At 38.4% G+C, this 72,089-nt stretch overlaps 3 protein-coding genes and 1 pseudogene across 4 annotated transcripts in view; 1 reads left to right on the top strand and 3 right to left on the bottom strand.

The window, feature by feature from the left end:
* Window positions 1–3,980: 3,980 nt before the first annotated feature.
* On the bottom strand, window positions 3,981–15,197 carry LOC111142316 (Spi-C transcription factor). Its single transcript, XM_022495364.1, has 6 exons — window positions 15,128–15,197; window positions 13,487–13,512; window positions 12,618–12,714; window positions 11,755–11,867; window positions 9,846–9,954; window positions 3,981–6,744 (listed from the first exon to the last, which is right to left on the bottom strand). Exons 2-6 carry the CDS (start codon window positions 13,487–13,489, stop codon window positions 6,317–6,319), a joined length of 750 nt encoding a protein of 249 aa, XP_022351072.1. The 5' UTR covers window positions 13,490–13,512; window positions 15,128–15,197; the 3' UTR covers window positions 3,981–6,316.
* A 28,733-nt stretch (window positions 15,198–43,930) lies between these two features.
* LOC111142314 lies at window positions 43,931–45,990 on the bottom strand (annotated as a pseudogene).
* An 11,261-nt stretch (window positions 45,991–57,251) lies between these two features.
* LOC111142266 (ADP ribosylation factor like GTPase 1) lies at window positions 57,252–68,586 on the top strand. Its single transcript, XM_022495318.1, has 6 exons — window positions 57,252–57,460; window positions 59,680–59,817; window positions 61,723–61,804; window positions 63,028–63,139; window positions 66,444–66,622; window positions 67,576–68,586. The coding sequence occupies exons 1-6, from the start codon at window positions 57,457–57,459 to the stop codon at window positions 67,604–67,606; spliced, it is 546 nt and encodes a 181-aa protein (XP_022351026.1). The 5' UTR covers window positions 57,252–57,456; the 3' UTR covers window positions 67,607–68,586.
* Window positions 68,587–69,433: 847 nt separating this feature from the next.
* Window positions 69,434–72,089, bottom strand: part of LOC111142265 (UTP20, small subunit processome component) — a 104,416-nt gene continuing 101,760 nt past the window's right edge. For both annotated transcript variants that reach the window (XM_022495316.1, XM_022495317.1), the window contains exon 62: window positions 69,434–72,089. This exon is cut by the window's right edge and continues 112 nt beyond it. In XM_022495316.1, coding sequence (XP_022351024.1) covers window positions 72,046–72,089 — 44 coding nt within the window. In that variant the 3' untranslated portion in view covers window positions 69,434–72,045.

Below are 72,089 nucleotides of genomic sequence, written 5' to 3' on the forward strand. Positions count from 1 at the left end.
TAGGGCAAAGGTCTTTAAAATTAAACTATACATGCTCTGATCCTTGTTACTGTAGTTAAAAATTATAATGAACTTTTGTCATTCTTTTGGCTGGCCAGTATCTGAACCCCATCCTATGTTTGGGGAAATTTTGACCTTGTCTTGATAGGATGCAAAACAATCTCCCACTATAAGAATTTAAAGTTCCAGATAATCACTTTTCTAGCTTTCTTTGCAGTCAAGTATGGACACATGGCCAAGGATGAGCCAAGAAGTTCCCTTCCCAAAATTTGAATGGGGATCTAGTGATTTATGGAAGCAGGAATGGTAGACAACCATCTCTGAATGCAATGGCAGTTGCAGAAAGATAGTTTCTGGGGGCAATTGTGTTGCTATGGTAGCTCTTTCAGTGACATGTGAGATGAGAGGACATAAGTTGAGGCATTTAGTAATTGGTAACACTGGCAGCGTTATGTGATGTCCTCACTTGGCCAGGTCTTTGAAGTGGTTAGGGTTTTATGTCTGGCTGCTTGTTTTCCAGCTTCCTCAGAAATTCTGTAAGCAGTTTTCTTTTAATGTAGCCTAGTGAATACTTCAGTGAGGTAAAGCTTCAAAGCTGATTTCAGCTAGCTACAACCCAAAGAGTTCAAAATTCAGTATCAGGAAGTAGGGTGTTGTCAGCAGCAAATGCGAAAACGTCCAATTAGCAATGTCAGACTTCTCAATATACTGCTACTCAGTACTAAGAAAATCAATCTTTCAAATGCCTATTTCAGATATGACCATAGGAAAAATAAACTGGGAGATTATTCCAAGAGGCAGAACCAGGGATCACAAAAGACAGGATGAAGGGCATTCCCTGTAGAGAGTAGAAAGAGGGTCAGCCTCATTGACTGAGAGGAACTCACTCCTCTCCCAGGCAGGAGTCTCACCATCCCTGTGTAGTCTGGATAAGGTATGTGTTATGGGGAAGTGACTGAAGTGGTTTTCTGTTCTTGCCCTTTCCCAATCAGACTGTATATTGTAGTCTATTGTTGAACCATGAAGAGCAAACACAGTAATGGATCAGAGGAGACAAATGAACATTTGTTTAATCATGCTTCTAGCTTCTGTAAACTTGATGCTTTAACATCTGCCCTGCATGCATATGCCAGACACACCTGGTTCTGGACAACCCGGTAATATGCCCGAGTTACCTTGCCTTGGCAAATTGCCTGCCTTGTTACCTTCTCCATCTCCCTCCAGGAATCCTCCCTAGGGTGTGACTTTTAAACACAAGTCCATCAATCCAGAGTTTACACCCCAACTGCTTTCCTTGTAGGGTTCTCATACCCTGGGTCACTATATACCCATCCTAAACACCCCAGGGCCAGGCAACTAGGGGAAGCCTCTTTGCCCACCGAATTATTCAAAACAGCCAATCTTAAACCCGTTCACCTGCCTCATCCATTTCTTCTTGCAGAAACCACAATAAAACCTCTTGCCCATAGTCCCCCCCCCTCCCATCTGCCTCGTGACTGACCCACGTACTTCTCCATGAAGCCACCTTGGCAAGATGTATACTCGCTCTTGGAACTGTTTGAGTGTAATAAATTATCTCTTTGATGACACTCTTACCATGACTAAATAATGGTGTTAAAACTACATTACCCTGGGCGCCTGGGTGGCTCAGTGGATTAAAGCCTCTGCCTTCGGCTCAGGTCATGATCCCGGGGTCCTGGGATCGAGTCCCGCATCGGGCTCTCTGCTCAGCAGGGAGCCTGCTTCCTCCTCTCTCTCTGCCTGCCTCTCTGCCTACTTGTGTTCTCTGTCAAATAAATAAAAATCTTAAAAAAAAACAAAAAACAAAAAAAAAAACTACATTACCCAACAATCCTGTACTTGGATGTAGTAACCTGATGAAACTTTAGATTACTTCCTCTTACGGAGTACGTGAATAATTTCAACAAAGACCTGAACACCTTTTAAGTTTATGTAGAGATATCGGGCGATTGGTGAGGTGGACTACAGCAAACATTGTTGGTTTTCTACTCAACATCCGTTACTCTCTCCTTTCAGGCAAAACACCAGTTTTATTCAGGTATTAATCCCGCTCTTCACTGACTCAAGGGATCATGACCTTTTTCCTCCTCCAGAATTAAATTCCATTTGATATGAGCCAGTCTCAGTGGTCTCTTTCCCCTTGCCAGTGAATGACTCAGGATTGAGCAGGGATTCCAGGTATGGACAATAGGAGAGGTTTTAGGGGGGATTCTGGAAAATTTCCCCAACTGCAAAGAAGACACTAGATTAAGTGGCTCTTTCTGTTAGTGGACCTTGCTGTGCTGACAGAGCTGAACTGCAGTAGTCACTTTACTTGTAGCAAACCTGAGGATAAGGCCAATGGCAAGAAAAGCATAACCAAAGACTCACCAGAAAACAAAGCCAGAACAATAATGTATCATGGTTGTAGCCTACTCTTCATTTGGACTTCTTGATCTGTGAGACAGTACATTTTCTTTCTTAAACTAGTTTGAGTCAAGGGCTTTCATTACTTGAAGCCCATAGCCCATTCCGACAAATCTCCCTTTTACTAAGAGTTGATAAGAAATGAAGTTTTCCAAGAGATAGCAGTATCACTCTAAAACTTGTAAATTTGATCTTTCATCACATCAATTGCTGTAATTACTTATGTAAAGCATGATTGTTAAAATTGTACTTGTTCACCTACATTATAAAGTGTTGATTACAGGAAATTGTTCACTTAAGCTGCCTATGAACTCATGAGCCTTTTGTTGATTAATTCCCCACTCCAAATCCTGGATGAGTGTGCTTATCAAAGAGAATCTTCACTGACTCCTACAGCTGTTGGAGATAAAGCTCTGATAGCACATCCAAGCGTTGTACAAAGCTTTTTTCTTGCACAATTTGCAAACTTCTCATATTTGAACCACATCTATTTCTTTGACACGGATTGTTCATTTGTCCGACCACTGATACATTCATGTGCTCTCTGTATTTGGATTTCTGATTCTGGGGCCCACTACTGAAAAACACCTAGATGCTCTACATTCTTCTTCCACATTTAGTCCTTTAACTGGTTCGTGGCCAAGCTAAGTCAGGGCTGCTCCTGACAATCCTTGAGGTAGTCTATTTCACATACTCAGGGATTTTCGCTGTGCTTGCCTGACAAAGCACACACAATCCCTACCTGCAGCCCCTTTTTTTCCTAGTAACTAACTACCCACGGCTTTTAAAATTCACCCAGGTTTAAATTAAAGCAGCAGCCACCCATCAAATTCAAACTAATATTGCAAAGGCAAACAGAGTATCCTTAGCTTTGAAATGAGGGGCAGGAAACTTGAAGAAATGGTTCATTTCAGTTGTCAAAGATGTAACTTTCGGGACGCCTGGGTGGCTCAGTTGGTTAAGCAGCTGCCTTCAGCTCAGGTCATGATCCCAGCGTCCTGGGATCGAGTTCCACATCGGGCTCCTTGCTTGGCAGGGAGCCTGCTTCTCCCTCTGCCTCTGCCTGCCACTCTGTCTGCCTGTGCTCACTCTCGCTCCTCTCTGACAAATAAATAAATAAAAATAAAAATCTAAAAAAAAAATGTAACTTTCACCAATTCATGAAAAAGTAGTAAATTGCTTTAAGCTTAGTTTACAGTATCATTATCAAGAGTCTGTACCATCAAAATACAAACTGAAATTCCATCCGAATTACATGAGTTAGGTAAAAATGTATGAACCAAAACATCTAAATATAAATTGTGGTTATATGACTGTGTACAACACTCCAATTCTGTGAAGGACTGCATCAATGTCTGATAATAAGACATGTGACTATGAAAATATTCATGTGAATCAATGTGCGTATGAAAATATTCAGGGCCCATTTTATAATTGTATAATTGTGTAATTGTAATTGTATAATTTTTGTAAACTCTGGAGGTTGAGAGAGAGATTTCAGGCACAGTCCTTTAAAAATAAGGAACTAAAAGCAACGAAAAAGAATGAATTCCTCATATCCAGCAACACTGATGAACTTCATCAATATATTGAAAGGAACAAAAGCAAATGCAAAAGAATACGAACTATAGGATTCATTTCATGCTATGTTCAAGGTGGGCTTTGGAAAAAATGGGTTATGAGATGCTGTATCTTCATTTAGATAATGGTTAAGTGGGTGTATACATCAGTCTGTACAGGTTAGATGTAACTAATGCTGCCACACTGATGCACTTGACATACTTCACAATGTTGTGTGAGCCCAACCAATAAATTGCTCTTCAGTAAGGTATCTGGTAAACTTTAATTATTAATAAAACTTATAAATATTGTTAGAACTGAAGTTTCACAACAGAAAAAGCCATGTCTGTTTCACTGAACACTGGACACCTCACCAGAGAAGAGTTCAACTGAGTCATTCAGCCAGAGGACGGTGACCAAAGAGGCTGGGATACCATATACCAGGAAAAGAACGACCTCGATAGAGTCTAACAAGTCTCTCTCCCCGGTCCTTGGGTGCTGACAGGGAGTCCCACCCTGTTTCAAGTATGGTACGTGTCATAGAATGTATGGAGGTTTCAGTCTTTGGGCAGCAGGAATGGACTGGTCTTTAAGGACCAACCTACTTGTGAAAATGGCTTTTGGTCAGCCCACTTTTGTAAAAGGCAGAGCCCAGATTTCTGCCAAAGAGAAATCTGCTCTGTGGAACAATACAAATGGAATCAGAGCTGACTGGAGGCTTTTTGGAGAATTGTCAAGATGAACCCTTCAAGCTGGCATCGGTTGTAGGTGGGACTTTGGAGAGAAAATGTTAATTCTATTAAGTTATTTGCCAAATGAGCTGTGTGGTGAAACCTCTTCACCATTTCCTCTTTGCAACGTCTGGTAAAATTTGTATTTACAGAGCGTATTTCTTTGCAGGGAATGAACATAAATGCTAGGTCCTACTTTTTAAGGTTAGCACAATTGAATGGTCTCAGTTCCTCTGGGCTGCTGTAACAGAATACCGTAAACTGGGGGTCTTATAACCAGAAATTTCTTACAGTTCAAGAAGCTGGGAAGTCCAAGATCAGGGCGCCAGCACATTCAGTGTCTGTAAGAGCCTGCTTCCTGGTTCATAGGAGGCCGTCATGTGTCCTCGCAAGGCAGAAGGGGTGAGGAAGCTCTCCGGGCCTCTTCTACGAGGCACTACGCCCACTCATGAGAGCTCTTCCTTCCAAACAGCCTGCCTCCAAATATCATCACACTAAGGATTAGGTTTCAACATATTTTGGGGAAGATGCAAACATTCATGTTTATTCCAGAAGGCCAGACTACATGTGCAGATAGCCAATATCATTACCTTCATTTAGTCTGCCATTTTTAAAGAATCCCTGAAAGACACAAAGAAAAAGGGCAATGGTAACAAATTAAATTGGGTAGGCTCCAGGAAGCTCTTGGCCTGGACTGAAGATGGCCCATATGGTCTAGGAAGCTCTCCTGCATCATGGTAATACAGATGGGATACAAATCAACCTGCCAAGCAGGAAGTAAGAACAGGGTTTCTTTCTTCATTCCTAATGGAATGCTCAGAATAAACCATAGCTTTCAAGTCCCATTTCCTCCCTGGATTTATCTGCTAGTCTCTATCCTTTATTTTTTTCTCCAACTTTCCCAGCCTGATCTTAGCTGGGCTAGTTTAAGGGAGGAGAAGTCCACAGTTTTCCGAAGTTAGGCCAGAGATAACAAGGCAAGAGCACCTTCTTGTGGCTGAGTGACAGGATAGCAAGAAATCTTAGCTTCTGGATCTACCCCAGGGCAGAGATGCCAGGAAATGATGTGTGGGAAGTATAGCTTTGGAGTTCTATCATTAAGGTAGGTGGCATTTTCCTTAGATCATTTTTTTAGCGCCACAGGGTTGCAGACCATGAAGTCTGAAGTGCAGTGAAAATAAAGTTTTGAAAGTCATGAATGTACTTTAGCATGAAGACTATCATGTGCAATTATTTTGCTGTTGCTAAAGCGATCAGATAATACATTAGACTGATTTTTTTTTTTTTGCCTGAGTGTATGACAGGAAAACATTTAAATCTATATAGATCAAATCATCTCTACTAGCATTGTTTACCTAGAAGTATTGCATAAACAGTAAGAGCGAGGACATTTAGTTTATATTTTCAAATGGGGCTGGATCATTTAAAAGTTGTTCACTGGCAGATTTTTTTCACCAACTCTGTATAATTATAAACCATTTAGTAAAAGATTAGAGACAATGACGTTAATTGTTTTTCCCTCTCCAGCATTTAAGAGAAAAATCCTGAAACTGGTACAGATTTCTGATGTCAGGAAATCATGAAATATAGGAGAATATTTAGCAATCAGGGTGACTTAGCTCATGGTAATCAGCGTATGGACAATTATAATTTGCATTCCAGTTACTGAAGCTGAGAAAGCCTTGCTCAGGTTGAACATACGGTGAGTAGAAGAACTCTTTTTCTAAGAAATAAGATGGAGAGAGTCTTTGGAGAATGGCTTCACTGAACTGGTAAGTTAGCTTCCTCCGGATTTTAGTGACTTCCCCAGTTCTTCCATAATTCCTCAGTGCTCTGGCCATTTTCTGGTAAGTCATGGTCTTCCGATTGCCTTTTCTTTTCCCCCAAAGTTGGGCAAGTTTTTCTTTGTTTTTTGACACAAACTGGAAGATGCCTTTGGTTTTATCTACCCACTGAATACAAGATGCCATCTCAGGATTACACAGGGATTCATGAAGGTATTCAAACAGTCGGAGCTTCTTCCTGCCTAAAATGGAGAAAAACAATGTCATACTCCACCGTGGCCACACACAAAGAACATCCTCAGGTAGGGTCTGTTGAGTGACTACGAAACTCAAAGCTGCATTGGGACTTGAAAGTCAGACATCTGTTTGGCCCTACTGAAGTTTCAGTTGGACCGTACTTTGTTGGGGATGTTTAAAAAATCTTGTACTGTCCTCTACTGGAAAACAGAAGCCTGATGCCTCTTTATCCGAGTCTACCCTCAGTCAGTCTATCCGATTTCTTCGCAATCAAATCTTGACTACCCATTCCATGTCATATTTTAGAACAACAAAACTGAGAAAATGAACTGCAAGGTTTAGTGGTTTTAAACAAAGTGAAGCCTCAAAAGCCATTTTCACAAAGCAAATCATTTTAAAGGGCTTTATCCAAATGAGTTAAGTTAAATGAGGTAAGGAATGTGAATGTATTTTAAAAAAATGCAAAACAGTATTCAAATATAAAGTAGTGTTAGTGAAATTAATATCAAAGACTTGGATTAGAAAGAAAAAAAAGACAAAAACTGTGGGTCTACCTAGTTATGCGAAATGAAAAAGAACAAAAAAAAAATGGAGTGGAAAATGCCACCTTCATTGCCATCTTCATGACATTTTGGTATCATTTATGAGCAGTTAACAATGGGCACTATGATATTTTTCATTGCTGTGAAATAAAATGGCACTACCAGAGTTTTTCTCTCTTTAGGAATATAGCCCTTTATATTTCATAATGTCTAGACAGAAAACTTTAGGAGGATTTACTGTGATTTTTGTTCAGTTAACTGGATGTCTTTGGCCTAACAGAAACCAAGGGGGACAGCCCATTTTGTGACTTCTGAATTGGCCTGTAAATACGATGCCTCACCAGATCTGCCAATAGCTTAACATATCCACAGCCGAATTCCCTTTTCCCCTAGAGAGAGTGGAACAGTGGATTCCCAAACTGCTTTGAACAGTCTCTGGAGAGTAATACTCTTGCATCAATCATCATTCATCCTAAAACCTCAAAGGTTTTTAAGAAGATTATCTTTTTGCCTTGTATTATCTTGAAATTACAAATTAAGAAATGAAAGGGACTTACCAAAAAAACACATCATGAATTAAAGTCACAGCCTTAAATAAACTTTGTCTCTTATCCAGTGGTCAAATCAATAATGGATCTTCACCTTTTAAAATGTTTTATTTTGAAAAAAGTTATTTAAACTTATTTTAGAAAGTATGATGTGCTCAGAGTAAAAGATTCAAACAGAAGCACAAAGTGAAAGTAAAATTCCAGTCTATTCTAATACATATTTTTAAAATTAAAAAAATTTGCACATAAACATATGCATATCCTTTAAAAATGTCAGTGGTATCATATTATTTTGCTTTTTCAGTTAAGTAATAGATCTTAAATTAAGTCAGAGAACAGTCAGGAATTAGCTATAGATGGGTAAATACTCAGCTGTTGAAGTAACAACAGTTACTTCTGGGACATATCATGGAAAGAAGAAGAACATTTCCACTTATTCTTTGTCAATTTCTGAATACTTTGAACTTTTAATAATGTGCATTACTACTTTTAAATCATGGAATTAAAAAGGATTAAAACAAAAAATGTACCTTAGAACTCTTTATCAACAAGTTAAGATATGCCTTCATGCCTTTTAACAGCTCTGTGTTCTGTTTTATGCGTGTACTATTTTTCTCTGGATAATAACTCCCCAAATAATTTCAAAATTTCAGGTGGAAGAAGAAAATTCAAAAACCGAAAATTATGGGTGGTATGTCCCATACTGGCAAAGCTTTACACCATAAAACGTCAATGAAAAGATAGAGGTTTTTAGTTAAAAAATAATAGTGACAAGCTAAACACTTGGACAGAGGTAGAAGTAATATTCTCCTTGTATTAAATTACTACTAGTAATAGTTCAATACTCAATTCCAAAATCCAGTGATACAGATTTATTTTACGTGTGTGATTTTATGCATTATTCCTTGCTAGATTAGATTATTGCTGAATATTTAAAATTTTGTTCTAGGATACAGTATTCTAGGATGCAGATATAGGAACAAAAGTAGTTTTTCAAAAAAATATTTACTGAAAATAATTTAGAAACTGTGATAAAGTATCATTGAAACAATTTCATTGTAAAATTATGATGCATCTTACACTTCTCTGTACCTTAAACACAGATGCAATAAATAGGTTCCATTCTTTTCCTTTAACATTGTTAAGGACATCCTAATGTATATCGTGTACACTCGTGTACATGCACACACACCCTACAGTATTGTGAGAAATAATCCAGAGCCAAGCTGTGAGTGTAATGCTTTACAAGGACTTTCTCATTTAATTTTTACAGCCATCTTACAATCTTTGTACAATTATCATTATTTGTTCTTTGAGTGAGGACACTGTGGTACAAAAGGTTAAGTGATTTTCCCAGGCTCACACAATCAACCCAGAGTTCACACTCACTCAGTTATGTAGTCCCTAAGAGTCAAAAGATATTAACATTTAAGTTTTGGTAGTTACTGCCAAACTGCCTTTCCAAACTTGGTACCAATTTGTACTCAATCCAATAACACATGTGCACACATGTGGCCCACAATGTTGCCATCAGAGGCTACTATCCTGCTTTATCACTTTATCCATCTGTTGGGTGAGATCACCATCAGCTTAAATTTATGAAATCAGGATTTCAAGTTTATGAAATACTGAATTATTATGAAACTTCATTTGCAGGAAACTTAATGGAGAAAACAACTTCCATACCAAGCCCTTCACAATTAGTGTTAAAACTGCTAAAACAACTTAAGGAAAAGTTCCCCTTTCTACACCCCAAATATAGACACATTGTTCATGAATACAGATTTACTTGAGTCAAGTGACACTCTACAGCTTCACATTTCTATGAAGCAAGGGAAGGCTCACCCAAGATGAATGGCTTGGAGTGGCGCAGCCGGTCAGAGGTCAATTATTCTTAATCACAGTACTAGATTATTTTGCAAATGCAGTTCTAAACTCAGATATGAAATCCCTTTAAAGCTGCTTTGAAGATGACTCTGTTCTTTTACCTATAAAAAGACTGATGGATCCACATACCTTTTCCTCCCTTTTGATGGAGAACAGCAGGTTGTATCAGCTGATTTTCAGGGATGTTTGGCAGAGATGGAGGAGTATTTCCTTCAAAATAGAGGTCCGCAGCACTGTTCTATATAAATAATGCAGCAGGATGTTAATGGGACTTTCCATGTGGCCCCAGCTGATGGCTAAAGTCAAAAGCTGAGGACAAAAAGAGTGCTAAGCATCTCCCAAATTCTAAAAGCATAATCCTCAACTGTAGCCAGATTTATCTCCCAGAGCAGAACTAGCCTCAAACCCACATGAAGAGAGGACCAAGGGGCAGAAGCTACTCTTTGGCTCTGTGAAGACTTTCATACCATCCCCTTCCTATGAGAAAGAGGAGGGGCTTGCTTCCTCCCTTCTCCCTAAATATACCAGTGAGAAAGGAAAATTTTGAAGGATTATTAGTACAAAATTGAAGTGCCAGCACAAAGGGGAAGATGGGCTTTCACTCCTCTGTTGGATGCCCATCTGGGCAAGAGGAAACAAAGGGAGAAAGATGGCAGCCAAGGAAGGGCACAGCCAAGAGGGGACAGGAGGAAGCAGCTTGAACTGTTACCATTACATTCGGAAAGCAAATGTAGGTCTTCATGGGGTAACCTGATGATGATGATTTGAACCACCCCAAAATACCCCATGGAAGAGGCTTCCCAAGCAGGCAAGGAGTCCCCAACCATAGAGGCTGTGATATGTACTAGGGATTGGAAGTTGAAGAGGAAGCAGGGTTGCCAGATTTTGCAAATAAAAATATTGCTGTATTTCACCTGGTAACCCCAAGGAGAGGTGGAAGAGAGGTTAAGCTGGAACCTAAATTCCCTATTCAAAGAAATGTCTTGTGGAAAGGCCCTAACAGAACAATTTAGAGGGTCAGGAAGAGGACATCTGACATAGCATGGTTGAAAGTAGTGACTGGGGAAAAAAAAAAAAAAAGGAAAAGAAAAAAAGCCATTTCATATTTATACTGCACCACATTAAGATAGCTGGCATTAAGAAAACAATAGAGGGACACCTAGGTGGTACAGTCCATTAAGTGTCCAACTCTTGGTTTTGGTTCAGGTCATGCTTTCAGGGTCATGGGACTGAGCCTTGTATCAGGCTCTGTGCTCAGCAGAGTCTCCTTGAGTTTCTTTCTCCTTTCCCTCTGCCCCTTGCCCCCCTCTCTCTCTCAAATAAAGAAATAAATCTTAAAAAAAAAAAAAAAAAAAAAAAGAGGGGCGCCTGGGTGGCTCAGTGGGTTAAAGCCTCTGCCTTCGGCTAAGATCATGATCCCAGGGTCACATCTGGTTTTCTGCTCAACAGGGAGCCTGCTTCCCCCGCCTCTCTCTGCCTGTCTTTCTGCCTACTTGTGGTCTGTCAAATAAATAAAATTTTTAAAAAAGGAAGTAATACAAAAGAACACATGAATAGAGAGATAAATGGTGGGAACACTTTGTTTACAGGGGGATGTAACAATATCCCTGAGCTGGTCCAAGACATGTAGCTAGCTCTGAGTTTAGAAAGGGAAACAGAGCAGGTTAATACAAGATTATAGGTAAAGCCAATGCAGGGGAAGTTTGGGCTTTGCCCTATGGCTTTTAGGGGAACCATATTATTTTGCAATTTTCCAAATGGACAAGGAGCAGTAACGTGAGAACCCTAAAAACACATCCTTGTAGAAGTCATTCAAACCCTGATGCTGGGTGAAGAGCAATGACAGAGGGCAGTTTCCTTCTTGACAGCATTGCCAAGGACCACCCATGAGGTCCAATTTACACCACTGATGTCTTTGAGTTTTCTCCGCCCAGCTGCCTCTAAGCTGGGTTTCAGCAAACATACACTAAGTGGAAAGCAGGTGTGAAGAGGGAATTTGCCTGTTACTGGGAGATGATCTACTGGTACATGTACTCACTATTACTGTTCTCCAATTATAGACAGGTTCCTCTGTAGGCAGCATACCATAGCAGGTGGAATTTCCTCTGACTTGAGAGCAGTGGTTGATGAAAGCCAGGTAATTTTTGTAATCTAATTTAAAAACAGAGAGAGAAACTCCAAAAGTCAAAGTTTATAACTGTGTGTGTACCTGATGTATGTATGTTTATATATGCATATATGCTTATGTATGTGGTTGCTTCATCATGTGTTCTCTACAACTTTGCATTTCCCTATGTTTATTGCATTATGCTGGTATCAGAGTCTTCTCTTTCATATCCCATTTCCCTTACTGGAGCACATGTTCCCTGCAAGCAGAGACCCCGTGATTTCTTTTATTTTGGAACTTACCACAATACCATGTGTTAACTCAAGAGCCAAGATACCTATACTTCACCTACACTATCTTTCCATAGTCTACAGGGCAATAGGTAAGGAACAGTAAGAATATTTACTCTCAAAGAAAAGAATATTCTCCTGAGTAATCTCCTGTATGGAAAGTCTGTAAGATAAATTAGAATAACCAAAAAGCCCACTCCAAACAGTTAAAATTATTAGATAAATATCAATCAGATATACTTAATAGTGCTGTATTTTATTTTATGTGCTAGTATTTTATGTGCTAGTTTTCCTATGTGGAATGTCATTCTCTATGTTTTTTGCATTTTCATATGTTACACTTTAAATTTACATAAGCTAGGGTTTAACCCTGCAAGCTTTTCACCTGTTAGAATAAACCTTAGATGCACTAGATAAAAATGCTCTTCTCTGTTACAATTATTCGTGTGTCTGTGTGACGAAGAAGGCATTTGATGTACCGAAAGCAGCTGACTGACACTTTACCTGGGGAGTACTGAAGATCTCCCGTTGAATGCTGCCTCAGTACCTCGAAAGCATCTTCAAAGGCTTGTCCCAGCTTGTCTTGTTCAATGCAGGACTGCTAGAAAGGCAGAATCCTCAAGTTATGAAATCATCAATTGAATTGAATCTTTCTGCTATAAGGGGTGGTTTCTTACCCACGACACTATTGATACGTGAGGTTGGCTAAGTCGTTACTGCAGGGGGCTGTCCTGTGCACAGCAGAAAATCTAGCAGCATCCCTGGTCTCCACCCACTCACTGGATGCCAGCAGCACTCTCTCAACCCTGGTTGAAATCCACTGCTCTATAACATATAGTATTTAGAGAACAATACTCATTCTACGGTACAGTATTTAACATTCTCTTAAAAGTTTAGTAGGAGTCGTATTGCAGGAGACTGATTTGGAAAAAGGGATCAAGGAACTATCTTTCATAGAACAATCTCAATCGGTGCTTAAAATGGAAATGCTCTTAATTTCAAAAACATGTCCTTGAGACATAAAATTAAACTTTTTTTTTAACTTTAATGTATTTGAGATGGAGACAGAGAGCGCGTGCGAGCAGGGAGGGGCAGAGAGGGAGGGAGGAAGAATCTGAGGCAGACTCCGTACTGAGCACGGAGCCCTATGCAGGCAGGGCTTGATCCCACCTCCAGACCATGACCCAACCTGCAACCAAGAGTTGGACCCTTAACTGACTGAGCCACACAGGTGCCCCCATATTAAACTCTTTTGTAAACCATTTCATACCCTTATAATCTGAACCACAGATTACTTTCAAAATGGAGCATAATGATCCTTCAAGAGGATGCTCATCCTCCAGATCATCCAAGATTGGAAAATAACAACTTACCATGCTTCATTAATATATTGACAATTCTGAAAAAGATTAATAAAAAAATTAATAGTGTATTTAAATTACCTCTGAATTAAAATCTCTTACTCAAAATATTTTCTGAAGATACCCTGTAAAAACCAAAAGTACCATCCGAAGTCTCTTTAATGAGTACACATTTTTCTTCTTACAAAATTTCCTACAAACATTTTTTTTTTGCTTTTTTATTATTACAAAACTTTTTAAATGTTGAAGTAGCTCAACAGGGTTAATTACCTAAATGGCTTCACTTGTAAGAGTTTTAAAAATTACTGAGGAGAATATTTAAGTATTTCAAAATCCTTTTAAGAATTAAAGTATTTAAAGGGGCGCCTGACTGGCTGGGTCAGAAGGGCATGTGACTCTTGATCTTGGGGTTTTGAGTTTGAGCCTCACATTGGGTGTAAAGATTACTTAAAAATAAAATCTTAAAAATAAAGTACTTAAAAATTCTGAAAATCAGAAACCTTTTTACCTTAGCATAGCTCTCCTTTTATAATGTTGTGGGTTTTTTCCCCCAATCTTTCTGGTGTCAGCCTACTGAGAATCTGGTGAAGAAAGGCTTTCTCTAATCTACATTACACATAAAATTTACCCTGTAAAACCCATCCATTCACTAGAAAAAAATCCTAGGATAGGAACCCTGGTCTACTTTCTAATCCGTTAGATTTTGTTCTAAATAAACAGTGATTTAAAAAACAACAACAACAACAACATTAAATGGTTTTTTTAAAAAAGATTAACGTTCTGCAGACTAAAAACAAATAAATCTACATAACAAGAGTGAGCATGGGGGGGCACAATTGTTTATCTTTTTATTTAGCACAAGCAACTGTTTACACGTTATCATTTACCCCACAAATGCAGTGAGCTTGTTAACACTGCAGAATAGAAAGAGATAATACAATCCAACACACTATTATACATATCCATCAATAATTACATCAATATAATACATCAGACACTGAAATTCTATTCAGCTCTTCGAAATCACTATACCATGTCAGTTAAAAGAAAATGTGAGGAAAAAAAAAATCCCTAAAAAGAAAGTTAACTATGTGAGGTAACAGGAGTGTTAACTAACCTTATTGTGGTTATCATTTCATAATATATTCGCATGTCAGATTATCACATTTTCCACCTTAAACTTACACAATTATGTCAATTATATCTCAAAAAAGCTGGAAAACAGCTTTCCAATGTGAGAGATGTTGAACAATTTAGCAAAAACTTAAAAGAAAAAAATAAAGAAAACCCAGAGATCACTGCCTGGGTTACGATCCCTAATAAATATTATCAGTATATGTGTTTTTTTTAAAAGGCAAGTCAATGAACTTTCAATTAATTATGCCTCAACTCATATTCACTAAAGCAAATACATGAGTAGTGTTGTTTGAATCAAATACTTAAATGACTTTGACTAAAACACACCACAAAAGACAACTATTGCAACTCTTTAAGATAGCAAACCCAAAGAGAAAAAAAAAGCTCGCAAACTCTATTGATTACTTCAATTGCTTAATCTTTCTTGTATCTGAACAGCTGATACAAGAAACATTCTTTAGGCCGAAAGAGAAAATTATCACAAGGTATTTTGAGAATCAGAAGCTAAACACTTACCAGGAAGACACTGCAGCTCTTTACAAAATAGATGTTTCATTAATTTCAGAATCGTTAAGACAGAACTGTCAAGAACTCACTGGCAGAGTCGCATTAAATAGCTGTTTTTAAGGAAGTGCTACAAAAGGGGATTTTTTTTAAAAGATACAGTGTACTCACGATTTCTATTTCATGATATGGCCAACAGACTCCAGGGGCTATTATTTTGAAGAAACACGTAGAAGTTTATATCCCATGGGCCAAAAGCATCCAAACAAACCCCATGAATCCCGCCCAGCATTAACTGCAGCACCTCTTGGACCCCACAAGCACACTGGAAACCTCTGACCCGCACAACTCTCGTTCATCCCTTGTTCCTGTTTTCCCCCCAATTCTAGATCCTATATTGCCTTTCTTGCCTGGACTATAAACAACCTTCACTCTGGCCTTCCCAAATTGGCCTCTTCCCTTTCAAACCACTTCACTCCTACCCATCGTCTTAAGAGATCATAAAGGCTCCGGCTCTTGTCCTGGCACTCCAGGCTCCTCATCCCAACCTTAACCTCATTTACCACGATTCATTTTAAGAGCAGGAAGTGGAGTCCATTACTATGATCTTCCTTTCATACCTAAATCCAGTAGAGGCTCCCCAACAGTCAGGAATGGCTCATGCGTGGTGATCTGGGATACACTTGAGGCTGCGGATTTGCAGAGAAGTCCAGTTCTCTTACTTAGCTAAAAGATCTATTGGAAATGGATTTGGGTGGCTCTGATAAAAATTGTGGGGTGCTCCCTCCACCTCTAATTCTTCCTTCCCAGTCCATCACAGGCCCAGTTACCCATTCCATTTTACCTGTCTATCAGGGTCTGATCTAGTATCCACAAGTACCAAGCAGGAGTAACTTCCTTTCTGAAACACGTGTCTGAACCAACCTTACCTAACTGCAAACTTCTACCATTTTAACAGATATCACATTTCGCCAGGGGGAAAACCACCTAAGAATTTTTTGTAAACCTCGTGGGTGGGGAGAGAGACTTTTCTGTTTTGCATTGCTGGAATCTGAGCTCACCTTTGATACGGGACTATTGTTCTGGACCATCTACTTTTTGGACCCAATTTGTTATGCAAATGTAAACACACTTCTCCTCTTCTGAAATGTAGATGTTATAGTAAAGACTGTATAACACTGTAATCACTGATGTTGATGAGGTTTTAATCTGTACCATTTCCCTGTCTACGCCCTCCACTTTGTTCTATCCTATTCATTTATTAAACAAGTATGTATTTCTGAGCTTTTTTCTCTGGTGGACACTATGTAGTATCCAGGGACTATAACCCTGAAAAAGTTCTATTGAGAAGAATTTTTTTTCTTTTTAAAGGCAAACTATGCAAGTGTTAGATAATGAGTACTAAGAAAATGATAAGAGAGGGTGATAGGGAGAGAGTATGTAGTCATGATGAATGGTCACAAAAATTCTGAGTAGGGAACGTGTGTGAGCTGAAATCTAATGAAAAGAAAGAGTGAGCAGGGGCGCCTGGGTGGCTCAGTGGGTTAAAGCCTCTGCCTTCGGCTCAGGTCATGATCCCAGAGTCTTGGGATCGAGCCCCGCATTGGGCTCTCTGCTCAGCGGGGAGCCTGCTTTCTCCTTTCTCTCTGCCTGCCTCTCTGCCTACTTGTGATCTCTGTCTGTCAAATAAATAAATAAAATCTTTAAAAAAAAAAAAAAAAAAAAAAAAGAAAGAGTGAGCAAAAGAAATGCCGGGATGCAAAGATCCAGGGAAGTAGCTTCTGGCAGGGGAAGCAACAGGTGTAAAGAACCTTAGATAGAAATGAGTGTGGTTTAGGGTCCCCTGGTGGCTCAGTTGGTTAAGCAACTGCCTTCAGCTCAGGTCATGATCCTGGAGTCCTGGGATCGAGTCCCACATCAGGCTCCTAGCTCCATGGGAAGTCTGTTTCTTCCTCTGACCTCCCTTCTCAGGGTCTCTCTCTCTCTTTCAAATAAATAAATAAATAAAATCTTAAAAAAAAATAAAAAAGAAATGAGTGTGGTTTAGTCAAGGCATAGGAGGAAAGCCACAGGGGCTCAAGCAAAATGAACCCAGGGGGCTGAGAGGCAAAGTTAGAAAGTAGGAGTGAGGGTCTAGAACAACCCATACATCAAGCCAAAAGAACCAAAAAAATATTTCAGAAGACTCTAAAACTTGCATGTGATAGCAGTTAGTTACCTGCTTTGCCCCATTTTACAGATTAGAAATCTAAACCGAGGCTCAAAAAATCTTCATGGTTTTTCCTAAGGTCTAATTGCAAGTGAGAGAGTGGGTGGGCTGGATCTAGATTCGGGTCTAGATATGGGAGACAGGCCATGCCGGGTCTAGATTTGGGTAATTTCATGAACACACTCTCAGCCACCATGCTGGAGCCCTGTGTCTGCAGGTTAGGTTACATCTAACCAGGGTTCTCAGCCCACATGGCTGTCTCTGTAGCACCCAGCAGGTACTTACAGGAGTGCAAGCTCGGTACAAATTTGAAATGAACGGAAAAATAAGAGAACTTTCTAAGCCAGTATTCTCCCAACTGGTGTCTCCAGAGTTTATTCTGCAAGATATTGTTAAATGGACCCTGAAAAAGAATTGAGTGGCAGTCAAGCTTGCTGTTTAGAACTTCCTCAGCCAGGCTCAGTTTGTAGAGTATGTGACTCTTGACCTTGGGGTTGAGTTTGAGCCCCACATTGTGGGGTAGATTGTACTTAAAAAAAAAAAAATCTGGGACACCTAGGTAGTTCAGTCTGTTAAGCTCTTGGTTTCAGCTCAGGAGTTTGAGCCCCGTGCACTCAGTGTGGAGTCTGCTTGACATTCTTCCTCTGCCTAAAATAAGTAAATAAGATAAATCTTAAAAAAAAAAAAATCTTTAAGAACTTTTTTAGCCAAAGCAATGAACACACTGATTTTTTTTTTTTTTAAACATAACCCAATATTACAGAGAAGAAAACAGAAACGTAGTTTTGTGTCCTTTGTAGGGCTAAGATGTAAAAACACTTGCAACAACCTGAAAAGATGATGCAGGTCCTTTTAGCATTTTAGAGGTCAAGAATCTACTGAAAGCAGCAAGTTCTGTTCCCAGGAAAATGCTATCAGCACACGTTACCAGGCAACCTTCCGAGTAAAGCCAACAGAGTCCAATTTAGGAACTCCTGCAATACTGGATTTTCAAAAACCACCTTCTTTGTCAGAGAGAGAGAGAGAAAAAAGGAGCACAAACAGGGGGAGTGGCAGGCAGAGCAGGCAAAACAGGCAGAGGGAGAAGCAGGCTCACTTCCGAGCAGGGAACCAGATGTAGGACACAAACCCAGGACCCTGGGATCATGACCCGAGCTGAAGACAGTAGCTTAACCAAATGAGCCACCCAGGCATTCCCCTCCACCCTCCCTTTAAAAAAAAAAAAGGTTTTATTTATCCATCTGTTGGAGGGAGAGAGAGAAGACAACCAGGGGGAGCACCAGGCAGAGAGAGAAGCAGGCTCCCCACGGGGCAAGGAGCCCGATGTGGGTGGGACTCCATCCCAGGATCCTGGGATCATGACCTGAGCCAAAGGCAGACGCTCAACCTCAACTGACTGAGCCACTCAGGTGTCCCTAAGTACTGCTTCTTAAGCCATTTATACCCAATAGACAAACACGTAACAGAACATTTTTATTGAGGTGGATATCAATGATTCCCTCAACACTAGAACTGAGCTGAGTAACATAGGCCCTAAAGAGAGGATTCCTGATGAAGTCTCTTTTGCAAAAGTTCATTGTCCTCAGTGGTAACAGATTATTCTAGAGAACCTTAAGCAACAGATGTTCTGGATTCTAAATCATATGGTACTTAGCTTCAGGTGGGAGACTGCATTTTCTGAGAATAGAGAGCTTCGTATATATACATACATATATGTATGTATGTGTGTGTGTGTGTGTGTGTGTGTGTGTATTTTTTTTTTTTTTTTGAGAGAGAGAGAGAGAGGGAGAGCCCTCACAAGTGGGGTGGAGAGGGACAGAGGGAGAGGGAGAGGGAAAATCTCAAGCAGACTCCATGCTTAGCACAGAGCCCAATGTGGGGCTTAATTTCAGGACCCTGAGATCATGATTTGAGTTGAAATCAAGAGTTCCAGGTGCCCCTGGAGAACTTCAGAACACAGGAAAAGGGAGACTAAATTCAAGCTCTTACCATTCTTCCTACTTGAATAACTCCATTAATAGTTAGGTCCCTCACAAAAATCAAAAATAGTACTACCATATGATTCAGTATCCACTACTGGGTATTTACCCAAAGAATACAAAAACACTAATTCAAAAAGATATATGCATTCCTACGTTTACTACAGCATTATTTACAATAGCCGAATTATGGAAGCAGCCCAAATGTCCATCGACAGAGGGGTGAATGGATAAAGAAGATTTGGTGAGAGACACCTTAGTTAAGCATCTGACTCTTGATTTTGGTTCAGGTCATGATCTCAGGGTCATGAGACCAAGTCCTCTGTTGGGCTCCATGCTAAGCATGGAGCCTGCTTAAGATTATCTCTCTTCGTCTCCCTCTGCCCAACCACCATCTCCCCCACAGCTCACATATGCACTCTCTCATTCTAAAAAAGAAAGAAAGAAAGAAAAAAAGAAGGAAAGAAAGAAAGAAAGAAAGAAAAAAAGAAAGGAAGGAAGGAAGAAAGGAAGATGTGGTGCATATATACAATGGTATATTACTCAGCCATAAAAAGAAAAAAAATCTTGCTGTTTAAAACAACATGAATGGATCTGAAAGGTATAACTAAGTGAAATAATCAGAGAAAGATAAATATGATATGATTTCACTGATCTGTGAAATTTAAAAATCAAAACAAATGAACAAAGAAAAAAAAAGAGACAAACCAAAAAATAGAATTTTAACTATAGAGAACAAACTGATAGTTACCAGAGGAGAGGTAAGGTGGAGGGGGACAGGGGTGAAACAGGTGAAGGGGATTAAGAGTACACGTATCATGATGAACACCGAGTAGTGCATATATCATTGCAGAATCACTAGACTGTATACCTGAAACCAGTATAACACTACATGTTAACTATACAGCAAGTTTAAAAAATAATAATAAAATAATAATAAAAATAATAAAGAAATATCTTCCATTGTTTAGGGGATTAAAGAACTGAGTCTTAAACTTAGTAATATCTCAGGCACCTGAGTGGCTCAGTTGGTTAAGCATATGCCTTTCCGCTCAGGTCAAGAGCCTGACCTCAGCGGGAGGCCTGCTTCTCCCTCTCCCTCTGCCTACTGCTCCTCCTGCTTGTGCCCTCCCTCTCTCTGTGAGTCAAATAAATAAATAAAATAAAAAAAAAGAAAAACTTAGTAAGATCTCTGAAAACCTAGCAAGCAAATAATATTACTAGATTTGGAAAAAGTGCTGGAAAATTTCTCATATCAGAGTATGAGAATTCATAGAATCACAGATTATAAGACAACTAGTCCTCACTCTCATTTTAATAATTAATTACACTAGATGATTCTTTGAAATTTTTCGAGACTTATTTAATGACCCAACATAGGGCCTATATTAATGAATGTTCCATTTGTATTTGGAAGAATGTATATTTTACAATTATTATACATATTGCCTGATAAATGTTAGATCTAGTTCACTGATAATATTGTTCAAATTTTCCATATTCTTACTCTTTTTGGCCTGCATATTTTATCAGTTATAAAGATTACAGAAGATTACAGAGATTACAAGGAGTAATGTCCAACCATAATTGTGGATTTCTCTATTTCTGCCTTTAGTTCTGTTCATTCTTGCTTCATGTATTTTGAAGCTCTATTATTAGATGCATACTCATTTGGAAATGTTATGTGTTTTTGATAAATTGCATCTTCTATCATCATAAAATTTCTGTATTTTTGGGGCACCTGGGTGGCTCAGTGGGTTATGCCTCTGCCTTCGGCTCAGGTCATGATCCCAGGGTCCTGGGATAGAGCCCTGCATCAGGCTCTCTGCTCAGTGGGGAGCCTGCTTCCTCCTCTCTCTCTGCCTGCCTTTCTGCCTACTTGTGATCTCTGTCTGTCAAATAAATAAATAAAATCTTTAAAAAAATTTTTTTTTGCTGTATTTTTTTTTAGTAATCCTTTCTGGTAATCCTTGAAGTCTACTTTGATATTAACCACAGTAGCTCTCTTATCCTTTTTACTTCTGACATGTCTAATCTGTCTGTGTCTTTGTATTTAAAATATGTCTTTTGGGGCTCTGGGGGGGGTTCAGTGGGTTAAACATCCAACTCTTGATTTCAGCTCAGGTTGTGATCTGAGGGTTGTGATTTCAGGGTCATAATATCAAGCCAGGTGTCAGGCTCCTGCTCAGCCCGGAGTCTGCTTCCCTCTTTCTTTCCCCTTCTCTGTGTGGCCCTCCCCCTGCTTGCTCACTGGTTCTCTAAAATAAATAAATAAATCTTTAAAAAAAAAAAAAAAAGAAATTTAAGTCTGCTATCATCCTGTTTGTTTTCCATTTGTCTTATTTATTTTTTGTTCCTTGTTCCTTTCTTTCTTGCTTTCTTTTGGATAAAACAGGCATTTCTATTATTTCATTTTATTTCCTCTTTTAGCTTTTTATATTTTGATTATATCTTATGATATTTCTGTAATTTTTTTAATTTATTTTTTTCTGTAATTTTTTTTAAAGGAAAAAAATTTTTTAGACATTTTATTTACTTATTTGACAGAGAGAGACACAGCAAGAGAAGAAACACAGGCAGGGGGAGTGGGAGAGGGAGAAGCAGGCTCCGTGCTGAGCAGGGAACCCTCCTCCCCCATGTGGGACTTGACCGTGGGATCATGACCTGAGCCAAAGGTAGACAGTTAATAGCTGAGCCACCCAGATGCCCCAATTTCTGTAATTTTTGAGTTACCATTCTACCATTTCATGTATCATGTAAGAATCTTATCACAGTATATGGTTGACCCTTTAAAAACACAATTTGAACTGTGCAGGTCCCCCTATATACAGACTTTTTAAATAAACACTGTACAGTGCTGTAAATGTATTTTCTCTTCCTTATGATTTTCTTAATAACATTTTTTTCCTCTAGCTTTATTATAAGAATACAGGACATGATACAAGACATGTGCTAATCAGCTGCTTAATGTTATCGGTAAGGTTTACTGTCAACAGTAGGCTTAACAGTAATTAAGTTTGGGGGGAGTCAAAACTTATGCAAAGATATTCAACTGTGCAGGGGGTGTTGGTGCCCCAATTCCCAATGTTGTTCAAAAGTCAACTGTAATTTCATTTATATCCCTTTCCATCCTTTGTGCTAAATATGTCATATATTTACTTCTATATATGTTATAATAGATTATTTAACCTCACAATAATGCTGTGAAGTGGTGTTATAATGAGTTTTTTTTTTTTTTAAGATTTTATTTGTCAGAGAGACAGAGAGCACACACAAGCAGGGAGAGCAATAGGTAGGGAGAAGCAGGCTTCTAGCTGAGCAGGGAGTCTGATGTGGGACTCAATCCCAGGACCCTTAGATCATGAGCTGAGCCCAAAGTAGACGCTTAAACGACTGAGCCACCCAGGTGTCCTATCTGTGAGTTCTGATTCTGGATCCGTATCTTCTATCTGTGTAAAATGGGGCAGCTTACTTAACCTTTCTATTTCCTCTCTGGGTGATAATGATTTTACTTACACATTGAGTTTTGAAAATCTGAGGGAATCCATGTAATGTACTTTCTACTGTCCTGACATTTAATAAATTCTCAACTGTTAGATACTGCTTTATCATTATCCCCCTTCCCTGAGGAAGCAACAGAGGTTCTGGGAATGTAAGTGCCTTACTCAAGGTCACACCGTTAGTGAGTGGTAGAGAGGTGAAGGTTTTTCAAACCAGTTTTATCTGACTCCAATCGAAGACTTTTAACCATTCAAGCAGACTTTGCTTCCTTATCTTTGGAGCAAAACAGACAAAATGAGAATGAGAATAAGAATTTGATAATGGCTTGGGGCGTCTGGGTGGCTCAGTCATTGGGCTGCTGCCCAGGTCAAGATCCGAGAGTCCTGCCAGGCCCTGAGTCAGGCTCCCTGCTCAGTGGGTAGCCTGCTTCTCTGTCTCCCACTCCTCCTGCTTATGTTCTTTTCTCACTGTGTCTCTCTCTGTCAAATAAATAAAATTTAAAAATCTTAAAAAAAAAAAAGAATTTGACAGTGTCTCTAGAGAGGTTTTATTGAGATGGTGGAGAAGAGTAGTAAACATATCCTGTGGTAGTTGTGCCCTCACCAAAACTGTGCACCTTCTACCACATCTGAGACCTACAGCCTAGCTGGCAAGCAGCAGAGCCAAGACTCAAAACCCAGATCTTCCCTTGCCATATCTGGTGCCTCTTTCCAATAAACAGTTTGCACAAATATTCTCCATAGTCCCTATGTATTTATGGTAATTAATAGCTCTTATCAGTGTTCATACCAATGGAGGAAACTCCTTTGACATAGAGTAGTGAAAAACTGGGGTGCCTGGGTGGCTCAGTTAAGTGTCTGCCTTCCTCTGGGGTCATGATCCCAGGGTCCTGAGATCAAGCCCCATGTTGAGCTTCTTGCTCAGCAGGGAGTCTGCCTCTGCTTCTTCCCTACACCTGCTTGCTCCCTTTCTCTCTCAAAAAAACAAAAACAAAAACAAACAAAAACAAAAAACTAGTGCAAAACCACCCGGCTCCATAGAGAAGGGGAGACAACAGATGTACATGCATGGTCTCTGTGGGGTGCTGCAAGGGTGGTGATCAAGGGTGGTGATTTGTTATCCCATGTTCTTTTTTTTTTTTAATTATTTAAGCCAACATATAATATATCATTAGTTTTTGATGTAATGTTCAATGATTGATTAGTTGCATGTAACACCCAGTGCTCATCACATCATGTGCCCTTCTCAATGCCCATCACCCAGTTACCCATCCACCCACCTGCCTCCCTTTCTGCAACCCTCGGTTTGTTTCCCAGCATCAAGAGTCTCTCTCGGTTTGTCTCCCTCTCTGATTTCTTCCCATTCCCCATTCAATTTTTCACTCCCTGTCCCTATGACCCTCTGCACTATTACGTACATTCTACATAAGTGAAACCATATGATAATTGTCTTTCTCTCATCGACTTATTTCACTTAGCATAATACCTTCCAGTTCCATCCATGTCAATGTAAAGAGTAGTTTTTTTTTTTTTTTAAAGATTTTATTTATTTGAGAGAGACAAGGACAGCACGAGTGGGAGGAGGGGGCAGAGGGAGAAGCAGACTCCCTGCTGAGCAGGGAGCGGGATTTGGGGTTTGATTCCAGGACCCTGAGATCATGACCTGAGCTGAAGGCAGCACTTAACTGACTGAGCTACCCAGGAGCCCCCTATGTACTTGGTAGTTATCCTGTGTTCTAAACCATGACTGATCTTGTGCAGGGACACTCTCTCTGACAACCTACTGGTACACCTGACTGCATTCTAGGTAGGGAGAGATGAACTAAACCATAGCTGAATTCTTAACAGATCCTTATCTTCAATCTAGAGAGCAAGTATCCCTCTTCCCTTCAGCCCTTCTGGCCTCAGAAGCTTCTAAACTCAAACTGCTCACTGGCCTGGGAAAGGGAAGAGGAATGACCTCCCTCCCTCCTCTTACTGGGGTCATCATTTCTATTTCACTTTCTAGTTCACCAGGAAGATAGGCTTACAATTGGTTCTGCTTCATCTCTAGGTCCTTTTGGTTAGATTTTTTTTCCCCCTAGCAGTTTATGAGTGTTAACCCTATGTTTTAACAAAATCCATTAACAAGGCTACAATGTCCCTGGATATGGAGAATCAGCAACCCATTGCTACAGAAGTTAACTGGTTAACTGATTAACTGGTGGGAAACTGGTAGGGAAAGTGGGGTGGAGTTGGGGATGGGATACTCTGAACTCAAAGCAGTTTGGGAAACTGACACTTAATGAGATCCCAAGTTACAACTAAGGTATGTGTCTATAACTGGCTCTAAGTTTCTAGAACCAGTTGGCATGCATTATGAGATATATAGTATTTTATATTGAACTTTTATCAGATAACTGAAATCAACAATGAAAATATTCATTTTTAAAAATCTACTGAGTGCCTTTGGTATGGTTAGAAAAGAGAAATTACAGGGTGCCTGGATGGCTCAGTTGCTTAAGCGTCTGCCTTTGGCTCATGTCATGATCCCAAGGTCCTGGAGTCAAGCCCCACATAGGGCTCCTTGCTCAGCAGGAAGTCTTCTTCTCCCTCTGCCTACCATTCTCCCATTCTCCCTGCTTATGCACTCTCTCTGCAAATAGATAAAATCTTCAAAAAAAAAAAAAAAAGGATTCTGTCATTTTTAGCATTACCTCTGCTGTATAGTACTTTAACAACTCCAGAGAGGAAATGAATAGTTCTCATATGTCTTTTGCTTTCCTGAAGCAGGTGGCAAAACACTCTTAACCCAACATGGGACCTCAGTGAAGGTCAGCTGAATAAATGAGGGCCGTGTATCATTTACACTCACAAAAGCCCATGAGGCTGGCAAGGCAAGTCTTATTGCCATATTGCTGGTGAGGAAACTGACGCTCAGAGAGATCAGAAATCACTCAGTGAGTTAGTGTTACTTAGAATTCAGGTGTCCTCATTTGCAATTCAGCTTTCAGATATCATCCCTGGAAAATGTTGGCAGATACCAACATTGTCTTTTTTTAATTTTTACTTTAATGTTTTTCATCAATGTCTTCTTATTTGCAATTTGGGCTGACTGCCCTCTGGAAGCAAATATATAAAGTACTACGCTCAGGTATCCTGCTTTATGGTTTGCGGTTGATTCAAGGTGTCAGTCTGCTTCTGTTTTAATTATACCCATCTCGATATGCTATTAAAATCTCAGGAAAACTTCTTTTCATTCTGTGAATGTCTTTAAGTATATAAACACTTGTATGTGAGCGACAGGATATCTGTACAAAGATGATGTTAGCAGCCATGTCTACAATAGAAAAGATCTGCAACAACTCGTATCTCTATAGAGAGGGAAAGAAAGAGGTGTTTATATAAATACACAAACACACACAAAGATAAATACATACATACACACATGTATATCCGCACTGGCAAGAGAATGAATAAATTGTGGTATGTTCAAATAATGGAATCATATAGAAGAATGAAAATGAATAAACTCCAGCTAAATTCAATGACAAGGAAGAATCTTGACTACAATGTTCAGTGAAAAAAGTAAAACCTAGGGGTGCCTGGGTGGCTCAGTGGGTTAAAGCCTCTGCCTGTGGTGCAGGTCATGATCCCAGGTCCTGGGACTGAGCCCCGCATCGGGCTCTCTGCTCAGCCGGAAGCCTGCTTCCTTCGCTCTCTCTGCCTGCCTCTCTGCCTGCTTGTGATCTCTGTCTGTCGAATAAATAAATAAAATCTTAAAAAAAAAAAAAAAGTAAAACCTAGAGGTGGCTCAGTTGGTTAAGCTTCTGCCTTTGGCTCAGGTTAAGATCCTGGAGTCCCTGGATCTAGTCCCGCATTGGGGTCCCTGCTCAGCCAGGAGTCTGCTTCTCCCTCTGCCCCTCACCCTGCTCGTGTTCTCTCTCGCCCACGTGCACGCTCTCTCTCTCTCTCTCAAATAAATAAATAAATAAAATCTTAAAAAAAAAAAGTAAAACCCAGAAAACCACTTAAAATATAGCAAGATTTTTAGAGTTCAAAAACAACTAAACGATATATTTTAATCAGATTTTTTTCTTTCTCTCCTAATTTTTTCTTTTATCTATCATCTATCTATCTATCGTCTATATTTCTGTCATTTATCTAGCCTATCATCTTTCCATGGGGTGAGTGTGTGCGTGTGTGTGTGTGTGTGTGTGTGTTTGTAAACCAAGGGAGTAATAAGCACAAAGTTTAGAGCAGCGGATACTACTGAGAATGGAAAAGCAAGGAGATTCAAGGAAGTAGCACATAATTTATTAAAAATGTTTTAGTTTTGGGGCACCTGGGTGGCTCAGTGGGTTAAAGCCTCTGCCTTCAGCTCAGGTCATGATCCCAGGGTTCTGGGATCGAGCCCCACATCGGGCTCTCCTCTCGGCGGGGAGCCTGCTTCCTCCAATCTTCCTCTCTGCCTTCCTCTCTGCCTACTTGTGATCTCTGTCTGTCAAATAAATAAATAAAAATCTTTAAAAAAAATGTTTTAGTTTCTGGGTCGGGGGCACCTGGGTGGCGCAGTAGACTGTCCAAACTCTTTGTTTTGACGCAGGTCATGATCTCAGGCTCTGTGCTCAGTATGAAGTCTAACGGAGATTCTCTGCCACCCCCTCTGCCCCTCCTGCTCGTGCTCTGTCTCTCAAATAAATAAATAAATCTTTATAATTTCTTTAAGATTTTATTTATTTGAGAGAGCAAGAGATAGAGAGAGATCACGAGCAGGGGGAAAGATAGAGGGAGAAACAGACTCCCTGATGATCAGGGAGCCCAACGTGGACTCCATCCCAAGACCCTGGGATGATGACCTACACTTAACTAACTGACCCACTCAGGTACCCAACAAATAAATTTTTTTAAATGTACATTTTTTTAAAAGTGTACATTTATGACAAAAATTTAGAAATATGACAGTAATGAAAAAGTCTCACCATTTAGAAAGCCAGTTTTGTCCCCCACACCTCAGCCTCCAATCAATTTTAAGTGCAATTTCTTGTTTGAAGCCCTACCTTAAATGGGAGTAACTTTCCATCAGGTAGCAGTGCACTTTGCATACAGACTCTAGAGTCATGTTTCTTGGCATGCTACTTTGGCAAAATATAAAAGCAGACCCACCCGATTTTAAATACATTTGGTAAGGCATCTATGCTCTCTTATTTTGTTAATGAGAAACCAAAAAGCCCGGTTACTTTACTTCTGCATTCATGGCACCAACTCCCACGGTTTCTGCGGAGAAGAAGAAGTCACAGATTGAATTGTCAGATCTGTGGTACTGATTTGTGCTAATGTGCCTAAATGTTCATGCGTTTACAAGGATCGCCATCAGAGAGGTTCAAAGTGAGAGTCTCTCAGGAACTTGGACAGAGGAAACATAATATTGTTCCCATTAGATGAAATAGCAAGGAGAATAAAAATAAGCTCAAAACCTCCTGAAAGAAATGGGTGAGCCGGAATAGCCAAAAAGAGGATGAGTCATTCAGGAGGGAACGCTGGTAATCCTCAGAAAAAGAAGCCTATTCTAGAACTATCCAAGAGGTATACAGAAGGAGAGGTAAACTGCTTCTGGGGAAAACCACCTCTATTGTGGAGATGGATGCTGGGTGTGGTAGAACACTCCGGGAATCTCTTAGGAGACCCTCTTCACGGTGGGATGCAGAGACAGATAAGGGTGGGCTGGGCAGGTAGTTTCCAGGAATAACAACCTACAATATCTAAACCTAATCTATCATCACAAACATATAGCGATGAAGGAAATATATTTACCTGAATTCCTATTGAGGACAGTGCTATAATAAGTCAGAAAAAAAATGTTTGATCAACTGTGGGGCAGTTTGGGGAAGTGAAACACATGGACATTGGTGGGACAGTCCAGACAGAAAAAGCCATCAAGGAAATAGCAGGTCAAGGGCTCAAAGACACAATGGCTCCATGGGCTTCTCTTAGGAGGGAGGGTCCCGTTTAATTAAAGGATTATATTGTTTGCTTTGAGGCACTGAATAAAGTGATCTTTATCTGACCTTTCCTGCAGTCAGAACTCACTTTAAATACTTCAAATGTCAGACACGTTAGGGATATGGATTTGAGTGTGCACGAAATTAGGAACCTACCTAGGATGCCCATTTTGTTTCCATCTTTTCTGCTGCCATTAAACATTCACTGTGGCTTGCTCTTGGGAGGAGAGGCATTTAAATTCCCCTGCTAGCAATTTGAATTGAGAGCCTGCAGGCCTTTACACCAGGAGTACATCAAAACCGGGGGTAGACTTACCCTACTAGGAATTTTAGCCTGATTTTGTACCTGTCATTTCAATCCCTGAAATTGGATTAAGGCAATCCCTGTTGTTAATGTCCTCAGGCCATTTTCAGTAGAAGATTGCATCATAGCCTCAAATTACTTCTACATTGTTTCAAGTAAAATGTTCAGCAGACATTAAAGAGTCATCAGGCACATAGGTTAGGCAAATAGAAGGAGAACCCGTAGTTCACGACAGAAAATAAAGATAACCACACAAGGGCTTCTCACGCTGGGCTTCTCAATCCAGACTTAAAAATAATTGTATTTATAGTGTTTAAGGAGATAAAACAAGATTGAAAATCTCACCAGAGAACTGGGAATTGTTATTTTTTGTTAAAAGGAGAGTTGGGGGGGCATGGCAGGTATGAAGGACCAAATAGACATTTTAGAATGGAAAAATGCAAAACCACAAATAAGAACAAAATACATCCATTCGTGCTTTCTCTATTTTACAAAACAAAATAATTTTGTTGATCTTTTCAAAAAATTTAAACTGTTGCTTTTATTGATTCTTTGATTCATTCTCACATTTAATATATCTTTGATTTATTCTCTTTGGATTTGTTCTGTATTTCCTTTCTAATGTCTTATTTGGGATATTTGTCTTTAATACTTGTTTGTGCTTGTTTTTTTGTTGTTCTTTTTTTTTTTTTTTTACCACTATGAGCCTATTTAAGACTAAAAACATGACTTTGGCTCTATCTCACAAATTCTGATACAGAATATTTTCACTATCATACTGTCCTAATTATTTGTTAACTTTCATTATGATTTCCTCCTTGACCCGGGAGTTATTTATAACTATGTTTTTAATTTCTAATACAGTATCTCAAGGTCTTTTAATATTAACTTCTTTGTTATTAACTACCAATTCAATAGTGAGTAATTAAACCATGCTCTCTAATCACTATTAAGAAAAATTAGTAACAAAAACAGAACTCAGTAAATTTTTTCTGTGAAGAACCAAGTCATAAATATTTTAGGCTTTGTGAACAATTTATGGTTTCTGTTGCATAGTGTTCAGTGAAATGTTCTGTAACTATTACAGTGAGGTACTTTTTTATATCAATGTAGAATTCTAAGATACATTATTAAATTAAAAGACGCACAATACTAGTGTATGTAGAAGAATTTGATTGTACCTATAAGGCTATTTTTAGTATTATATGTGCTTACATACACTAGCCTGGAAGGATGCATAAGAAACTGTTAAAAACTGTTAAAAAATGAGTGTCTTGGGGAACACTAGGGTTTGGGTACAAGAGAGCAAAGACTTGCTTTTCACTATATAGTGTTTGATACTCTTTCAATTTCTTTTTTTTCATATGTATTACCTAGTTAAAAAAATGTGAAATCTTTTCAAAAATAAGAGGATGGCATTTTGTCATAAAACACATACCTTCCTCCTTCGTAAAAGAAATTTTTCACAATTGGGGATAAAAGAGGGGATGAGTTAAGAGTGTACTTACCATGATGAACACTGAGTGGGATTGGTATTGTTCTTAGTTCACAGTTCAAGGAAGCCAACTTGATTTTTGCTTCTACAAGCTGTAAACTAACACTATATTAACAGGAAAAAAAAAATCGTACATCAATGGGGTTTAAAACCCAAAAGCCAGGGGCGCCTGGGTGGCTCAGTTGCTTAAGCACCCCACTCTTGGTTTTGGCTCAGGTCATGATCTCATTGAGTCAGGATCCTGAGATCAAGCCTGGGTCAGGTTCAGTGCTCAGAGGAGAGTCTGCTTGAAGATTCTCTCCTTCTGACCCTCCTCCCATTCACATTTGCATGAGAGCTCTCTTTGACAAATAAATAAATCTTAAAAAAAAAAAAAACCAGAATATTGATATTGATAAAGAATAGTTTTCTTTTTATCATTCTCAGTAATCCTCCTTATTTATTGCTCTAAACCCTTTACAGACAGCTTCTTCAATCATTTTCTAAAGTTCATCAGAAGTTAATACCTTAATTCTTTTTTTTTATTTTTTATTTTATTTTTTTTAAAGATTTTATTTATTTATTTGACAGAGAGAGATCACAAGTAGACAGAGAGGCAGGCAGGCAGAGAGAGAGAGAGGGAAGCAGGCTCCCTGCCGAGCAGAGAGCCCGATGCGGGACTCGATCCCAGGACCCTGGGATCATGACCCGAGCCGAAGGCAATGGCTTAACCCACTGAGCCACCCAGGTGCCCCACTAATTTTTTTTTAAAGATTTTATTTATTTATTTGACAGAGAGAGATCTCAAGTAGGCAGAGAGACAGGCAGAGAGAGGAGGAAGCAGACTCCCTGCTGAGCAGAGAGCCCGATGCTGGGCTTGATCCCAGGACCCTGGGATCATGACCTGAGCTGAAGGCGGAGGCTTTAACCCACTGAGCCACCCAGGTGCCCCTAATACCTTAATTCTTTGTATTATGCATCCTGTACCACCATCACCAAATATTTTGAAAATCTTCAGTATTTTTTCCTTCATCTTTTCCAATCATTTCCACACTTAACATAGTAAGAAAAAATTTCCAAGTCAATTGTCTCAATAATTTCTTAATTTCCACCATCATTGTTTTCCTTTTATTATTTTTTTTTCAGATCAAGATCAAGAATTGCAATTTTTAACTCTTTTGTATCTCTGATTTAATGTCCATCACAGAAGAAAAGGCCTCTTTAACTTTTGACTTTTGTGATATATTCAGTTCAATTAAAAAAAATCAATGTTGGGGTGATTGGTTCTTGATCTAGGGTTTGTGAGTTTGAGCCCCACATTGAACACAGAGCCTACTTAAAAAAAAATCAGTTATTGAGATTCATTAAAGGATAAACTGAGGCACATTAAAGTTTACAAGAGTTTATATGAGCAAATATTGATTTGAACTGGGCAGCACCAAACCAAAAGTGGTTAAAGCACTCCCCTGACAGAAGCTAGGGGAAAGGTTCTTAGGCCCCTGTAGAGCAGATATAGAAGCAAAGCAAGGAAATTGACTGGCTACAGCTTAAGCGATTGTTTTATGTGAGAAAGCCTAAGTAGCTGTTTGTGACTGGTTGTTTTTAAATTTCTTTCTCTCTCTCTTTTTTAAAGATTTTATTTATTTATTTAACAGAGAGAGAAAGCATACACAAGCAGGGGGAGTGGAGCCTGGAGCAGGAGCAAGGATCCTGATGTGGGGCTCCATCCCAGGACCCTGGAATCATGACCTGAGCCAAAGGCAGAAGCTTAACTTACTGAGGTATCCAGATGTCCTGGTTGTTCTTAAATTTCATCCTCTTGGATATGAGTGCATTTACACTGATTGATTGTGTCCTAGGTTTTGGTTTGCTTATGTGGGCGATCAAGGCATGAATCACCTCAGTCTAATAGTCTCTTTGTTTTTTGCTTTAACAGATATAATTTACATTCAAAAAAATGTACCCACTTCAACTGTGTACATTTCAAGTGTGTTCAGTTTGCTCAATTTAGTATTGTACTGGAGTCCTAAGCAGTGTAATAAGACAAGAAAGGGGAATAAAAAGCATACAGGCTGGAAAGGAAGCTGTAAAATTGTCTTTACTTAAAGATGATATGATTAGTTATGTATACAATACTCAAAAATCCACAAAAATGCTACTGCTACTAATAAATGAATTTAACAAGGTGGCAGAATATAAGACTAATATAAAAAAATTAATTGTATATTTTATATATATTGCCAACAAACAATTGGACATTGAAATTTGAAGATAGTATCTTTTATAATAGCATTTTAAAAACACAAAATACTTAAGGATAAATATGTTTAAGACCCGAGCACTGAAAACATTGTTGAAAGATATTGAAGAGGATTTAAATGAGTGGAGAGTTATACAATGTTCATGGATTAGAAAGCTAAATATCGTTAAGAAGTCAAATACTCTCAAATTTAACTATAAATTCTAGACGATGTCAGTCAAAATGCAGCACATGACTTGTAGAAATTGACAAACTGATTATAAAATTTATATAGAAGTTCAAAGAATGTAAAGTAGGCAATTATATAAAAGTAGAACAATGTTGGAGACTTACCAAAAACTCAGAGTAATTGTATCATAGTGTGCTATTGGCATAAGGATAGACATATAGATCAGTGGAAAAGAACAGAGCATCCAGAAATAAACTTATGCATGTATGATTGACTAATTTTTTAAAGTGAATATGGAATAATTTGATATACAGAAGGGAAAAAAAACCCCTGACTTTTACCTTATAACATATATAAAAGTTAACTCAAAACAATTTGAAGATTTAAAGTAAAGAGGTAAAACTTAGAAACTTCAATATGAAAACATAAGAAAAAGATTTATGCCTTTATGTTTGCGAAAGATTCCTAAAATAAGATACAAAATACACAGAACCTAAAACAGTAGAATTGATAAATTGAACTTCATATAAACTTATACCTTGGTTCTTCAAGAGATCCTGAGAAGATAATGAAGTACCAAGCCACAAATTGGGAGAATATATATGCAAAACTTATTTCTGATAAAGGGCTTATATCCAGAACATTAGAAAAAAGTTTAAAACTCAATAATAAGACTAAAGCTCAAGTTTAAAAAGAGGACAAAAGATTTTAATAAACACTTCACTAAAGAGAAATATATAAATGATAAACACATGAAAAGATGCTCAGCATCACTCATCATTGGGGACATTCAAATAAAAATCACAGAGCTACATCTACACACATACTAGAATGGGTATAATTAAAAAGATTTAAAATTGCTAAGTGTTAGCAAGTATATGAAGCAATTGGAACTCTCATACATTGCTGGTGGAAATATGAAATGTTATAGCCATTTGGAAAATAGTCTGTTCGTTTCTTATAAAGTTGAACATGCACCTACTATATGACCCAGGCATTCCACTTCTAGATATTTGCTCAAGAGAAATGAATACATGTCCAAACAAAGATTTGTATAAAAATGATCATAGCAGCTTTATTCATAATATGCCCAAACTGGAAATAATCCAAATTTCCATCAACTCTTGAATGAATAAACAAATTGCTGTATGGCCATACAATGGAATTTTACCTAGGAGAAAAAGGAACAAACTATTTTATACACCCACTCAACATGGATGAATTTCAAAAGCATTTTGCTTGGTAAAAGAATTCAGATACAAAAGACACCATACTGTAAGATTCAATTTATATGAAATTCTAGAACAAGAAAAATTACAGTGTCACAGACCAGATCAATAGCTATCCAGGGTCTTTTTTTCAATTTAAGAAATCAAGAGCAATGGTTAAGAGTGCAGACTCTTAAGGTTGGAGACAGACTTCTTGGGTTGAAATCCCAGCTCTGCCATTTTCCAAATTTAATTTTTCCTGTGCCTAATATCAATAACACTAATAATGACATCACTGACATTACTTATAATATGGCCCAGAGGAGTTAAATAACTTGCCCAAGTATCTACCTGTGGAAAATCTTCACTTTTATGGTGACACCATGTAGAGACAAATTAATCCTGACCCTCCTGTTTAAAACCTGGAATTCAGCAAAATTCAGCTTAACCCATTGATTGAGCCTGTACAAAAACAGTACAAGACTTCTGTCCTTTCAGTCCTGAAAGTCTTTAGGGAGCTGTATGAGGAAACAGCTGGAGGAGTTGTGCAAGACAAACAGACGCAGGAAAAGAATTTTGAAAGTTTAGTTATGTGTGGATATGAGATGAAGGTCTGCATGAATCAGGAAAAGCCACAGAGAGAAGGGACCTTGGAAAGGCACTTTAAAATATCATACTCAGAACTGTCCTCAGAAGTTCTAGGTCCCTAGGACACTGTAGTGGGGCCTGACTTATTCCCATATAACTATGGTTTAAGTGGGAGCCAATCTCAATTCTGTTCAGCTAATAGTTTTTAGCTCTTTTAAAATATAAGTTATTGGCAATGTAGTATGTGCCTTACATTGCTCTGAGCACCTTGTCTTTGTTAAATCATTTATTCTAAACTTCTTGTATTAATCAGAAGCTTGTGTGCTGAAAAGAGGTATTAAAAAGATTTCCATCCTCTTTCAGAAATGATGATGGCTGATTAGATAGGACAAATCTGTAGGAAATGGAAAAATGCTCTGTTAAATATTTCTTTTGTATATAAGTGATTTTTGTTTTCTCACAGTTTCTCTCTGCTTTGTAATATTCTGATTTATGACCTATTTATATCCCTTTTAAACAAAATTTTACTCTCCCAGTTTAAGGTCTTCTACACAATGGTGATTCAAAAACTCTTCTGACATGGGGAAAGGAGACTGGGAAATTTTGCCATTTGTTTGCTTGCTTTTTTTCAGGTAATTTACATGTCCCCATGCTTTAGGGGAGGATGGGAAGCCACCAGTATCTGTGTTTTTGTTGAGTGATTGATTCAGTGCATCAATACTTTAAGCAAGAATGAATTTGAACGGAAGAGGTGGTTTTTCTAAATCACAGTCACCCCCACCAGAACCTTGGATGTCTATTGCCAGAATGAATGCCTTTGCTTTCAAAGGGGATTTCCATTTCTCCTCAGTTTTTGTATTTCCATGGAAATAATGGTTACAAAAATTCATGGCTCCTTCCGACCACCCCACTCAGAAACTTCTTTTTTTTCCCCTCCTTCAAACCTCCAATGAGAGGGAACCATAACTTTGCTTTGAAAAGCAAGCCTAGTGAATCAAAAGCCTTTTAAAGAAAGACAATTGCATTTGGATTCTACCAGTCTAATCTACAGTGAATTATCTACAGTGAGTTATGTAGCATTCTGTATATACCCTTGCCAAAAACTTAATTTTCTGTGGCCAGAGTAGTGCCTGGTGCCAAAGAGAGCACAAATAAGTGTTTCTTTTTTTTTAAACTTTCTATTTTGAAATAAGTCAACATTTAAATAATTTTAAGAATATTACAGATTTGGCAAATGTTAATGACTTGCTATATTTGCTTATCTTTTTTATTTATACATGTATTTACAAATCCTTTGACAGCAAGTTTTAGACATCATGGCTTTATGTCTAGATAGCTCAATGTATATGTCCTAAAAACAAGGACATTCTCTTATATAACTATGAGATAGTAGAAGATATATATTGGTCTCTGCCTCTGGTTCTTGACACAGAATTCCTAAAACTATTATAAAGTTCCTAAGTGATAAGAGCAGTACGAACATCTTTTGTTCTATTGAAGTGACTCTGGGTGGGCTCCTGGATGGCTCCTGGATACGGGTAGTCACAAGAAAGACCTAGCATTGATTAGAAGCTTGGCATCTTCAGCCCCAACTCCCAGTTCTCCAGAGAGGGGACAGGGTCTAGAAATGGAGTTTATATTTGATCATGCCCATGTGAGGAAGCCTCCATAAAAATCCCAATAATATGGGGTTTGGTGAGCTTCTAGATTGGTGAACATATCCACACTGGAGGGTGACACATCCCAACGCTGTGGGGACAGAAGCTCTTATAATCAGGATCCTTCCAGACCTCTCCTTATGTGTCTCTTATCTGGCTATTCATCTGTATCCTTTATAATATCCTTGAATGAACTCATAAATGTTAAGTGTTTCCCTAGTTCTGTGAGCCTCTCTAGCAAATTAATCAAATCCAAGGAGAGGGTCACTAGGACCTCCAATGTATAACTGCCTGGTCAGAAACACAGGTGACAGCCTGGGCTTATGATTGGCATTTGGACTGAACCCTTATGTGTGGGATCTGACACTATCTCCAGGTAAATAGTGTCAGAATGGAGTTAAATTGTAGGACACTCAGTTGGTGTCACAAAGAATTACTTGGTGTGGGGGAAAAAATCTCCACACATCTGGTGACCAGAAGTGTTTTGTGTGAGCAATAAAGGAGACTCACAGGGAAGAAACACACAGGTGGAAAAATGAGGTTTTTCCTTTCAATAACCTTGATATGATGACCTTCAAACAGCTGTCTCTGATTTCCTTTGCAGGGACTAATTAAAATAATAACAATCACTAATTTTTGTTTAACACTTACTTTGTGCTAGGTAAAGAATTAGTAAGTCTTTATTACATTCATTGTTTTGTTTAATCCTCATTACAGGCAAATGAACTGCCAACACTCTCATTATGATCAGTTTCCAAAGGAAGAAACTAAAGGATTAGTTAATTTGCTCAAGGTCACAATTGCTAAGTGGGATCAGAGATTTGAACCAACATGTCAGGTGCTAAAGCCTGTGCTCCTCCTAGCCACTCTAACTTAATCTCACCAATGTGATTCATCAGAGTAAGTCTTTGAAGAACAACAGATTGGTTTTTAATAATAAGAATTATAAAATCCATTTGTGTGATGATAAATGACCTCAATTTAGCTATTCAGTTGAAGAAGTGTCTATTGTTAATGTCACCAGTAGTAGAGAAAACTGAGACCATGTGTATCCTGATGAGACACTGAGAACACAGTATGTGCAGCATTTCTGCCCAAAGTTTCTGATCTGAATCTAATTGAAAGAAAACCCGAATTGAGTTTATGAACTCAAATTATGAAATAACTGGCCAGCACTCTTCAAAAATGCCAGTGCTACGATGGGTAAAGAAAGACTGAGGAACTCCTCCAGACGTAAGGGGATTAAGAGAACCACAAATTGCAATGTGTGATCTTGAATTGCCTCCTAGAAGCAAGGTTTTAAAGTGTTACAAAGGACGTGGGCCCTTAAAACTTTCTCAACCTCTTTTGTCATGGGGGTGGGGCCATGTGATCAATTCTGGTCACAGGACTACAAGTGGAAGTCCCGCGTGCCGCTTCTGGACAGAGGTCCTCACAAGCTAGTGTACTGCCGCCATCTTGCTCTCACCCTGCCATCATGATCTTGGAGGCTGTATGTTCTAGGTGGAGTAGTTACAAGATGGGGATGGGTCGCCTATCACATATAGGATTCAAATGAATAAGAAGTAAATCCTTTTGCCCTAAGCCACTGAAATTTCAAAGTTTATATTTTGCTATAGTAGAATCTAACATTTTGTTGATTAATTTAAGTAATATCCACATAATGTGTGGATATATATAAGTAATATCCACATAATCTGTGAATAACGATAATTACTCAAAAGACTAAGTATACATTTGATTTTATCTTTACTGATAGTTGACTCTATGTTTACTGATATTCAACAAATATTTATTGAGCGCTGACTACAAGCCTGATTGCTCTGGTAAGTGGCAAGTGAAACCAGGATTCCTGTAATCATGGTAGTAATAGTCTAATGGGAGAGACAGGCATTCATTGAATAATGACATAAGTAGTAGCAAAATGCTTTGCTTGGAGGAAGAGAGAAGACAAGAGTGCTACAAGAGTCTGTAACTGAGAAATGTGCTCTATCACTAGCGGGGTGAGCTTGGGTACCTTGGCTTGGCAGCCAAGGAAGGTGGGAAGCAGGGAAGCTGGCTCCCGGCTGAGCAGAGAGCCCAATGTGGGGCTCAATCCCAGGACCCTGGGATCATGACCCAAGCTGAAGGCAGAGGCTTAACCCACTGAGCCACCCAGGTGTTCCCCTGTATGAACACTTTTTTTTTTAAAAAGCTTTTTTTTTTTTTTTTAAGATTTTATTTATTTACTTGACAGAGAGCGAGATCATAAGTAGGCAGAGAGGCAGGCAGAGAGAGAGAGGAGGAAGCAGGCTCCCCACGGAGCAGAGAGCCCGATGCTGCGGGGCTCTATCCCAGGACCCTGGGATCATGACCTGAGCCGAAGGCAGAGGCTTAACCCACTGAGCCACCCAGGCGCCCCTGTATGAACACTTTTTAAGTGAGAAAAAAACTAATTTAGCAGAAACACTGGCTAGCAGACAAGGCAACGTGACTTCTTCTCAAACCACTAATTTAAATCTAATACTGTTAGGCAGTCTCTCTCAATGTTTTTGCTGAAACTTTGGAATAATGCTTACCAATCATCTTCAGGGGAACTTTGTGAACTATGAGTAAGCAAGTTTCATTGAGTAAGAAAGGCAGAAGGTTTATATCCATTTAGCAAAGATGACCCTCTCTGGAGTAGAATTTGAAAAGTACCAATAGAAAGCTGCAAGAGGAAGAAATATCTCCCCACTAGTTACCTGAAACCTTATAGTATTCATGACTTCAGAAAATGTTTGAATTACAATGAAAGTATTAATTGGGGAGAACACTTACTAATAATTTCTTTTTTCCTAAGACTTGAGTGTGAATGTCTTGTAATAGTTGGAAGTCACTAAGGAATAAAGGAAGGAAAGAGCTCAGAAAGATCTAGAACTTGAGAGACTTGGCCAGACACTTGGGTCTGAATGCACAGAGGTTAGTATGCTCTAGGAGGGCCCTTGCTGCAAGGCAGAAGAGACAACCCAGATGAAGGATCAAGGAATAATATTACTTGGTAATGTTGCCAAGGGCTGATAATCAACACCTGGCATGTTCATTACCAAATAAACTTATTACCTAATACCAAGCACTATAATAATGTGGAATACTGGTCTCACACAGTCTAATGAAAGAAATACAGTCTAAGTACTTTAAGCCAGAGAAGAAAAGCGTGTGATCTTTTTTTCCCTGAAGTGACTGGAGGTCTTTGCTATGAATTTCATAACATCTGTATACCCTAGATAGGTGTCAAAGAGGAAAAGGACAGAAAAAATTAGCACTAAGTTCAATTCACGTGACTTTGTTTCCCACGTTGATGCCAGCGAAAAAGCCAATACATAGCTGCAAAATAACTTTAAAAAAAAATATGACTAAGCAAAACTGATATTAATAAGTCAGTTCTTCTTTTTGTAAAGGACTCGAAACTTGCTAACATAATAGGAGCAGTTTTCTCATGCCCAAGGCACCATTTTCACATCCCACATTTTGCCAGTTTGGTATTTCCTTCCTTATTGCTTAAAAGATTGTCAGAATCTTTGAAAGGAGAGAAGAATTCAATTAAAATGCGTGTAATCTCTTCTTTAAGAATTCTGGTAGAACAAGAAGAATGTTAAAAATCAGAAACAATTGAATATAAGGGTGTTTGTTTTTGTTTTTTGTGTTTTGAGAGGGCAAGGAACTCTGGTTAATATTCTATATCCTTAGGGGAAAATGTTGTAATTGTATTAAAAGTAAGTATGATTTTTTTCACTCATTGAAGCATAATAATTCACTTTATTTCATATGATTCTTGTGTTGTCTCAAACGAAAGGTCCACATGTAGCTTATAAGGAATTTAAGGAAAAAAGAAAAAAATTTCCCCATAATAATACATTTATCTTTTTACAGAAGGGACACTGGGGAGCCAGTGATTTTTCCAATCTTTTTCTTTTTCTTTTTCTTTTCCTTTTCCTTTTTCTTTCTTATTTTTTAGCAGAGGAACTGATTTCTATAATAAACTCTCATCTGGAAGGTCAACATATAAAACACATGAATACTACTCTTGAGAGAGGGGACTGAAGAACCCAATCCAATGTCAATCCAGTACTCATTTCAAATGAAATTTCTTTGATTCACTACTTTATCACCAGAGTCCAGCAGAAGATCTGGCATATAGTAGGGCCTTCATATATATTTGTTGAAGGAATATATTACGCTGCCTCAGTCAATAACAGAGAGAGGCTATCCCTTATAATATACATTAGAAAATTTATAAAAATAAATAACTAATAATGGAAACTATTATTTAGTGTATTACTTTTAATAGCAATGGGCCAGGTAATAGTTGGCCTTAAAATACGTTTTAGTAGTAGGCAAAGCAGTGTGAATTCATTTTCATCTGAGAAGTGTATTTTGAGTTCAACAGTGCTGAAGAGAACTGGAAGGATCAAGTAGCGGCTGTCCACTTTGCCCAGACACTGTTCCCCAGTCCTTGTATGACTGGCTCCTTCTCATCTTTCACCCTTCAGGCTTCAGCTGAAATGTCACCTTCTTCAAGACCTTCCCTGACCCTTCCATCTAAAATAGCCCATTCTACCCAGTTAGTTACATTTGATCACATTACCCTACCCATTTCCTCCATAGCATTTATTGCAGTCTACACATAGCTTGTTTATTTATTTGTTTACATGCTGAACGCAACACATTGTCCTTTGCAGGGAAGTACCCAGGACTAAACACAGTGGCTGGCCTATCACCCGGGCTCAATGATATTTGTTCAATGAATGGATAAATAAATAATTAAACACGCGTAGTGCCCAAGTACACACACCTGCCTGTGATGAACTTAGAATTTAAAAGGAGGAAAGGGGCACCTGGGTTAGCTCAGTGGGTTAAAGCCTCTGCCTTCGGCTCGGGTCATGATCCCAGGGTCCTGGGATTGAGCCCCACGTCGGGCTTTCTGCTCAGCAGGGAGCCTGCTTCCTCCTCTCTCTCTCTGTGCCTGCCTCTTTGCCTACTTGTGATCTCTATCTGTCAAATAAATAAATAAAATCTTAAAAAAAAAAAGGAGGGACATTTGGCTGTCTTGGTTGATAGAGCATGTGACTTTTGATCTCAGGTCCTGAGTTCAAGCCCCATGTTGGGTGTAGAGATTACATAGAAAAAAGAAAGAATTTAAAAGGAGTTTGGGTTCAGGTTGTGCTTGTAATGGCTGGGAATGAACCAACCCTGGTGAGGGGATCTGGAGAAATAGAAGACTTTAAAATCAGTTAATATCAGCTTCCTGCTTGAAAACAATAGACCCACTTTTTTCCATCTTTGATACTTATCCTCACTTTTCTCAGTTGTAAATGACAATAATATCAATTTTGAAGTCCATTAATAAAACGTCAACTTCAGGGTGCCTGGCTGGCATGTGTCTTTTGGTGTCCGGGTTGTGAGTTTGAGCCCCACGTTGGGTTTAGAGATTACTTTAAAAAATAAACTTTAAAAACAGAACAAAACAGGGGCACCTGGGTGGCTCAGTTGGTTAAGCATCTGATTCTTGATCTCAGTTCAGGTCTTGATCGCAGCATTGTGATTTCAAGCCCCACGTTGGGCTCCTCACCAGTGTGGAGCCTACTTATGTAGATAAATAAATAAACATTAAAAAACAAAACAAAAAACTCAATTTTGATGTCCATTACTAAAAGTCCCTTTTTGCCATGCATGCCAATAAGGCTCATGTGAGGAAAGAGGATTCTATGGGAGCACTTCATTATGTATGTTTAGCGGTGGGAGTGGGGTGGTGTGCGTGACTTGTCTTAAACTAAGGAATATAGTTTCATTAAATGGAGTGAGACCCAACTCGGAATATTTGGACTTTAGCTGAAGAGGGTCTACCAGAGATCTCCTTGCATGAAAAACCCCTGAGCTTCATAGGAAGACTTATTCCAAGGAAATTACTGTAGAAGAAAGCCAATTTTGAGTGTTGCATGTTGTTTATCACTCAGATTTGAAGGGCTTGTGCATCATTTCAAAGCCAATAACTAGATAAGTTACCCTGACACAAAAGGTTTAGTGGAACTGGGTAGGAGAAGAGATGTTGTGCAGAATAACATGGTATGAACTTTTCCCTGTGATGGCACCAAAGGGTTCACCTATGTCTCTCATCTCTTGGAGTCTGAGAGGACATATCTGTGGGATACGCAGGGCAAGGAGCTGGAAATCTTCTAGTCACATATACAGAATGAGACAAAGAAACACTGTCTATTGATGTTAATGAATTTTCACCTTTTCATTTCACTTTTTTCTCCTGTTCTTCTGCAGTAGAACATTTTGCCCCTGTTTAAAAAGAGTGAGGTAAATTTATGTGTATTGATATAGAGCATGTGCCAAGATACATTATTGTTAAGTTTTAGATACAGAACAGTGTGAATATTATGCTACCATGTAGATTAAGGGAAGCATACATATACAAGTATACTTTGGAGATATTGCAGGTTTAGTTCCAGACCACTACAATAAAGCAAATATCATAAAAAAGCAAGTAAAATAAAGTTTTTGGTTTCTCAGTCTATATAAAAGTTGTGTTTAATCATACTATAGTCTACTAAATGGGCAATAGCTTTATGTCCTAAAAAAAAAATGTATATTTGCTACAAACAAGGTGAGGTTGAGGGGCACCAACCTCCATACAGTCAAAAATCCACAATATAACTTGTCTCCTCCATAATTTAACTCCTAATAACCTATTATTGACCAGATGCCTTACTGACAACAACAGTTAATTAACACACATCTTGAATGTTATATATATTATGTACTGTATTCTTACAATAAAGTAAGCTAGAGAAAAGAAAATGTTATTAAGAAAATGATAAGGAGGGGTTACTGGGTGATTCTGTTGGTTAAGTGTCGACTCTTGATTTTGGCTCAGGTCATGATCTCAGGGTTGTGAGATTGAGCCGTGTGTCAGGCTCACATGCTGGGCATGGAGCCTGCTTAAGATTCTCTCTCTCCCTCTCCATCTACCTCTAGCTCTCTCAAAATAAATAAATAAATAATCACAAGGAAGAGAAAATTGTTCACAGTACTGTACTGTATTTGTCAAAAAAAATCCACATGTAAATGGACCTGTGTAGTTCAAAACCATGTTGTTCAAGGGTCAACTGTACATACCTTATTGATTAGAAGTCCTAACCATCATCTGAGCTTTCAGTAAGTCATAATCTTTTTGTTGGTGGAGGTCTTGCCTTAATACTAATGACTGCTGACTGATCAGGCTGGGGTTTGTAGAAAGACAGAGTGGCTGTGGCAATTTCTTTTCTTTTTTTTTTTTTTAAAGATTTCTTTATTTATTTGACAGATCACAAGTAGGCAGAGAGGGAGGCAGAGAGAGACGGGGGAAGCAGGCTCCCCGCCGAGCAGAGAGCCGGATGCAGGGCTCAATCCCCGGACCCTGAGATCATGACCCGAGCTGAAGGCAGAGGCCTAACCCACTGAACCACCCAGGCATTCCTGTGGCAATTTCTTAAAATAAGATGACAATGAAGTTTATTACACTGATTGACTCTTCCATTTACAAATGATTTCTCTGTAGCGTGTGATGCTGTTTGATAGCATTTTACTCACAGCCGAACTTCTTCCAGAATTGGAGTCAATCCTATCAAACCCCCTATTGCTTTATCAACTAAGTTTATGTAATGTTCTAAGTCCATTGTTGTAATGTCAACAATCTTCACAGCATCTTCACAAGGAGCAGATTACATTTCAAGAAACCACTTTCTTTGCTCATCCATAAGAGGCAACTCCCCATCAATACAGTTTTACCATGAGATTGCAGCAATTCAGTGACATCTTCAGACTCCACTTCTAGTTCTCTTGCTTTTTCTACTCTATCTGCACTTACTTCCTCCACCAAAGTCTTGAACTCCTCAAAGTCATTCATGAGTGTTGGAATTAACTTCTTCCAAACTTCAGTTAATGTTGATATTTTGATCTCTTCTCATGAATTCCAAATTTTTCTTTTAAAGATTTTATTTATTTACTTGACAGAGAGAGATCACAAGTAGGCAGAGAGGCAGGCAGAGAGAGAGGAAGGGAAGCAGGCTCCCCGCTGAGCAGAGAGCCCGACGTGGGACTCGATCCCAGGACCCTGAGATCATGACCCGAGCCAAAGGCAGCGGCCCAACCCACTGAGCCACCCAGGCACCCGAATTCCAAATTTTTAAAAAAGATTTTATTTATTTATTTGACAGAGAGAGAGAGAGAGAGAGAGAGAGAGATCTCAAGTAGGCAGAGAGGCAGGCAGAGAGAGAGGGGGAAGCAGGCTCCCTGCCAAGCAGAGAGCCCAATGCGGGGCTCAATCCCAGGACCCTGATCATGACCTGAGCCCAAGGCAGAGGCTTAACCCACTGAGCCACCCAGGCACCCCAAGAATTCCAAATGTTCTTAATGGCATCTAGAATGATGAATTCTTTCCTTTTCCCTAACCCATCAGAGGAATCACTATGGCAACTATAGACTTGCAAAATTTATTTCTTCAATAATAAGGCTTTTTAAGGTCTAAATTATTTCCTGGTCTATGGGCTGCAGAATGGATGTTGTGTTAATAGGCATGAAAATGACATTTATCTCATTGTCCATCTCCATCAGTGAAATTGGGTGACCAGGTGCATTGTCAATGAGCAGTACTATTTTGAAAAGAATCTTTTTTTTATGAGCAGTAGTTCTCAACGGTGAGCTAGAATTATTTTAAAAAATCATGCTGTAAACAGATGTGCTAGCATCCAGACTTTGTTGTTCCATTGATAGAGCACAGGCATAGTAGATCTAGCATATTTGTTAAGGGCCCTTGGATTTTCAGAATAATACATGAATATTGACTTCAACCTAAAGCTGAGAGCTGCATTAATCCCTGCCAAGAGAGTCAGCCTGTTCTTTGAAATGTTGGGGCGAGGAATTGATTTCTCCTCTCTAGCTATGAAAATTCTAGATGGCATCTTTTTTCAATAGAAGACTGTTTTGTCTACATTGAAAATCTGTTGTTTAGTGCAGCCACCTTCATTAATTGTCTTAGCTAGATTTTCTGGATAACTTTCTGCAGCTTCTGCATTGGTACTTGCTGTTCACCTTGCAATTTTATGTTGTGGAGATCCCTTCTATCCTTAAACCTCATGAACTAACTTCTGCTAGCTTCAAATTTTCTTTTGTAGCTTCCTCACCTCTGTGAGCCTTCATAGAACTGGAGAGGTAGGGCCTTGCTCTGGAGTAGGCCTTAGCTTAAGGGAACATTGTGGCTGGTTTGGTTGATCCAGATCATTAAAACGTTCTCCATATTAGCCATAAAGCTGTTTCATTTTCTTATCATTTGTGTGATTATTAGAGAAGCACTTTTCATTTCCTTTATGAACTATTCTGTTGCATTCACAACTTGGCTAACCCTTTGGTGCAAGAGGCCTGGCTTTTGGCCTATCTTGGCTTTCGACAATGCCTTTCTCACTAAGCTTAATCATTTCTAGTTTTTTATTTAAAATGAGACACATATGACTCTTCCTTTCACTTGAATACATAGAGACCATTGTAGGGTTATTAACTGGCCTAATTTCAATATGGTTATCTCAGGGAGTAGGGAGGCCCAAGGAGAGGAAGAGACATGAGGGATAGCTGGTTAATGGAACAGTCAGAACACACACATTTATCAATTAAGTTTGCTGTCTTGTAAGGAAGGGCAGTGTTCATGGGGCCCCCCAAAACTTACAATAGCAACATCAAAGATCACAGATCACCATAACAAATACAACAATAATGAAAAAGGGTGAAGTATTATGAGAAACACCAAAATGTGACACAGAAACACGAAGTGAGCAAATACGGTTGGAAGAATAGTGCTGATAGACTTGCACTATGCAGGGAGCCATAAACCTTCAAATGGTAAAAAACACACATATCTGCCAAATGCAGTCATTTAAAGTGAGATATGAGTCAATTAAAGTGAGATATTGAGTCAATAAAGTGAGATATGCCTGTACAAGTGTATATGCGTAGAATACATTTTGAAGGATACCTAAAACTCTTTATAGTGATGAATTCTGAGAAATGACTCTAGATATGGAAGTCAGTGTAGGAGAGAGACTTTACATCCTTCACCCTTTTGTACACTTGAACTTACTTTTTGGGATATATAAATATATATAACTTTTAAAAAACTCTGCATCGCAAAGAATAAAATTTAAGTTGAAAATGACTGATAAATTGGTCTAAACTTCCTCATATTGATTACTACTATCTATCCCAAATAAAAGGCAAAGAACACACCATTTAGAAAATATTTAAGGTGCCTGGATGGCTCAGTCCCTAAGCATCTGCCTTCGGCTCAGGTCTTGATCCCAGAGTCCCGGGATCAAGTCTCACATTGGGCTCCTGCTCAGCAGGGAGTCTACTTCTCCCTTTACCCCTCCCCTCTGCTCATGATCTCCGTCTCTCTCAAATAAATAAAATCTTTTTTTTCAAATAAATAAAGTCTTTTAAAAAAGAACATAATATGTAAATATTTTCATATACATATAAATATGAATATAAATTATAAATAATAAGGAAATTTCTTATTTTGGGTAGGTCAGTTTCTTTCTCAGTAGCAGAACCTAGCAATTCTGCTTAAGAAGTCTGGTTCTCATGCCAAAGAACTTGGGATCCAATCTTAGCTCTACCAAATACTAGCTCTGTACCATGGGTAAACTACTTAACCCATCTAAGCTTCATTTTTTTTCTTTCTTTCTTTAAAATGTGGGAGGGGTGCCTGGGTGGCTCAGTTGGTTAAGTGTCTACGTTTGGCTCAGGTCATGACCCCAGGGTCCTGGGATCAAGTTCTGCATTGGGCACCTGCTCAGTGGGGAGCCTGTTTCTCCCTCTCTGTCTGCTGCTCCCCCTGCTTGTGCCCTCTCTGCCCCAAATAATTACATAAAATCTTAAAAAAAAAAAAGTGGGAAGGGTGCCTGGGTGGCTAACTTGGTTAAATCTCTGCCTTTGGCTCAGGTCATGATCCTGGGGTCCTGGGATCTAGGCTCATGTCTGGCTCACTGCTCAGTGGGGAATCTGCTTCTCCCTCTGTCCCTTCTGGTCATACTCTCTCTCTCAAATAAATAAATAAAATATTTTTTTTAATGCAGGAGAATAACAAACAGTATGCATTTTACAGAGTTATGAAAATGGAATGAAGTAAAACAGTTAAAGAGATTAGCACACTGACTGACCCAAAGTAAATATTTGATAATTTATATTAGAAAGTGCATATGATGAAAATGAAGGACAATAATGGGAAAAATTCATGGAGAAAGTCAATATTTGTTTCCCTTTTTGAAAAATGTGGACATCCAGTGACAAATATGGATAATAAGACACATTTAGAAAAGTACCATTTGTGTAATTACCATCTAGGCGTTTCTAGCCAGTGGTTGAAGTTTGAGTCTATCAAGGATGGCTGACTCTTGAGAGCTGAGCGGGGTATGGATAAACTGGCAGGGGTCCCCAGCCAGCACAGAAGAGACTGGGCCACCTCTTTCATCTATGTGTGTTTCTTGATGCTCTCACTACTCGTAGTTTTTCCATGTTTCACTTAAAAAGGTGAAAAGGGCCATCATAGATTGAAGAGAAGAAGAAGAGTTCAAGCCTGACTCTAACTCTGAACTGGGTAACCTCAGGGCACAATATTCCCACTTGTAAAATTAGGAGACTGGCCCCGGAGATCTCAGGTGTTCTTCAAGATTCTATTGAGATAATATTTTCCCCCCAAAGATTTCATTTTAAGTAATCTCTACATCCAACATGGTGCTTGAACCCACAACCCTGAGATCAAGAGTCGCATGCTCTACTGACTGAGCCAGGTACCTCAAGAGAGATAACAATTTTTAAGAATGACAAAAGCTCCTTCTTAGTCCTAGTGGTTTCCATCAATTGTATATCCTGTGTTGCTCCATTCTGCTGAACTCAGATTGGGAGGTGACAGAGCTTTGCAAAGTCTGAACTAAAAATAACCTCTTCCCATAAATATTTTATCAGAGCTAGAGTGGTAAATAAAAGATGATTAAAAATTTTTAAAAGGTCTGCTGAGACTTTTTACTTCATTATTTATTTTGTGGGGAGGAGTTTCCATCAGAAGTGGGTAAACTAAGTTAAGAATGGAAATCGTTTGGAGTTTAAATAAAACAAACTGATATAGATCATTAAAACCTACTAACAATGAGATTCATTGTGATTAATATCTCCACTCAAGCCATACAGCACTTCTACTAGTTATGCTCATTCAACTCATATTTTCTAGCACTTTGCAGAAATGTTATACTTTATGCATAATCATGATTAAAGTGTTTTATATTTGTGGAGCTGGCACTTTACAGTATACCAAGAAATTTTTATAGTTTGAATAACTTACAACCAAAACATCTGTCTGGTCAGGAATTTGATAATATACAATATAGCTCTTTTCTCTTGTCAAAAATAATAAATGGATATTTGAATTAAAGTCTAACTTATAAAACAAATACTGCAAGTTAAAAAAAATTTTTAATAGGAATGCAAAGCAGGGTACTATGTTCTGAAATGCCTCTAACTTTTTTCCCCACAATAGTGAGTTAGGCAATATGCAAAGAACTTCCTTATTTTAACTTTAAAATTTAAAACAACTTCTCTAAATCAATAATAAAGACTTTGTTTTTCACCAGAGTTCGCTTCATTATTTGATATATAACATAGTGTTGGGTATAAAGCAGGTTGTTTAACCAGGCTATTGAAATCATGATATAATTCCAATTCTTATTCTATAGGACCAACCTCTTAATCTATAAAATGCCAAGTTCCTACATGTAATATATTATGCATATTTGGTTTTGGAAATTGGGACAGAAACCAGTGGTAGCCATTTTCATCATTTCAGAAACTGCAGAGAGAAATTTGAATTTTAATATAACTCATTTTAGATATTTTGATATCATTTATTTTTGAAAGATCAAATTGTTTAGATTGAACTGCCTCATGTAAGTAGACTGTGGAAATTCCATATTAGATCTTTCCTCTATATTCTAGAAAACAATATAGTAGGGTAAAACATTTGATTTCTCTTTGGAGTAGTAATGCTGAAGTGAGTCATTCATTCATTCATTCATTTATTCAACAATGATTTGTTGAGTACTTCCCATATGTGAGGCATTATGTTAAGCCTTACAGTAAAGAAAACTAACTGGGTACTTGCATACATACAAGAACCAATAATTATCTGCAGATGATGGGTCAAACACCAAGCACCAACAATAATAGATACTTTATTTTTTTTAAGATTTTATTTATTTATTTGAAAGAAAGAGAGAGAGAGAGAGAGAAAGAGAGAAAGCACACAACAGGGGGGGAGGGACAGGCAGAGGGAGAAGCAGACTCTCTGCTGAGCAGGGAGACCATTGCTGGACTCCATCCTGGGATGACCTGAGCCAAAGGCAGTCACTTAACCAAAACTGAGCCACCCAGGTGCCCAACAATAAATATTTTAATAGAGTGAAAAAAGATTGAGTAGGGGCACTAGGGCAGTCAGAGAAAACCTTGCCCAGGAGTAAGAGCTTTGAATAAGATATGTTGGATTCATACAGGAGGAAATAAGTGGAGAAAGCATCCCAGGGAGGAGAAGCAATATAGAAAACGTTATAGTTTCAGTCACACAGAAGGCATGTCCAGAAGATATAACAAAGTAATAGAGGACAGTCTTATAATTCCTTGGTCTGTGGACCAGTAGCATTAACATCCCCAGGAGCTTGTAGAAACACAGGATTAGAATCTGATCCCACATGTTCAGGGTCTATGGGTGCTTTGTATACATACATTAAAGGCTGAGAAGCTATAATCTAGTCCAATCCTTCATTTTGCAGAGGAATCTGAACCACAGAGCAGTGGGTGCCTTCCCTGATAATAGCGGTAAACTTTACTTCAGAACCAAAATCTAGAGTGTCCTGGAAACAGTGAGTTTCCCCCCAGTTCACAGTGTTTTGCCTAATCTAGAGAGGGGTAATAAGCTGGACCTGACTGTGGAAGTATTTGAATGCCCAGTTAAGAAGCTCAGGCCTCATCCATTCATGAATTTAACAGACGTTAACTGAACTCCAATGTAGTAGCATTGGGGATACAGAGAAGAATAAGAAAGGCCCTGCCCTTAAAAGCCTCACAGTCTCCTAGAAAAGTAAGTAACCAACAACTACAAACATCTTTGTAAAATGAGTTTTAAAGGCTTATGATAGAGAAATTAACACGACTTTTATTCCGTTAACATTTACTGAGTACCTAGTACATGGTAGACTTTCATTAGAAGCAAAACGGTGGTGTTCAGGGGTATCTGAGAGTGGGGAGAAACAGATAAATCAGTTAAGTGATTACTGCTTAAGAGTAGGAAGTAAAAGAAGAAATGAATAGGGTTTGGTCACCGTGAGGCTGATGGATAGCCTAGAAAGGAGCAAGTCTGCATTAACCAGAGGTGTTAAGGCAAGACGGAATTTGGATCACTGAGCAGAGAAACAGAGAAATTGGGAGAATGAACCAGATTTAGGCGGCTTTGTTTGTTTTACTTTTCTTTTAGAAGAAAATGTAGGTGTAAATATTCATGAGTTTGGATTAGGCAATAGTTTCTTAGATAGGATACCAAAACCACATGCTACAAAAGAAAAAATAGGTAAAATGGACTTCATCAAAATTAAAAGCTGTGCATCAGAGGACTCCATTAACAAAGCGAAGACAACTCACAGAATTGGAAAAGTATTTGTAATCATATATTTGATACAGTTTTGGTATCCAGAATACATATAGAAAACTTCTGCAACTCAATAATAAAAAGAAAAATAACTCAATTAAAAAATAGGTAACGGATTTGAATATACATTTCTCCAAAGAAAATATACATATAGGCAATAAGCACCTGAAAAGGTTGTTAGTTATCAGGAATTATTAGTTATCACAAATATTGAAATAAAAACCATAATGAGAGACCACTCTACACCTACTGTGATGGCCAGATTTTAAAAGGTGGAAAATAAGCATAAGTGAGGATGTAAAAAATAAGAACCCTCAAATTTTGTTAGTGCAAATGTAAAATGGTGGAAAATACTTTCAGCAAATAATGCAGCTGGAAAACAGCGTGGTAGTTCCTCAAAAATTGAAACACAGAAAAAAAAGTTAAACGTAAGAGTTACTGTATAATTTAGCAATTCCATTCCTAGGTATATATCCCACAAAATTGAAAACACTTATTCCTACAAAAACTTGTACACAAATGTTCGTAGCAACATTTTTCAAATAGCCAAAAGCGAGGACAACCCAAACATCCATCAACTGATGAATAAACAAAACATGTATATCCATTTAATAGAATATTATTCAGCCATAGAGAGGAATGAAGTGTTTGATAAATGCTATAAATGAATGAACCCTGAAAACATTAGGCTAAGTAAAATAAGCCAGGCAAAAATTGGACAAATATTTTGTGGTTCCACTTATATGAAATATCTAGAATAGGAAAATAGATTAGAGGTTATTAGAGGCTAGGGGTGGGGTCAGTTGGGAATTATTGCTTAATGGGTACAAAGTTTTTGTTTGGGGTGATGAAAATGTTTTGAAATTTGGGTGATCATTGCAAACCTTGTGAATATACTAAAAGTCACTTAATTGTACTTAACTTAAAAATTGTGAATTTTATTGTATGTGAATTACATCTCAATAAGAAAAATAGACCTTTATTTTTTAAAAAGATTTATTTATTTTGAGAGAGCAGAGGGGACAGAGGGAGAGGGAAAAAGAATCTTCAAGCAGACTCCCTGTTGAGCATGGAGCCCAACATGGGGCTCCATCTCATGACCCTGAGATCAAGACCTGAGCCGAAATCAAGAGTTGGGTGCTTAACTGACTAAGCCACTCAGGCACTCCAAGAAAATAAGAAACAAAAAACAAACAAACAAAAAAACCTTTAAAGAGAAATTCTCTGTTGACAAAATACATACCATTGAAAGGAAACATTTGAAATATAAATACACATCTTGCTTTGTGAAAATTAGTGCCTAGTTATGATTTCAAAATGCTCCTTAGTTTAAAATACAATTATAAATACACAGTATGATAAACCCTTCTGAAGCTTATATTTATTATATATTCATATTTATTATATTTCATACGTTTCCACTTCATGGAATATGATCTGAGCAAAGAACGTAACTTCCACTAGGTAATGGAACATACAGAAATATTAAGTTTCCAGGTTTTGGAAATTACAGATTCTTGAGTCATGGTTATGTGTTTGAAAATCAATTTACCAAATGTATAGATCATGGCTCAGTTACAGAAAGCATCTAGTTACTCCAGGTCTGGAAGTTAAATGTTTAGGGTTGCTGTCCCAGCTCTGCTTCTTAACTTGTTTCTACTTCTTCATCTATAATTGAGGTGGATAGAATTGAGGTTCCTTTTAGCTTTAAAATTCTGAACTTATTTGATCTTATCATGACTTTATAGTAAAAGGACTTTTGAACTTGTTTTACTTGCTTGGATTGCATTAAAACATTCGCATTTTAAAATTTAGCAAATTATTATTGGACCATGAGATTTGAAAAGGATTACCCACTCAGTTTTTAAGCGGACCAAATGAGTTCTGTCTGTGGAGAATTAGTCTGAAGCAATACCACCACCTGGTGGCCTCTCCTTAAATAAGACAACCTTTGTGAAAATAGTTTGGCCAAGTGGTTCTGGTGTAGCTATTTTAGGAAACACATTTAATTATATTGCACAATATACGTTTAAGTTAACTAATCTCATGGCATGGCCTTAAAAACTTATTTTATAACTCAACAAATATTTTAGTGCCCAAGTACAAGAAATATTGGCATTCACAGTATGTAATAGGTATAATAAGTAAATGATAGTATATTTAGTGGCAAGTTCTAAAGAACATCAGGATAAGAAGGATGTTGGGTAGGTTGCAATTTTATTTTTTATTTTTTTATTTTTATTTTTTTTAAGATTTTATTTATTTATTTATGAGAGAGAGAGAGAGAGAGAGAGAGAGCATGAGCACAGGCAGACAGAGTGGTAGGCAGAGGCAGAGGGAGAAGCAGGCTCCCCGCTGAGCAAGGAGCCGGATGTGGGACTCGATCCCAGGACGCTGGGATCATGACCTGAGCCGAAGGCAGCCGCCCAACCAACTGAGCCACCCAGGTGTCCCTATTTTTTATTTTTTTAAATGTTTTATTTATTTATTTGACAGACCACAAGTAGGCACAGAGGCAGGCAGAGGGAGGTGGGAGGGGGAGGCAGCTCCCTGCTGAGCAGAGAGTCCAATGTGGGACTCTATCCCACGACCCTGGAATAATGACCCGAGCCAAAGGCAGAGGCTTTAACCCACTGAGCCACCCAGGTGCCCCAGATTGCAATTTTATTTATTTATTTGTTTAAAAAAAAGATTTTATTTATTTATTTGACAGACAGAGATCACAAGTAGGCAGAGAAGCCGGCAGAGAGAGAGGAGGAAGCAGGATCCCTGCTGAGCAGAGAGCCCGATGCGGGGCTCGATCCCAGGACCCTGGGATCATGACCTGAGCTGAAGGCAGAGGCTTTAACCCACTGAGCCACCCAGGTGCCCCCAACCCAGATTGCAATTTCAAATAGAATGACATTTGAGCAAAACTCAAAAGGTGTGGTCAATTCTTTGTGCTTGTTTGAATAATAAAATTCCACAGACCTACAATCTAAATATTTAGCTTTAATTCCAGCATGCCACTATAAATTGTTTCCTTAAGTATTTCTTTTTAGTAAGCAGGAACTGTAATACCAGGCCAATATAATAAGAATAACTACATTTTAAAAAATGATATTGCCCTAAAGATAAGTATCTTTCCTAGATAATGACTGTCCTTAGTATCAGTAAAGATACAGGAAGTGGAAGTTTTGTTATCTAACTTTTCACAACCTTAAATTTGCCTTTACACTTTGAAAACTGTGTTCCTATGAAAGTAGGAACTGCTGTAGCCTTAGGAATCGGAAATTGAGAGAAGGGAGGAGAAGGTAGAGCTGCGATGTTATCATCAATAAAGACTAGCCAAGTTTCTTCAAGCGGTTTATGGCTTTGCTTTTACAAATGTCTCAGCACTTAGTGAAACCATTTAAATTTTCTGTCTTAAGTATCCTTGGGTTAATGAGGGCACCCTTGAGAGTAGGGATTGTTTTAGACTATTTAATAGGCCCAGCATAAGGCCTTGAACATGGTCAGGAAAGTTATTTTAGTTGTTCTAAATCTAAGTTAGAAAAAAATTTAATATCTTAGTATTTGCAGATTTTTCTGTAGATCAAATGTTTCTGAGAATAAAGAGTTTTTGATGCAACCAGGAAATGAGATCAAATCTTAATAGACAAGGCAAAGAGTTAAATGGGTAAATTTTAAAAATAAAGTGTTTGGGGGCATCTGGATGGCTCAGTCTTAAGCATCTGACTCTGTTTGGCTCAGGTCATGATCTCACGGGCCCTGAGATCCAGCCCTGCCCTTTGGTGAGGAGTGTGCTTGGAGAGTCTTTCCCTCTGCTCACCAACCCCTGCCCCCAAATGAGTAAATACATCTTTAAAGAAAAAAAAAGCTTTTTAAAAGTTTTTATTTATTTATTTGAGAGAGAGAGAATGAGAGAGAGAGAGAGAGAGAGAGAGAGAGAGCGAGCACAAGAAGGGGAGGGCCAGAGGGAGAAGCAGACTCCCAGATGAGCAGAGAGCCTGATACAGGACTCAATCCCAGGACTCTAGGATCATGACCTGAGCTGAAGGCATTTGCTTAATCAACTGAGCCACCCAGGTGCCCTAAAAATAAAGTTTTTGATCAAATCACCTAAGAGGTTTTTATTATACTGTTTCCATTGTGACTTGTAATAGGTGCTTAATACACCTTATAAAAGGCTGAAATGCCACCTAATAGTATTAACAATGCTTTTTCATCTGTATATAGCGCTTCAGTTTACTCAGCATCCTCATATAGGTCTCATTTGCTTATTTGGTTCAGAATATGTGATGCAAATATAAACTTTACAGCGTATCTTTCCTTTCAGTTCTCCCTTAAAAGGAATTCGTATTTTCAGTTATGTGCATTATACTGGAAACATAAATCTGGCATGGACAAAATTTGAAATGGTAATGGACAAGATTTGCCAAGTGGCAGTAGCTCAGCCTGGCGAAGATATGGACTGGAGGTGGATGAAAAACAGGTCGAAAAAGGTCAGTGGAATCTCAGCCCACTGAGGTCCAACAGCTGGGATAACATAATGCTTACAAAGCACAACCTTAAAAAGGTCTAGATGTTTAGATAAAGAGTGGCTCAACTCTCCCATAAATAAATAAACAATAAATAACAAATAAAACCGAACTTTTCCTTGTAAGGAAAATTTTTGTGAATTTATGATTGAGAAGCCAGGAAGGGAGGCGAGAGCAACAGGCAAATCTAGTTCAATGCCTAGGCAGCTGGAGAGGTCTGAAATTGAAGTAAAAACGAAGCAGTCCATAAACATCTTTTGAATGGATGAAAATCTCTACTTTAAATAAAAACATCATATGCAAAAATTATATTTGGAAGGAGACCTAAGAAAGTGTATACAATGGTGACTTCTATGAAGAACTGTGGGATTGAGCGCTAGAGATAGGTTTACTTTTCTGTGTACCTTTAAGACTTTTTTTAAAAAGGACTATTTATGAGAGAGAGAGAGAGAGAGAGAGAGAGAGAGAGAGAGAGAGAGAGAGAGAGAGAGAGAATAGGAACACAAGCAGGCTTCCCATTGAGCAGGGAGCCGGAGGCGGGGCTGGATCCCAGAACTCTGGGATCATGACCTCAGCCAAAGGCAGACGCCTAACAACTAAGCCACCCAGGTAACCACCTTTAAGAATTTTTAAGACACCCACACTCAATCTTTTAAAAAGGTTACAGTCTAAAGGCGCCTGGGGGCTCAGCGGTTAAGCGTCTGCCTTTGGCTGAGGTCATGATCCAGGGACCTTGGATCCAGCCCCATTTCGGGCTCCCTGTTCAACGGAGAGCCTGCTTCTCCATCTCCCCCTCCCCCTGCTTGGGTTCCCTCCCTCGCTGTGTCTCTCTCTGTCAAATAAATCAATAAAATCTTAAAAAAAAAAAAAAAAGATCAGAATTGAGGGGAATCCCTTCTTCCCATCTTCCAAGTATCACTTCCTTCCTCCCAATACAATTTCCTGTCAAGACCGGCATTACTCTCAAGCTCCTGGAGGGAACAGGTCCTCAGTCCTTGTGATCTGAACCAGCTCGTCCATCCTGCCTATCCCAGAAGGGGGGTCAGGTGCTCAGGTGGAAGAAAGGGGTGAACACCTCTAACGCTGACCCTGCACGCCACTGCGACTCCAAAAACCCCCAGTTAGCGACCTCAAGTGTAAGGTTGACTGGTATTGGCCATGCGGGGCTATTTCTACCATTATTACGCAGTCCTATTTCCGTGTGGGAAAAACACCCAGGGAAAGGTACGTCTCCCCCGCAGGGTACTTCAGCACCTACAACTTCAGCGACGTTACACCCTGTGCCGGCGTCCATTCCGGCTGCAGTATGGAGGCCCGACTCGAACTTTTGGTTGGCAGATTCGCCACTTTTGGGTGTCAGAATTTAAAATGAAAATTCGAATTTCCCTATTTTGGAAGCTCTTTAAGTACAAGAAAACAGAATCAAGAGAGATTTGGGGTCCTTGAATATTTTTATCTTCTGGCTTCCACCTAGCACGCCGAAAAGTTTTGTCGAAAGCGACGACGCGGACGCTCAGGTCGCCGTTCCTGGCGCGCAGTCGCTGCGGCCCTTCGCTCCCGCCCCCGCCGGGAGTCCGACGTGGAAGTTGCTGGCGGACCGGACTTCCAAGGGATTCGCTTGGGAGCCGAAGCCGGACCCGGAGGCCAAGGCGAGCAGAGGTGGAGGCGCCGAGGCTCGAGTAGGAGTAGCTGCCGAGGCCGGAGCCTGTCTCTGACCACCGACAGGGGCGGACAGGCGGTTCACCATGGGTGAGGAATCCGAGAAAGGCTCCCAAGAGCGATGGAGGTGCTGCGGCCGAGGGCTAGGATCAGGAAGAGGAGGGGGGCCAGCCGGCGAAGCCCAGAGTAGTCAGCTTTTCAGGGGCGGGTCGCTGAAGACTTAACTTACCTTGGCTGTTCACCTGTGGGGGTGGACCCTGCTTGGAACTTTCGCCCCTGCTCTCACTCTTGTCCCTTGAATCCCAGAAGGGTTAGGGGGGTGGGGACAGCGCGGGCCCGGAGAGCGCTTCGGCCTGGGAACCCTGAGTCCTTTCCCCTTTTGCCTCACCTCCTCAGACCCAGCTTGACTTGGGGGACAGAGTTGGCCTTGAGAAGCTTGGCAATTTGTCAGTCGCAGGTTTCTTGCGTTAAAGATGAGATCTGACCTCACAGTGGAAGCTTGATTCTCTTGTCCTGGTCCCTGGGATTGCGTCAGTTTAAAAAATCCAAAGGGAATGTTGCTCCAATGTTTTCTAGCCAACTTGGCATTTGCTTGCTTATCTGTAGCTTTTCATGTAAATGATAGAGTAAGGTGGAGAAGGAAATAGGGATTGTATTGGTCATTACTGGTCAGTGAGTGAAATTTTATTATCAGTATTTGGAGTGCTAATTGAGGGCACTACATTGTCCTCACAAGCACCAGCTATAGCTAGCTTCCCTCCCGGCTGGAACCCAAATGAAGGTGCAGATTTTTAAACTGGTTTACAACTGTCCAAATGATGCGAATTCTTTGGATTATTTTAATTCCTCTACCATTTTCCAGGGGATTTACTTCTTGTCTTGGAACATAAGTGCTTTCCTGTCTTCTTTCATAACTCCCTTAAGTTTTTTTTCCTTAAAGATTCTATTTTTAAGTAATCTCTACACCCAAGGTGGGGCTCGAATTTACAACTGTGAGATGAGTTGCATCCTCCACAGACTAAGCCAACCAGGTGCCCCAGGTTTTTTTTTTTTTTTTTTTTTTTTTTAACACGGTGTAAAAGGTAGAAAGGATTTTATCAAGTTATGCACCTTCTGTTACACTTTTCTAAGGTTCTCTGGCCCATGGTTCTTCATTTTTCTAGACTTGAGGCTCTTATGACTTGTGTCATTTCTGTGTCAGATAATCATGCATTGCATGTGACATCACTTCAGTTGTCAACTGTTTTTTTTTTTTTTTTTTAATATTGTTCATGTAACTGTCTTTTAATCTTCTCTGATGGCTTTTGGTGGGAAAGGGCCAAAGTGTTTTTTTTTTTTTTTCTGGTAATCATTAAAAAAAATGTATTTTAAAAAAGAGTGGGAGGCTTAACTAGCTGACCCATCCCGGTGCCACAGAAGCTTTTAATCACCAATCAGTGGTGATTCTGATAATCACAACTCTTGTTCACAAGTGCTTTTATGTTACACAATGCCTTATGTATGGGAAACTTTCTGGAAATATTTAATGATACATTGATACATTTATTACTTTTTTAAATGAGTTTTCTCTCAAAACTAGGTTTTGTTATTTTGGGCTTCTGTGTCTCAATTTCTTTTGCAAGTTATATTGCTTAGAGAGATGATGGTGGTGCAATACAGGGAAAACAATGGCTTTTCACATGTGAGAACCTTATTGTCCCACTGTCATTCTGATTTGTCCTGTAGTGTTTAGGGGTTGTGGGGAGATCATGCTAAGGCATCTATATTCTCATGATTAGAAAGTGAGCTCCAGGGGGCGCCTGGGTGGTTCAGGCAGTTAAGCACTTGCCTTTGACTCAAGTCATGATCTCAGGTTCCTGGGATCCAACCCCTCATCAGGCTCCCTGCAGGGAGCCTGCTTCTCCCTCTTTCTCTGCTGCCCCCCTTGCTATATTTTCTCCCTCTCCCTCTGCTGCTGCTCCTGCTTGTGCTCTCTCTCTTACCTCTCTGGAATAAGTAAATAAAATCTTTTAAAACAATTTACATAAAGCAGTGAACTCCATGAGGACAGTGGTTCTGTTTCTCTTATTCGGGAATATATCTTCTTGTGCCTTCCTGACACATTATTTAGGACTGGTGACAATCAGTAATTACTAGTTTGATCTTGATTAACATATATCATTGGTAGCAAACTTACGCACCTAAGAATTGAGGAGAATATAACAGTATTATTTAATTCGGTATCACTTTCAAAGGGCAAGATTAAATGTTTTATGGACTTAGTTCACAAAATGATACTGAATGCATTTTTTCTTTTATTACTTTTTCAGGTGGGTTTTTCTCAAGTATTTTTTCCAGTCTGTTTGGAACTCGGGAAATGAGGATTTTAATTTTGGGATTAGATGGAGCAGGAAAAACTACAATTTTATACAGATTACAGGTTGGAGAAGTCGTTACTACTATTCCTAGTAAGTGTTGGTATGATAAACTAATTGTAGGGGTTCTTGTTTTCCATTTAATGTAATAATAAGGTAATTTTAATATAGTAAGGTTTGTAAACTTCTAGTATGGACATAATATTGGTAACATTATTTTTCATAAGTTTAGAGGCAGTTTGTAAACCCCTGTGCATGGCTGGGTTTTGCTCTTTAGAGCTATTTTTTAAAGTTGGCTGGAACTAAGCCACTTTAATGAAGGGAAATGAAGCCATTTTCATTGAGAGCCATTATCTTTATTGACAAAATGAAGATAACACCCACTGACTTTATGAAGTACATAAAATACTTTGTAAACTTATTTAAAGAATTATGTAGGTGTTAAGTGGTGTTATTGCATCTGATAGGCTTTTTTCCCCCTATTTGTTACGATTTTAATTAAGATTTGTTTCTCTTATTTAATTCTGTTGATCGCTTATAAAGAATGGAGTGGAAGAGACAGACTCTTGAATTAATCTGGTACCTTTTTAGGTATTACTGATATTTTTATATCAAGAAAAGAAACACCTCAACTTTAAATCATTTGTTGATACCTTAGAAGGATATTCTCAAACATTCCTGTTTGACTACATGAGAATACTGTTGTTTATACTTTTTAAATTTGTTGATGTGAATTTACTTAGAGAAGATTAATATATTTAAACTAAGAGTTTGTAGAATTTGCTGAAGAGTATTAAATTATGCCTCTAAAATCACTCGTCACTCAAGATATTTTTATATTTAGTAGTATTTAAATTTCCAGATTAAAAAAAAGTCTAGGTTTCATGAAAGAAGAACTTTTTAAGCCCCGTGGCATCGGTTATTTTCTTTGTGCCATCGTCAATAAATTTTAGTTCCTGTGGTTCTTGCTTCTCAAAGTAACCCATCTCTGTTGTGGTTAAGTCTTGGCCCTTGCAGTGAGTGCATTTCAGTGAGTAAACTTTACAGCATACTCTTGTCCTGTGCATATAAACAGTGTTTGTAATTGAGGTAAAGATGGTGATTACACTCCTACCTAATTCTAAGGGAGACATCATAAACTTGCTTTTTAGTTTTTCACTCAGGTGTAGTATATTTTTCAGTTGTGATAGGGAATGTTTACTGTATACTCATTAGAATCATTTACCAACATAGACTTAAATTTAAAACAAAAGTTAATTGTCCAGTTATAGCTATAAGTCATTTTTCACTTTGATTTTTTAAGCTTCTAAAATCTTAGAAACCAGTTTTCTCAGAATCCTCTCCACCCTCCCTTAGATTCCTTTCAATGAAAACAGTATCCTGCCTTAGCCATGTGGTGTTAGAGTTCCCCCTAAAAAGGATGGGAGGGAAGAGAGATGGGACACCTCCCCATTGACTGTCTAGCCACAACCTTACTACAGATGAGCTCTTGAGGAAGTCTGCAAAGGGTCTGTGAGATTGCCACACTTAGAGAAACCAGTTTCCATAAAGTGGTATATAGCTGTTGCCGAATCCTTACCTACTGAAGTTTAGAATTTAGCCTTTCTTGGTTTTGTTCCCTGTTTACTTGCTGTCTATCAAAATTCCATTTTTTGTAATACATCTGTGGCTGTTCTTTCTAAACATAACCTCCTAAACACTTGTATGCCAGGGTTGTATTATACAAGGAGTTTAACAGTATGATTTCCATTGAGCTAAAAATTCTATATTTGTAGAGGTGACTAGGGATTCTTATATAACTTGAAGGTGGTGCTGATATTGCTAATTGATGGTGTGTGTGTGTATAGCACAGCAACTGTTTTGTCTTTGTCTTAAGTGGAATAATTTAACCAATAATGTGATTCAGTAGTAATTCGTTAATTGCTAAAATTGGATTGGATACTTTGAAGGTAGAATGCATTAGTCTACATAGACTACTGATTTTGATTTCTTTTCTAGCTATTGGATTCAATGTTGAGACGGTAACATACAAGAACCTTAAATTCCAAGTTTGGGATTTAGGAGGACAGACAAGTATCAGGTATGGTACAGAGACCAGATTACTTTATAGTACTGAACATTTAGTAAGCCCTTTAAAGGTTAAGAGCAGTAAGTCAAATATGTTTTCTTTTGTAATTTAAATGGGAACCACCTGGTTTAAAATGAGGTAAAACTACTTATTCTCTCAATTGAATTAAAATTAAAAAATTTAAGGAAGCCAGTTCTTCAGATACTACCTTAATGAAAAGTTTTTTCATGAAAATATCAAGATCTAATTACTTCAGTATGTTTTATCTGGAAAGGGTCTTCCATTTAGTTCTTGTCACTCTGTCTTGAAACAGACTGTTTTGGATTTTATAAAAATAACTTTCAGTCCACCATTTAGGGCTAATGTGAACATAGATACCCTGTAGAACTTAGGTCTCCATAGGTCTCCTGCCCTGCATTCTATGCTTGGCATGGCCACTGTGAGGGTTTGGTGACTGTCAGTGTTGCTCACTGTGGTACCTACCATCTTAAAACATAAGTAGGACATTCTCCAAACATCCTCCTGCCTTTTAACTGGTTTTATTTTTATTTTCTTTAAAGATTTTATTTATTTATTTGACAGAGACACAGTGAGAGAGGAAACACAAGCAAGGGGAGTGTGAGAGGGAGAAGCAAGCTTCCCGCTGAGCAGGGAGCCTGAAATGGGGCTGGATCCTAGGACCCTAGGATCCTGACCCATGCTGAAGGCAGATGCTTAATGGCTGAGCTACCCTGGTGCCCCTTAACTGGTTTTATTTTTTGAACCACTTTTGTGTCCCTCTCTAATTTTAGCCATTTCTGCTCAATGAAGTCTTCAGTAGTCAATTTAATGTCTGCTGTATAAAATCATATTAAAAGTTTAAGAACCCATTCCTTAAGGAGTTCCTAGTTAGAGATTTATTAGATGTAATAGTAAGGTCTATGTATCTCTTTATCTCAGTACGGTTAGTGATTTTATAGATTGATTATAAAGTACTCTCTTAGCCTAAAGTCTGAACTCGTTTTGAAACTTCTCGATCCTGTGAATTATGTTTATCATTCCACTCCATCACATCTGAAGGATATGATACATACCATCAGAAATAATGAATTATGGCATTGATTCTCACACGGGGGGCTGGCAAGATTGGCATGTAAACCACCTAATCCCCATCATTGCCAAGTCCTAGCATATAAATTAACATGTTCTTTTTCTTTCAGATAATAATATATTCTCCCTTTCTGAATTTTCTTTAGGCCATACTGGAGATGTTATTATTCAAACACAGATGCAGTCATTTATGTGGTAGACAGTTGTGACCGAGATCGAATTGGCATTTCCAAATCAGAGTTAGTTGCTATGTTGGAGGTAAGAAAACTTTATTCAAATGTAGGGACATCTTTTACATTTGCTTGCTGTTTTTATTGTTACTACTTGAGGAATAATTAAAAGCAGGAAATTTTCCCCCCTTGGCTTTAGTATCATTTTCTTTTATATAAATTACTTCCTATTCCAGAAATTCTGTTGGGAAGAGAGATGGAGACAAAAAGACAAAAAAAAAAAAAATTAAAAAAAAAAAAAATTCCAAACAGGAACTTCTTCTTCTTCCTTTTTTTTTTTTTTTTAAAGACTTTATTTATTTATTTGACAGACAGAGATCACAGGTAGGCAGAGAGGCAGGCAGAGAGAGAGGAGGAAGCAGGCTCCCCACTGAGCGGAGAGCCCGATGGAGGGCTTGATCCCAGGACCCTGAGATCACGACCTGAGCCGAAGGCAGAGGCTTTAACCCACTGAGTCACCCAGGTGCCCCTGAAGAAACTATTTTAAGTTACTTCTGTGAAGTACTTTTCCATAAAATCTATTTCTAGTTGTATAACTTAGTTTATGGAAGCAGATTAGGGTATAAAAAGAAAGCCTATTTGTTTGTTTTAGAATTTCTGGGTTTCTGGCACACCTCTGGCCCTTGTTTATCTCTTCCAGCTTTCTCATTCTTTATTCTTTCCAGTGTTTACAGTCCTTCAGCCATACTGACCTCTCTGTTCTTTGGATACTCCAAGCTTGTACATTTGACACTTGGCTTAGGGCTTTTTGCACCTGCTCATATTTCTGCTTGCAATGCTCTCCTCCAGATCTTTGCATGGCTACCGTCTTGGCATGTTTTATCTCATGTTTCTGCCTCAGAGAGGAGCCTCACTTACTTGCTAACACCTTATTCTGCCTTATTTTTTGTACAACTTACTGTTTCTTTCCAGTATTTTAAAATATATTTGTTCATATATGTCTCCCACCCTAAAATATGTTGAGTTTACCCTAATATTCCTGATGTGTGGAACAGTGCACAACACTTAAGAACTCAAAACATTGTAGTCACTGAAGTTCATAAGGTAATTTAGTGGCTAGCTGAATTCAGAGGATGCATTAAATAATCAAAAGTTTAAAAAATCTCCAGTTGTTAAATAAGCTTTTCAAATGTGCTTATGGTTCATTTAAGTAATAATGAAATTACCTTTGTTTGTGAAAATTAGATGAGTATGTTCCCTTTTCCTGCCAGAACTATGATTCTGACTTAGCCAGTTGTTGAATGCTTAAATGTTTTCTAGGCCATTTGATTACCAGGGTAGAAGCATTCTCAGAATACATCAGACTTCTGATTTCTTTACTAATGACTTCTTAATGCTTTCTGAGTTATAAATTGCAGACCTACTGGTTTTAACTGTTGCTTATTTTTTTTCACAATGTAGCATCATATTTATCATAAGAGCTTCTTAGACCAAATTCACCAAGTGTAAGGAATTTTAAGGGATTTAAACTGCTTTCAGTGTAATGGATTTTTAAAATAAAAGCTTACTTAGATATAATCTAAGTGGTATGGATTTTTATCATAAAAAGTACTACATAAAAGAAATGTGTTATTATCTTCAGTGTACAGTTTTCTTGAGTCGTGCTGGATTATTTGTGAAATTGGGATTTGACTTGTATAATTTTATGAGTAAGAACTAAAAATTATTCTTTAGGAGGTAATTTTTAATTGATTCAGTCACTGAATATATAATATAAAGTACATGTAACTTATGAGTCAGGTCTGTTACATTCAAACTTAGCAAAACCAATTTATCTTATTTTTTGTACACAAAAATACATTCTTCCGAGGCACCTGGGTGGCTCAGTGGGTTAAAGCCTCTGCCTTCAGCTCAGGTCATGATCCTAGGGTCCTGGGATCGAGCCCCGCATCGGGCTCTCTGCTCAGCGGGGAGCCTGCTTTCCTCTCTCTCTCTCTCTCTCTCTCTCTCTCTCTCTCTCGCTGCCTGCCTCTCTGCCTACTTGTGATCTCTGTCAAATAAATAAATAAAATCTTTAAAAAAAAAAATACATTCTTCCTGGAGTAAAGAATTGAATGTAAAAAATTGAAGTTGTTAACTCCAAGAATATGTAAGAGAATATGTTTAACATTTCTAGATAGGGAGGATCTTTCTAAATCAAAGGATTGGAAGGAATTACAAAAGAAAAGATAGATTTAATTATATTAATACAAACAAAAACCCTGCAAATACAAATTAGTGTAAAACAGGGAACAGTACATAGTTTTACAATCGGTGATTAAGGATTAGTGTTCTTAATCATATCAAGACCCTTTGCAAATAAATAGAAAACTGAGCAAAAGGCATGAACTTAAAGTGCACAGGAGAAAACTATATTGCACATAACATTTGCATTTCTAATACTCTGATAATATTTAATGAGATGCTGTGTTTGGAAGAATATGTAATTTCTTTTTTTTTTTTTTTTTTTTTTTAGATTTTATTTATTTGTCAGAGAGGGAGAGAGAGCGAGCGAGCACAGGCAGACAGAATGGCAGGCAGAGGCAGAGGGAGAAGCAGGCTCCCCGCCGAGCAAGGAGCCCGATGTGGGACTCGATCCCAGGACGCTAGGATCATGACCTGAGCCGAAGGCAGCTGCTTAACCAACTGAGCCACCCAGGCGTCCCAGGAAGAATATGTAATTTCTAATTCTTCCAAGGCTGTCATATACTGTTGGTGGAGCCTAAATTGTTAGAACCTTTCTGGAAAGTAGTTTATTAATATATATATAATAAAAACCCCAATAAAGTTCATACTTTGATTCTACTTTTAGAGAATTTGTTAAGGAATTAAGAGATTCACACAAAGATTTCTGTGTAATGACTGTGTCCCTTGGGTTTCTGTAATAGTCAAGTAAAAAGAACCTAGTGAAAGTCTAATACTGGAGAACAGTTACATAGTTGATGGTACATGCATTCATAGTATAGAGTGTATTTAACCATTACATTTTTTGGGAAAATTTTGATTGTTTGGAAAAATATCCATAATTTAATGTTTATTTTTTAGAGCAGGTATAGAACTGTATATAAATGTGATCTTAAATGTGTTAATGTATATATTAAGAAACGGGAAGTATTTGAATTATAAAGCAGTAGAAAATATCGAGTGTTAAGAGTGATCATTTTTGGGAGGTAGGATTATGGATGAAGCTTTTTTCCTTCATACTTCTCTATAATTTCAAATAATTTATAATGAACATTATAGATTCATAATTATAGAATAAACTTTTAAAATAATATAGTTGTTGACATTTCTTTCTAAAGTCAAGGAAGCAAATTGATTAGAGAACGTTAAGTACCTTCTATTTTATTTAGGAAGAAGAGCTGAGAAAAGCTATTTTAGTGGTGTTTGCAAATAAGCAGGACATGGAACAGGCCATGACTCCCTCAGAGATGGCAAATTCACTTGGGTTACCCGCCCTGAAGGACCGAAAATGGCAAATATTCAAAACTTCAGCAACCAAAGGCACTGGCCTTGATGAGGCAATGGAATGGTAAAGTGTATTTACAGAAGCCATCTGTGCATTTGTTTGTGTGTGTAGCTCTTTGTACACGTGTGCTTTCCCTTTAGTCTTAAGGATGAAATTCAGATTACTTTGCAGCTTATCATATTAAGTTCCTCCAGCCTTTTTTTTTTTTTTTTTTTTTTTTAAAGATTTTATTTAATTATTTGTCAGAGAGAGAGAGGGAGAGAGAGCAAGCACAGGCAGACAGAATGGCAGGCAGAGGCAGAGGGAGAAGCAGGCTCCCTGCAGAGCAAGGAGCCCGATGCGGGACTCGATCCCAGGACGCAGGGATCATGACCTGAGCTGAAGGCAGCTGCTCAACCAACTGAGCCACCCAGGCGTCCCCCTCCAGCCTTTTCTTCCGCCGGTCTTCATATACATCAGCTATTATTTCAGCCACACCTACCTGATTATAGATAGATAAGCCAGCTTTCTGCCTTTTTTTTTTTTTTTTTAAACTTTTCCCTTCTTCACCACATCCTCCAATTCCTTATCCTTCAGGACTTAGGTTAAGACTGTCGTCTTCTCAAGAACTTTCCCTTACATATCTCCATGCTCACTGCCTTAACACACACACATAGTTGGATGTCCTTGTCACAGACCAGTGATACAGTAGTTACACTGTCCTGTAACTGATTTGTGCAATTTGAGACTAGTTTTCACCTCTGAGTTAATGCACATCTGGCCATGCTGCAAGTAGTTAACAGCCTGGAAAAAAGATATTTGGTCTCTTTGATTATTCATTCAGAGCACAGATAAAAGTGAAAGCTAAAAGGCTTTCATGGAAATTGGGTCCATAATGTTATTCTTCAGTGTAACTGTCTTAGCTTTCATCATATAAAATGCTTTGAAATCCACTGTCAGCATAAAACTTACTATAAGTGATCATGCTCTATACCTGAAAGTTTGAAGTTAATGTTACGAAACTTTTGTCTTCACAGGTTAGTTGAAACATTAAAGAGCAGACAGTAGTTCAGTCACTTCTACCCCTGTGAAATGAAGACTACATCCTATATCCCTTTGGAAAGAAACAGTTAAGTGTGCTTCATGCTACTAAATGTTAAAACTGTGTGATTGTTGGCATATACTGAACTGAATGCAATATTTGTAATAAATATAAAATATAAGTATTTGGTTGGAAGGGTAACTCACCCATGATTGAACCAACTGAATGTCTGTTCTGTGTAATGTAAAAGCCTCCCTTGCTTTCTTGTGTTAAGTATATATTCTATTTGTATGGAATTCTTATTCAAATAGAGTCCTATTAAAGAATGTACTCTTACTGAGGAAAAACCCTCCTATTTTTGAATTAGTAGTTGCAGCTTGTTTGTATAAACATTAATAAATATCTTAACCTCGATTTTTTCCACTAAAATGAATTAAGTTCTTCCAAAGATCAGACTTAGTAGAGTAGGGACATGGTTTGGGTAATAGAGTCTTCATTTGGTTAATGACCACTTTAAGCTGTTTTGTTTAAAAGCTTTTGGGTATAGGCATGAAGCTGAAAAATTATCTTGGTGGTTAACCTCATTGATGTCTGTAATTGTCATTTTATAGTACTTGTATGGTTGCCAAAAAAATTTTTATATATATAGGAACCCTGTGATAGAGGTAGGACAGGTTGTAATGTCTTTATTTTATGGACATGGACCCAAGGTTCTGATTAGTTGGCTTGCACAGGGTCATCAGCTAGTGAGGTCAGAACAGGGCTCAGAGTGAGATTTCGGTGTCAAGCTTATCCCATAAACTGTATCGTAAATTCCTGAAACTCAATACTGGCAAGATAGACATCCTTAATTGCTTACATAAAATTATGCTAATTGAAATAGACACGGTATTTTCAAAATAATTTCTGTAAATTTGTCTATACTAGTAGAGGTAGTAAAAACAATCCTAAATGGTTATATTTGATGGAATCCACAACATATTAAAGGAAATTTTTAAAAAATCTATTTTTTTTTTAAAGATTTTTATTTATTTATTTGACAGCCAGATCACAAGTAGGCAGAGAGGCAGGCAGAGAGAGAGAGGAGGAAGCGGGCTCCCTGCTGGGCAGAGAGCCTGATGCGGGGCTCAATCCCAGGACCCTGGGATCATGACCTTAGCTGAAGGCAGAGGCTTTAAACCACTGACCCACCCAGGTGCCCCTAAAAAAATCTATTTTAAGAAGCACTGTAAGAGGTATCTTTACTGTCTTTCATTTATTTATCGGTAATTGGACATGTAAATTTGGTGAAAAGCCAAACATTATTGGTTGTACAGGGAGAAACTGAGCATTCTTGGTTTTAAAAAATAGACTTCGTGCTAGGATATCAAAAACAGTTATGTTCAAAGGAACTTTTCAAACTATCCAGTCTACCACAGGATTGGTTATGGTGGTGACAGAATATGGTCCCTTGTATTTACTTAAACTGGGGGAAATCTTTAAGTTGGACAACCAGCATTTAAAAAACTTGATGCCCCTCATACTAGTGGTCCATTCCCTGTTCCTGCCACTGCCTTTCTGGAGGCCTCTAGCCTCTTTGCTTCATAGTTTGATCATTTAGATCAAATGAATGTGGCTTTCTCTTTTCACCTGCGGGACTTCAATGTTTTTACCCATTCCCCAGCACCCATTCTTAATTTGGTTTCTGAAGTCTATTTTGAAGAACAGCTTCTAAGCCCAATTGTTCTCAGTGCTGCTCCTACTATTACTGAGCATGTAATTAACATTGTTTCATAGTTTCCAAATCACTCCTGATGGATAGACTTTATATATATATATATATATATAAATATATATAAATATATATATATCTCCTTGGAATCCAGTGTGGTGCCTGGCACATTGTGGCACCTTAGAGTATATGCATAGTTGAAATAGTAGGCTATATGTCAGCTAGGAAAATACCTCTTCAGCTTCTCTTGGGTTCCTTTCTGGTCAGTGGCTGGGTCTGTACCTAAGTAGCTCAGTGCATCCCCCCCACCCGCCCACTTTAGGAGTACTGTTGAGAGGTATGGGAGAAGAGAGGCCCTGGCAGGCAGATGCTGGGCAGCAATAGCTCTTGGCGTCTTGAACTCTGAGCACACCTGAAGTAATAGCCAAACCACCACATGAATGATCATTATCTCTGTTTTCTCACAAAGACTAGAATGTGGTAAATAGAGCATATACTGATTTTAATATGGTATAAATTATGAGGTCCTTGTCTAGCAGAAAATGACTATATAGGTAAATTACAGGAGTTTGAATGATATTTATAAAAATCTACTGAATATTATTTTGGAGAACCATGAAAAGCAAAGCACCAAACTTAAAATCTGAACGCATGAGTTCTAGGCACAAATGGCCATTCCTTCAGTTTGTTTGTCTGTTTGTTTTTCCATAAAACAAGAGACTTGGACAAATCATATCAAAGATTTCTTTTAGCTCTGATATTCTGTTTATAACCCTGGTTGGTAATTGTGCTGTTATGTGTTCACATTTGAAAAAGGAGTGGTGGAATTTTGTTACTAGAATACTTGAGATGCACTTTAAGTTGTGGAAATGTAAGCTCCTTGAGGGTAGGGACCATACCTTATTTATTGTTAGTGTCCCTTGCATCTAGTGTGGTGTACTCGGCATACAGTAGGCACTAAATAAATATTTACTAAATTGTTCTTAATATCCCTGAGATACTTGTTCTTTCTGCTTTTTGCCTTAGTGTTAACTCCTGATTTATATTAAAAATTTTTTGTAAAACCAGTACATGCACTTTAAATCACTCAGAATTAATTGCAGTCAGCCTTCTGTGATGCCCCATGTTTATGCCTTTGGCACATTATAAACCCCTTGGAAGTATGAGAACTCCTGTTTGAGATGAGCTACATCAAAACACAGATGCTAAAGTTCAGGAATGTTTGAACATTTGATTTCTATGCCATATGCTGTATTCTGACTCCATAATTAGAAATTATAAAAAGCATAGGCTTTCAATCCTGGGTGTGAATCCTGATTATGCCACCTGCAGCCTATGTTACCCTTAGGTGAATTATTTAACTTCAGTCTCAGTTTCTTCATCTGTAAAGTAAGAACCAATTTTAGGCAGCTCTTAGGAATACTATGAGGACTAAATAAAATGTTAGCAAAATGCCTGGCAAATAGGATGGATTGTTCTCTCTGCCCACCCAGATCCCTCCCTGCCCCACATATATCAAGCACTAAAATATTGCTTCCACATCAATTGTAGATTGAGACAAAGATACCACATAGGTGAACAAGGTAACACCAAATTGTTTTCCAAAGTGGTTTATAAGAGTTCCCTTTGCTTCACCAAGCTTGCCAGCACTTGGCATTGTCAACCTTATCAACCTAAAGAATTCAAAATGGAATTTCATTGATGTTAATTTGCATTTTTGTAATTACTGAGGTTGAATACAGGAGTGATTCAAAATATTTAATAACCAGACATAGCTGGTGTAGGGGGAGGACCCTTGCCAGTCCAGGTGTTAATTCTGTAATTTTTGGTGTGGGGAGATAGGGAAACCAGGACTCACATAGCCAGGGTGGCACTTGTGTGTCTCAAGGCAGTGACTACTTACCAACTAGTACATAAGTACTTGAATGTTTAAGAACCAGTAAAGCCACATCAGCTCAGTATTAATATTTAAGGGCCATTTATTTTTCTTCTCTGCAATGCCTGTTTCTCCTTCCTGACACTTTTTCTACTGGATTGCCTTTGTTGATTCATACTTACTCATTATATAACCTGCGTACTACCTTCATTATCCGTATATGCTACATACCATATCCCAGTTGTGTCTGCGCAAATAGAAATTTTTTAATTTTCATGTAGAATTTATCACATGTTCACTATGGAGAGCACTTCTTGTGACTTACTTTTGCTATCTGACCAGGGAAAAACGCTGTTACTGCTTTTGAAGAACATCATGGCTATTTTCAGCTTATCTTCCATATAAATTTTAGAATCTGTTAAGATAACATGAAGAATTCTTGCAATTATACACAGATATGCCTTTAACCAGTGGGATCCAACTTGGGAGGAACTAGTATCTTGTGATACTACATCTTCCTGACCATGATCATGGTTATTTCTCCATTTGCACAGATTTCTTTTAATGGCTTTTGATAAAGTTTTATAATTTTCCCCATAAAAATACTGCAAATCACTTTTATTCCTAACTTATACGTTCTGTTTTGCTGTTGTCTTAAAAAAAAGTGTCACATTTTTTAGATAGTGAAGGTAACAGTAATATTATGAAGATGTTTTAATTTAAAAATATATGAGCATGATTATATTAAACTGTGTAATATACAATCTGTGCCAGTTTAACTTAAATAATAAAACCTGCTGTGATTTCAGACCAGCAGATATGCTGAGAAGTTCATGCTTTGGGGTAGATTGAGATATTTTATCAGCAGAGGGAGCACATTACTCCACCATTGCTAAATCTTTCAGGCTGTGGCGCTTTTGTC

Source organism: Enhydra lutris, unplaced genomic scaffold (genome assembly GCF_002288905.1).
Source record: "Enhydra lutris kenyoni isolate GAN:26980312 unplaced genomic scaffold, ASM228890v2 scaffoldscaffold7, whole genome shotgun sequence".
In the NCBI taxonomy this organism is placed as follows: domain Eukaryota; kingdom Metazoa; phylum Chordata; class Mammalia; order Carnivora; family Mustelidae; genus Enhydra; species Enhydra lutris.

Coding starts and splice junctions, on each gene's coding strand:
- LOC111142316 (XM_022495364.1), bottom strand. Junction 11,868..12,617: donor AGATCTTCAGTACTCCCCAG/GTAAAGTGTCAG, acceptor TTTTTAAATTAG/ATTACAAAAATTACCTGGCT. Junction 6,745..9,845: donor CCATCAAAAGGGAGGAAAAG/GTATGTGGATCC, acceptor TCTCCATTTTAG/GCAGGAAGAAGCTCCGACTG.
- LOC111142266 (XM_022495318.1), top strand. Junction 61,805..63,027: donor GGAGGACAGACAAGTATCAG/GTATGGTACAGA, acceptor AATTTTCTTTAG/GCCATACTGGAGATGTTATT. Junction 66,623..67,575: donor CTTGATGAGGCAATGGAATG/GTAAAGTGTATT, acceptor TTGTCTTCACAG/GTTAGTTGAAACATTAAAGA.